Raw genomic sequence first — 72089 nt, 5'->3', positions numbered from 1 at the left:
CCCCCCGCCCCCCCTTTTAAGGAAACAGATATGAGTAACATTGTATAGGGCACCTCTGTGCATGGACAGAGTACCTACCCTTCACCCAAACGCCACTCCTCTTTGGGGGGAGGGGAGAATCGCTAGCACATGCAGACGCACCCAAACCACACACTGCTGCTGAAAATTAGGAGAAAGACTGTGGATGGATGGCAATGTCGGGGGGGGGGGATACACGATCCAAAAGACAAGCGTAACTTAACACCGTTTGAAGATTATCGCCTTTCCAGAGTCGTCGTGTATTTTGGGCTCTTCACACGGTAGTTGCAATCGATGCGCAAGGGACCAAAACCACGAGATGATGTTTTGCATCAGGTTTTTTTGGGGGGTGGGGGGAGGAAGAATGGTGTCCTGGAATCGGCTAAGCCTGTATTTCTATCAGGCTTCCACAAACAGACCCCGGTGCACAACGGCTTTGGAATCTCCAGCGCTGGCACGGCAGAGCGGTGGCGGCTCTCTTCCGCTCTGCACCAGTCAATATTTGGACTTGGCATAAAAGAGCTGTTTCCCCCACGCCACTCTCGCTGAGCTCGGCTCCACTTGAGAGCGCGCGAGAGAGAAAGCAAGCCTTTCTCCGTCTGCTGCCGCAGCTCCACTTATCAGATCTGCAGCCAGCAATGAAGGGCTAAATCTCAACAAACAGAGAAATTAACCGAGAACAAGGGGAGGGCAAAGTCCTTTGCAAACACAGCACTGAAATGAAAAATGCCAGTCTCTCCATAGGCTTGCTCAGAGCATTGAATTATTATCTGTCACGGGTGGCTCATGTATTTGTCCTGGTTTGTGTTATTTTTTCCCCCTGCTTCTCTATCTGATAAATACAGCTCTTGGTGAGTTCAGAAGCTGTTTCGGAAGTCAGTTAGCAGATAAAGTTAATAAATCTCTCTCCCTCTTGCCTGCCTTAGATAGCCTCAGTACCTTGGCATTCTAATAGTTCCTAGCTTGCATGGTTTTTAAAACCTTCACATTTGGTTCAGACATGCAAGGCAGCTCTCAAAGCACCATTCCATGCGTGCCACAATTAAGGCTGCATACACTCTGTACATTTAAAGCACATTTAGAGCATGTGACTTACCTGGTGCCCTGGGAGCTGTAGTTTACCCCTCACAGAACTACAGTTCCCAGGATGCTTTGGATCAAGCCATGTGCTTTATGTGTATATGGTGTGTACTCATCCTAAACCCCATGAAAGCAAGTGAAGCAGTTGCATCTAGAGATGGAGGAGTTCAGGTGCTTTTCAAAGTGGACTGACCCGATCCAACGCTTCTGGACTTGTTTGTGGTTTGGAGCACAACTCTCAGCCAGATCATGTACCTCTCCAGATTTTTCAGTGCAGCTTTAGTAAGCAAAAAATGTGCACAAAACATGTCTTTGACATATGTGTACAAAATGCATATTTTACAGATGAACGCATTGGAAAGCATGGTTGTTGCTTTACATTTGAAAGAGCACATTTTATGTAAAAAGTGTATAAAATGTGTACAATTTAAAGGAAAACTTTCTGTGCATCCAACATGGTCTCTCCAGATGTCATTGGACATGATGGCCAATGGTCAAGGTTGATGGGAATTGTATAGGGAAGGGCTATAGCTCAGTGGCAGAGCATCTGCTTTGCATGCAGAAGGTCCCAGGTTCAATCCCCGGCATCTCCAGGCAGGGCTGAGAGAGACTCCTGCTCAAAATCCTGGGGGGTGACTGCGAGTCAGCTGAGATGATGCTGAGCTAAATGGGCCCAGGGACCAGCTCAATAAAAGCCACTTCTGATGTTTGTTTGCTATGGGAACAAGCTTCTCAGCCATCTTTAGCTGATATGAGCAAGCATGGTCTCTCATTAATCAGTCTCCTGACGGGCCTGAGGCTTGTTCTAATTGATTTAGAGTGCAGCTTTAACTCCCAAGTTTTTGAAGGGGAAGGGAATTCAATTTACCTGCTTTAATGCCAACCCATCCATCTAATTTCAGATAGATTTTTTAAAAATAAAATCTGTGGGTGCTTTTCTGATCAAGCAAAGAAAGACTGGGCTTCTCACAAGATAAGAGGCTGAAACTGTTCGCCGGCAAGCTTTCAGAGCACAAAGAACTTAGTCAGTTTATGTAATGTTGCAAATATCTATATTGTATCATTTCTTGAGGCGGTAAAACCTCTCATACCGTAATTGGATGATTGGCAGCAATTTGCAGGCCAGCTTCTGTTAAGAAAGGGAAAGTTGGAGGGGAAGAAAACCTTGCACACAAATGTATAATCTGCCCTTTGACCTGATGATTCCCAGGGTGGTACACATTGATCCATTAAAATGCACTTCTCAGGGTAGGAAACCCATAACATCTATAATGCAGTGCCGGCTGGTGGCTCCATGCCAGTGAGGCAGTTGAATCCACTCCAGGTTTTAGTCCAAACTTTAAAGGAGCTGTCCAAGCACTTTAGAGAGCTCCTTGAAAGTTCAGACGAAAACCCAGAGTGGATTTCACTGCCCCACTGGCATTGAGCCACCAGCTGCCATGGCCATAAGGTGAATAAACAAATATAAGGACTGCACCAGGGGTGGGGAAGAAATTCAGTTCAGTTTGTAGTTCAAGCCGAATCGATCAAATCTGCACTTTCCGAAAAATATGAGAACTGAAACACAGCCCTCCTTTGAAATTTGCACTTATCCTGATGTTGTGGTGCAGTTCTCCAACCTATCAATCAGACTGGGGGGAAAGCATTGTCATTTTAATAATGATGATGATGATGATGATGGATTTATATCCTGCCCTTTCTCCCAATAGGAGCCCAGGGCGGCATTTTCTTAAGTTCCAATGCCTATCTGGTAAGAGATTAGCCTGGTGAATGTGCTAAAGGCGATCTTGCCATTTCCTTCAATGATCCTTCCCAGGCAAACTTGTGTTGTTTGGAACCCAGGCCTAAGGCTCCCATCCATAACATGTTGAACACCACCTCCCAATTTAGATGAACCACCGCCAGCACCATTTCCATCTGGCCAGGATCAAGCTTCCATGTATTGACCATCGCTTACCAATTTCAAAATTGTTGGACAAGAGCTGTTTGATGGCTTATTTAATTTCAAATTTGTATATTCTGTTTTTATACTGTGTTGTTAGTCACCTTGGGGAACTGTAGGTTGAAGAAGAAAAAATAAGCTGGATATAAACTGAAATCAATAATTAAAATACCTCATTCATTCCAGCTACATAGTTTGGCAAGAGGAGTTGTCAGTTCCCACAACAGAAACCTCAGCGCTCATGGTGTAAGTGGAAATCTGAGAGCTTTTGCCCCAAGCCTAGTTCTGATTTGCCTATCATATCTCTCTCTAATGCTGAGCAATAGGAGTGTGGAAGACAACCATTAGACACTATCAAAGAGGCTTAGGAGCACAGCTAATCCCTCATAATCCAAATTGGATTAATTATATTCTGGAGGAAGATTTATATTTGATGAAGGCTAAGTGGCTTGTAAGATTTCATGGTGTGTGTGCATGTGTAGGGGGGGAGAGAGGAAATGGCAATCATGAAAACAACTTCACTAAGCAGTGGTTAATTGGGAAACCTTTAAAAAAAACACAAAGTCTCCATCCGTAATTGAGGTGAGATTTTTGCACTGGCTTTCAGCTGTTTTATGCACATTGCTGATAGGACAGCCTCAAAGCATTTACCTCTGAATTCATCTCCAACATGAAAGTCAACGGAACGGCAAAGGCTCCAAAGATCCTTGGAATGGATACTGTTTCTGTACCCAAAGCCTGCTGGGCCCAGCAGATGGAGGGTGGACATTCATATGCCTTCTGCATTACAGAGATAAAAACTACAGCCGCACATTTAAAAGGGAATTTGCTCACTTCATGCTGTGACAACTCTAACCCTGTCAACAAACCGCCTCTGGGGATTTCCAGTTCTTGGTTGCAATTCAGGAACCTGAGTGAGACTGGTCTAATTAGAGAATATCCAATGCTTCCAGTTAAGAGGAAGGCGTCCTTTGAGCATAGGGACCATCGGCTTATCTAGCAAAGTGTTGCCTACAATGATTAGCAAGAGTTTCCAGGTTTGGGGGCGACGAGTCTTTTCTCCAGCCCCACCTGGAGATGTCTGAGGTTGAACCTGGGACCTTCTGCATCCAAAGCATATGCTCTGCCACTGAGCTATGACCTCTTCCCATAATAACAGCATGTCGATAAGGTGGAGCAAAGAACATCCAGAGACAACTGTTAAAGCAGCCTCTTCTGCAGTTTAGAACACATTTACGACAGGGGCAAGCGCCACCACATTCCCCAAGTGTTGTTAATGGTCTGTATCCTCCACAAAGAAGGAACAGATTGGGAAGAGGTGAGAAGAAGCATTTTTAGACCCAGCAGGCAGAAAAGCCATTCTCTGCTCTCCTCCCCTGACAAAGAGCCATGTGGCATCAGGCAACCGGTTATCTCCTCCAATTGGGTAGCATTTGAGTCTCATTATTCCTTATCACATAGCTAGAAACAGGCTGGAAACTGGTGCAATCCAAGCGTAAGAAAGCCCATCTATTTTTATAAGGTATCCTCTCTATAAATAATATCTGAGTATATGTTTAACGCTCACTCTCTTGTACTTTATATTCTTGCAAGAGAAGGAGCTCGATGCAGGGTGAAATCGGCTGCCTGGTGAATGACAGAGGGTTTTCTTCGTGGCTTCATCTGTCAGGAGCAGATTCCATCTTGAGGGGCACATCAGACTTGTGTCAGCATCAGGGGGAGGCCCGGGGCAGATTGTCAGAGCAGAAGGAATCCAGCAGCACAGGCAGATGTTTGCACTCATGCGCACAGAAACAAAAGTATATACTCCCCCTTTCAGGCAACTTAGACATGGGTTCAAGTCTCTTTGCAAACCCAGGGGAATGAATTTTCCTGGTGTTGATTTATTATTTACAGCATTTATAGCATGCTCTTCACTGAATAATTTCAGACCCAAAGCGGGGAACAAAATAATAAAGATAACCAGGAAAAACAATATTTATTTTTTTAAAAGCACCAAATCATGTGAACAGGTCCAGTATACAAACTAACAATTCTGTCATAAGGCAGGCAAGCAAGTAAAATGACAATGAGGACAACAAGTCACGTTTCCAATTTAACAAAACACACACGCACGCAGGATGTTCAAAAAGATTACATAACCAATGGTCTTAGCATGATGCTGCTGTACATATTTGAGCTTCATTGGGAATGTTTCATTTTAATATTGTGTGATGCTGTTTTTTGATGCTGTAATTTAGGCTGTAAAGTGCTCTGAGGTTATATATAAAGGATTTATATTTTTTAAACATTCAGTAGACAGAGCCAGGAAGGGACGTTGTTCTAACCAGGAAGCATTCAGTGTGTTGGGGAGAGGACACCCTAGGGCAAGTGGCCAAATGCGGCCCTCCAGAACTCTCTGTTTGGCCCTCAAAGCTCTCCTGAGGCCACACCCTTCTTCCATGGCCACACCCCTTACCTGTCCTGCTCTGAGTTTGCCTGCCCTTGAACTGTGATAATGCCTTTTTACGTGCCTGGATGGAGAGGCATATGGGGGGGCGGGGCGGGGGATTCCCAGAAACCTCCAACTGTCACATGGCTGGCATGTAGCCTATTACACAAGGAGCTGGAGCTGCATCTACTGCCCTGCCCACTTTTTCACCTCTGACCTTGCCCGCCATTGGGAGACAGCCCTCAGGAAGTTTATTTATCTTATTATTTATTTAAAATATTTCTATCCCACCTTTCTCCCCTATTATAGGGCGCTCAGTGGCTTACAAGAATTAAATCAAACACGTACATAATAACATTGTAAACAGTGAAATCACAAAAACATTCAAATAAATTAAAATACATAAAATACTATACACGCAGACGCGCGCACACATATATGCATATATATATATAGGGAGTGGTACTAAAGGGGACTACAAGGGTTGCCCTCACGGGAACCTGATCATCAGCCTGAAAAAGGCTTCCCCACTTCAGCAGCATCTATGGTATCGGGATGGACAAATCTCTCCATGTGGGCTTCTCTCCATTGCTCACTTTTCTAGTCCTTAGCAGTGGTGGGTCTGTATCAGTGGGGCAGAGGAATCCGCTCCAAGGACAGCTCCTTAAAACTTTGGACTAAAACCCAGAGTGGATTCTGCTGCCCCACTGACATGCAGCCATGAGCTGCCACTGGTCCTCAGTTTACCTGGGACTTTCTGCATGCATCGCAGACATTCTACCACTATGCTATGGCCTTTCCCCACAATGACTAATGGTCGGCTGATTGGCAGTGCCTCCTAACTCCACTTTTGGCAGGGACCCAACTCTTTACTTGCCCCCAAACTGACATAATCCATGACTTCAGGTGTCGTGCAGGTGGGCATGGCTTGTTTCACACTCCTGGGGGTGCCCTCAGGGGCTAGGGTCCCAATCCCAGGAGGCACAAGCCTCCGACAAGGGCAGGTCTGCAGGTGCCGTGCAGCCCTAAACCTAACCAAGGTCAACTTTTAACTTCATTTATACACATATTTGTGTACCGTGACTTCTTTTCAAAGAAACATCAAAGCGATTTACAACAAAGGCTCATCCTCCAAGGAGGACTCAGTGTCTGGCACCAGAGCAGCCCTAGGCACAACATCTGTGCAAAATGGCCTCATGGGCCATATTAGGACCCTTGCTGGACCTAATTAGGCACACAGGCTGGAGGCTCCCCATTGCACCTCTGTGGCTGCCTCGTCTGCCTTCTTCACTTTGCAACCCAACATCACTCTTCCTTTCAAAGCCTTACACTGGGAGAAGTTCGGAATGGCCACGATCCTTCCCTTATGTTCAGCAATCCACAGCCCACTGCCTTCCCACAAAGCAACAACTCAATTTTCCCCCGCCTAATTTGACTGAAATATAATGAGCCCAGCTCGCACGTCTGGAGACACCTGAATTATGCATTTAATAGGAAGTGCACAGTTCAGCGACAAAAGGAAAAAATAAAATTAAAATGAAGCAACAAATCATCAAATTAAGTTATTACATTAAAAAGGGGGGGAAGAGGAAGCATCTTCTGGTAGCAATAAGGGATTTTCCCCCATTGAATGAGTCTCACTGTGCATCTATTCACTTGCCAGGTTCTTCAAAGGCAAAGGCTCAGGATCTTTGAATTGTTGCTTTAATTCCTGCTTTGGCTCTTGTGGCTGTTCATTACTTTTTAAGCTGGGGGGAGGGGAACCCTCTCTAAAACAGATTTATGTTTCTTTGCTTTTACTAAATCACTAAAGAAGAAAAATCCGAACCACAGCAGGAACTAAATAATTTATTTTCGTAGCTAGAGGTGCAGGAAGACCAAAATAAAAACAAAATATGAATGTCGGGGAGCTCATTGGAGACAATCGTTTTTCTTTGACGGTGTGGAGTTGTCAGATGAAACGTGGCTATGCAGATTGGCATCCTGGAGAGATAACAGCCTCCACAGTTCTGGTTCAGGCATTCTCAGTGGCAGTCAAAGACTGGAAAGTTCCTTTTAAACAGGAACTAGTTCAAGTTTGGCATCTCCAAAAAGGAACTAGTCCCAGTTCACCAACAAATTAGTTTGGTTCCTGTACAGTGCACAGCTTGGTTCCGGCGCATCTAAACGATCCTCAGCCATTTTTTCCCCAGCATTCAGAACATTGCAAGCTGCTGTGATGACATATAAAATATACTTAAAAGGACAAAGAAAATACCCGCAGAGGGCAATGTGGATTGCTTGGTTTGTTTTCCCCAGCAATTGTGAACTTGAAGCCTAAAGGCTGAAAGAGACTAAAGAATAAAAGAAGACAGAAAAGTGTGTAAGAGAGTTAACTTGAACTAGAAATCATGCAAAGTTCTACTCCAAAATGAACTTAATTCATGCTCAGTTTGTCCAGCAATTATGTGAACTACTTTCCAATGTGGTTTATTTTATTTTTTTATTGCATTTACAGCCCACCTTTTCTCCAAGGAGCTCAAGGTGACATACGTGGCTCTTCTGCTCCCCATTAAATCCCCACAACAACCCTGTGAGGTCAGCTAGGCTGACAAGCAGCGCTGGCTCAAGGTCACCCGGTGAACTTCATGGCTGAGCGGGAACTTGAACCCTGGTCTCCCAGGTCCTCCTCCAACACTATAACCACTACACCACCACTGGTTCTAAAGCCTACAGCACCCAGCATTCCCAGAGGGTCTCTCATCCAAGTACTAACCAGCCTGATTCTGCTTAGCTTCCAAGATCAGATGAGACTCGGTGCGTTCAGGGTAGTAAGGCCATGAAAAAAATGGAAATGGACTGCCTTCAAGTCGATCCCAACTTATGGTAACCCCATGAATAGGGTTTTCATGGTAAGCCGTATTCAGAGGGGGTTTACCATTGGCTCCCTCTGAGGCTAGTCCTCCCCAGCTGGCTAAGGCCTGCTCAGCTTGCCACAGCTGCACAAGCCAGCCCCTTCCTTGTCCGCAACTGCCAGCTGGGGGGCAACTGGGCTCCTTGGGACTATGCAGCTTGCCCACGGCTGCACAGGTGGCAGGGCACGTAACCCCTGAGCCACTCCCTGTGGGGTGATCTTTAGCTGGCCCTTGACACCCAGGAGACATGAGTGGGGATTTGAACTCACAGACTCTGGACTCCCAGCCAGGCTCTCCTCCCCACGGTGCTATACCAGCTGTCTAGTAAAGCCATAGTTCAGACCAAACTATTTTATTCTATGTAGGGATGAATGAATCTGTCAATTTCAGTTTCTGGGCAACTTTCCAAGGGCCACATGCCAGTGGGGGCGGGGCCAGAGGCAAAAGTGGGCAAAGCAACAAAGGTAAGGGAACTCTTACCTTTGGGCAACAGGCCACATGCAAAAGCCCACGGTTTATACACCCCAGCGCAATAGGTCCATCCGGGCAAATAAGAAAGACAATCACATTCCATCCAGGGGAGTGCTGAGCAGAGCCAATGAGTGGCATGACCTGAGAAAGAACCCCAGAGGGCCAGAGAAAAGGCCCCCGAGGGCCGTATGCTGAGCCTGAGGTTCTCCACTTGTGCTCTAAAGTAGTTCTGGCAGGGGTGGGGAAGAGGAGGGTTTGCTCGTGGAAAAGACATTAAGGCAAGCAGAAGAGACTGACAGAGTGTGTGAGTGTGCATGTGGGGTGGGGAGGGTGTTGTAATTCAGCCCCTTGCCGAAGCAGTAATGAGAGTCAATGTTTAATAAATAGTGAACGCTGGGTGCCATCCATTATGCATGCCAAAATATTACTAAAATATTCAATATTGTGGGCTGGTGAATATTTCATGCAATTATTCATTAATAAACATTTGTCAGCACCGCATGTGTGATGGGGGAGCTGACGCAAAGCAGAATATGCCACAGTAGGACAAGGGGACCTGGGTGTGTGTGGATCCAGGCAATGGGGCATGGAAGCAACCAGGCAGCTGGCAGCTGTCAAAAGCAGGCACCCAGCCCAACCGTTGGGAGGATGAGGTCTTTGTCCTGTGGCAGTCCAGAAGCCAGTTCTGGACACGCAGTGACTGTGGCAGCAGTGCATGCTCTGTGACCTTGTTAGCAGTGGAGTGCAGAATTAGGTGACGCTGGCAGGTCGGTCACTCACTTGCACAGTGGCAGCCGGTGGCTCCATCTCAGTGGGGCAGTGGCATCTGCTCCGAGTTTTAGTCCAAACTTTCAAGGAGCTGCCCTAGGTACTGAAGCACCACTACTGCACTTACAGACAGCACAATGTTATGCCTGTTTGATGTCCTATTAAGGCGTAGGTGGGGAACCTTAGGCCCCGGGGGCAAATCTATCTGGCCCTCAGGACCTGTTCTAAGATAGGTGTGGGAAACTGGATCCAGCCATCAGGCCGGATCTCGAACTCTCCCACCACAACCCCACAGGCCGTTTTACAGATGGGTGGGGCTGCCCACCTATCAATCATGTGACATTGTGGCCTGTTTGTTTCCCACACTGGGGGCAGAAGCGCCACCTGCAAAAGTGCCAGCAACCAGGTGGCCATCAGCGCTTGCGCAGTGCTGTGCAAAGCATATTGCAGGAGATGTTTTGCCCTGCAGGAGTGTCCTTCTGAAAGCTAGCTTGGAAAGGCAGGAGGGGCAGGAGGAATACCTTGGCCTGGATCATGCAGAGGCAAGAAGGTTGAGCTCCTTCGGTGCACGTTATGCTCCATTTGAAACACAAATGTCAGTCGGTGCTGCAGGGAACAGCCTCTCCACCTGCCCTTTATTATGGCCATAAATCTCTCCCTCTTTCCCTCTCTCTTTCTCTCTCCATGTCCCTTCATCCAAACATGATGCTCCAGGCTTTAGCAATGTGTACAATCCCTCCTGTCATGCAAGCACGCACACACTTGCAAGGAGCAGGTGGTTGCTCTCGCTGAACCCGATAACCATCAGACTCCTGTACCTGTCGCAGGAGGATGAAAAGGGCACAGGGGACAATTGAAGGCTGAGCATCACCAGTCTGGTGCCCTCCAGGTGTTCTGGACTACCACCCCAGCATCCCAGGGCTGTGCTGATGGGAATTGTAGTTCAAACAATCCAGAGGGTAGCCGATCGGCTCATGGCTGGCTTGGCCTCAGCCTGACTTCACCAGACCTGACTTTCCATCTCAAGGTACAGCCGAGACATAGACCAAGAAGTTATATTCATTTACTTATTTTCTCTACATTTATATGCCACCTTTTCCTCCATCACTGAAGCCAAGGAATTGTGTGTGAGGTACATATGGTTGAAGGACATTATCCTCTATCTCTTTACATCTCATGGGAAATCGATTCAATCAATGCATTTTGGGCTCTGTGCCTATTTCCAGTGGCTGCAAAAAAGGTAAGTGCTATTTTAGGTTGCATTAACAGACGTATAGTTTCCAAATCATGTGACATATTGGTTCTCCTCTATTCAGTACTGGTTAGGCCTCATCTTGCATCCAGCGTCCAGTTCTGGACACTGCACTTTAAGAAGGATGCAGACAAACTAGAACGGGTTCAGAGGAGGGTAACAAGAATGACCAGGGGACAGGAAACAAAGGCCTATGAGGAGAGACTAAAAGAACTGGGCATGTTTAGCCTTGAGAAGAAAAGATGGAAGGGAGATATGATAGCACTCTTCAAGTACATGAAAGGTTGTCACACAGAGGAGGGCTGGGATCTCTTCTCGGTTGTCCCAGAGAACAGGACATGGAAGTTACAGGAAGCCAGATTTCGACTGAACATCAGGAAAAACTTCCTAACTGTTAGAGTGCTATGACCATAGAACCATTGACCTAGGGAGGTGGTGGGCTCTGCAACACTGGAAGCATTCAAGAGGTAGCTGGACAGCCATCTATTGGGGATGCTTTAAGTTGGATTCCTGCATTGAGCAGGGGGATGGACTGGATGGCCTTATAGGCTCCTTCCAACTCTATGATTCCATGATTCTATTATTCCTTTTGTCAACATTGGGCCAGTGTCAAGGGATTATGGGAGTTATAGTCCAGCAACATCTGGAGGGCACCACGTTGGCGGCCTCTGCTCTATACGCCGGAAGCACATCATGGTGAGGTCAGAGAAAACGGCTTCCATTGGATTGGCTTCAGAGCTAAAGCAGTAGCAGTGGTAGCGTTTAAAATTATCGAACACCTTTTACATACATTTCAAGGCTATTTACAAGGGTCCAATAAAAACAACTGAAAACAGGTTTAAAAAACAATAGTACCCCCCTACAGATTTTACAGGTTTTAAAACAACATAAACACCGAAGGCAAGACATTTTTTAGAAAAAGAAAAAATCTCAACCAGCTGGAAAAGCTTGCTGAATCCAAAACATCTATAACTGTGTTCAGAAACTACTGCAAAAAGTGGAGCGTGCCTGTTATATCTCAGCAGGAATGTTGTTCTACATAACTGGAGCAGCCACACCAAAAGCCCTGCTCTATACTGCTGTGGGAGTGTATTCTGATATGTTTGGGACTTCAAGGAAAGTCTTCCCTGCAGAACACATTGATCTTCTTGGTATATAAGGGGTAGGGTGGTTTCTCAAGTAGCCTGGTCCTGAGCTGTACAGGGCCTTATACTATATGTTCATTTCAGAACCTTGACCTCAGCCCAGTAACAGATGATGTTATGAAGCCTGGGGTGTGAGGAAGAGGTTTGGCCAGGATTTGTTCTGCAGCCTAGATTTAATATGGGCTAGAGAAGAATCCAGAGCTCTTAACACTCACCTCTTCTTTGAAGAATACATGATCCCAGAACTCATATCTAAGCCACAAAACATAAGAAATGTGAGTTTTATGGGCATCTCTGACTGAAAAACCCAATTCAACTTCAGTGAAAGGCAGACCGTGTCCACACATCTTTCAAGGAGGCTTCAGTGCATGATTGATCAATGCATTACTTTGAGAAGGTAGACCAGAGTTAACAGTTTTATAGAGCCAGGCTGAACCCTATTGGCCCCCTCGTTTCACCTGATCTCTGCTGGGTTGGCACCTGAACTATTCCTTCCCGGCCACCTGCATTATAGTACCCCACCTCCAGCCAGGTGCTACAGTGTGGCAGCAGGTAAGCACCTGGGTGCCACTGCTAGATCCCCCAGTTGAAGACCCCTGGCATCTTACAAAGGAACATCTAAGGGACTGGGGGGGAAGCAAAATGGTTTTCAATACTGCCAGTAATTTTTTTTCCAAAAAAGGCTACACCCATCTGTACTCCACATTTTGGATTTTTGCAAAAAGGAAAAGTCATGATGGATCCAGCTGTTCAAACCACTAATCACCATCATCACAGTGACTAGCCTGGACACCACTGCAATGCTTTTTGGAAGCCATTAGTTTCTGATGCTGATTTCCAAGGATCTGGATCTTCTGTTTGTTCAATACCAATAACCTTCCAAAGTTTTATAGGGTCATAAAAACACTATAAGTCCTTCCATTTATGGCCTGTGTGTAATTTACTTGGGAGGGTTTGCTCTCTAATGGTGCGGCGCAAGTGATTTGAGTTCTATTAGCTAGAAACATCATATCTACATTTTCAGAATTCTCATAAATAATTCTGTCGTGTGGGAGAAAAATACCCCAGTCTGAAATTGCTATGTAAGAAAAGAAACAGAACCAGGGATCCTCCGCTGCATAAACAGAAAAAGCAGCTTCCAGGAAGACGTCATTGAAAACAAAGCAACTGCTGTCTGGGCCCTTCCATTCATTTGTCTAAATTGATGGAGGCAGAAATATTAATAATGGATTGTGGGTGACAACTCAGAGGGTTAACTCTGCTCTTTGCCAATTCATTCATTCATTCATTCATTCTCTGCCACAGTTCCCCCCAATTGCACTGAGCTCCCAGGCACAGAGACCCACATCCTGCATTAAATATATCTATATATCCAATGACTGAGACATTATATACACAGCCAAGGGGCACAATTCTCCAGCAAGTTTGACTTGATGGCTAGTGGTACAGCGTATGAACCAAGTCCATTGGAAAGCTTTATTTTTCAGGTAATATTGGGTGCTATTATTGTAATACGGATTTATTGGTCAACTTTCTATAGCAAAAAAAAATCAATACTCAAAGCAACTCACATAAAAATATACAAGGGGAAGAGAAAAAAAGAAGATTAAAAACAGGACATAAAATGACTCAACAGTAGGGATGGAAAGATCTGTCCATTTCAATTTTTTTCTCATTTTCCCAATCTTAAATTCAGTTCTCAACATTTCTGCAGGAATTTGCAATGTTTTTTTTAAAAAAACTCATGAATATTCTCCAGCATTTTAGCGCAAATTTCTCCTAATACACACATTTTTACTGGCAATTTTAACTAATGTACACATTTTTGCAAGCAGTTTCTCACCATATTGTGCATTTCTGTGTGTTGTTTCACTCATACATTCATTTTTATGTACACTTTCCCCTAATATAAGCATTTTTGTTAACATTGTTTGGTAAACTGCATTGCAAAATTTAAATAAGTGTGAATTTTGAAGGTTGGCTGTGTTTTGATTCTCTTATTATTTCGGAAAGTGCAAATTGTGAACCAAATTGAATTTTTTGCCCATCCCTACTTACCGAAAGGCAGTAGTAGAAACTGAGGAGTTAAAGGAGAGAGAAAAGAACGTTTCTCCTCCATTGGAAGGAAGCAGAGTTGGGCTGTGTCAATACCAGTGGTGGCTGGTGGCACCATGTCAATGGAGGAAGAAAATCCACTCCGGGTTTTAGTCCAACCTTTCAAGGAACTTTCAAGGTGCAAGGTTCAGACTAAAACCCAGAGCAGATTCCACTGACCTATTGCCATGGAGCCACCCACCAACACTGATACACACTAACTTGTTCGTAGCACAATCCAGAATCATTCATGCTCATCCTCAACATGCTCCTTTCAATCTAGATTGATTCCAGATCCTGCCATCCAAAAGGGGTAGGTATGGTTACTTCATATGCATTTGAAAACCCTCCACTTGGTTAGCTTATCTGCACCTTTTCCTCCCTGCACATGTCCCAGGTAAAAGAAGAAGGGTGGCTGCAATCCTGATATATGCCGACCCACAACGTCAATGAGTAGGTATGGATACACACATAGACATGGCCAGGACCACCTAAATCTGATTACATCTGTTTTCAAATAAATACACTGCAGGGAAATGCAGATTCAATCTCCAATGAGCTTTTATTTTCAGAATGAAACCAGTTTCTCAAGAAGCATTTTTCGGGGTGGGGGGATATGAAATAGATCTGAATTGTGTATAGATTATGCAGAGAAAAAACCATTGTCTCCATTGGTTCAAGAATACAATGTCCAGTGTATGCAGCCTAAGGCTGCCATCTAAACCCCAGACCCACCAGGCTGGAAAGGTGTGGATGCAGGTTACGCTGAGCTCGCTTATCTCATGCTGGCTTAAGTTACTCCAGCTTTATATAGTTGGGATTGCCCTACCTGGTTGTCTCTTGTAGGGAGGGGGGAGGAATTTGATTGGCTTTGCATTTTAATGTGAAGCTACGACATTTGCACTTCCCAAACCAATATGCAAACTGATATACCCCAAATCCTTCACAATTTGCCCTTCACTGAAGTTTGAGATGCAGCTCTCCAGCCAAACAATTACAAACACACGTGTATGTTAGAGGAACATGCAGATAAAAATGAATATACAATAATATATAGTACCATAATGTACAAAAAAATTGCACTATGGAGAATTGCTTACAAAATGTGTATAATGGCCCAAATTATATGCAAATGCTGATTAATGTTTGTGAAGATTCCTTTTCTTAAAAAAATCACAACCTGGCGTGGCAACATGATCAACTTGAACTTGAGGCTGAGAAAAATGATAAACAGACAGAAACTAGAACTGGCAGATTCGCCCATCCCAAGTTTCTTGGTAGATCTCCCCTGGCAGGACACTCTAGAATGTGGAGCTCCCACAAGGAGCTCTCATCTCTGATGCCATTCGTGACTGTGATAGCTCATTCACACAATATTTCAATGTTTCAATCATTGACATCTCTGCTCATTGAATGAATTATCAGTGGGGGACTTGCATCAATGACTGAATGAGCCATCAGCGGGTAAATGATGAAGTATCAATGGGTAAATGAGCCATGAAAGGTCATACAACAGAGGATTCAGCAGTGGAGTCTGCTCCATTCATTTGGATAGGATATTGTCACACACACACACACCTTAGTCTGTCCTCAGCCAGTCCCCACTATCTGTGTTCCTAATTACATCCAGCGCTGCCCATGAGCTTCCTCCTTGGAATCAAAGTTGCCCTTGTAAAACCTGGGCCTGAAAAATCCCACTTATCTCAGATTGCTTGATCTTAAAGGATGCTATTATGCTTGCTGGTTTTAAAATTGTCTTCATTTTTTGTTTTGCTTTGTCTTGCTCATCTACAGTGGCTTGTTTCTGAGTTGCACATCATTTTAGATTTTAGACTCTTGCTATCCTGGGGGCACACGAGGCCACCATCTTGCTGAAGCTAAGCAGGTCTGGGTCTGGGTCTGGGTCTAGTCAGTGCCCTGATAGGCAACGCACTGAAAGAACCACATGTACTGTGCCATGGGTTCCAAGACAGAAGAAAGGCAGGATATAAACTGCAAGAAAATAAGTATATGATGGTCTTATTGTGACAAGTGTCATTTATGGCTGTTTGAAATGATGTTCAAATAAATACATAAATAAGTGTTTCTTATTTCTTAGTTTCTTAGATTTCCAAATGGCTCCTGAGCCTTAAGAGGCTGGGGAGCCCTGTTCTGCCTCTTTCCTGGATTATTTACATGGGCAATCCCAGCCCATTATGGTTCATGTAGTGAAGAGATGATGTCACAATGTGAATAGCCAATCAGATCACATTAGATGATAATGCCTCCATGGGCAAACACTAGATTAGTTGAATGACAATTCCCATCCAGTTAGAGATCAGCAGTGATGTCATCACTACAAGACAATACACCATGAATCAGATTTGGTTATGTGAACTTATTTGTTTTTATTTATTTATTAAATTTGTTAGTCACTTTTCTACACAAATATGTGCACTCAAAATGACTTACAGTTAATAAAAAATGAAAGTTAGAGAGAGAGAGAGAGAGAGAGAGAGAAATGCCTGGGAAAAGAGAAAAGTTTTTTCCTGGTGCCTAAAGATGGATAATGATGGTGCCAGGCATATCTCCCTGGGGGGAGTATTCCACAAACAGGGGGCCCCCACTAAGAAGGCCCTTCTCGTGTTGCTCTGCACCTCTATTGGAGGGGGCACACAAAGAAGGGCCTGCGATGCCAAGCGTGGGGTCCAAGTTGGCAAATATAGGGAGAAGCACTCCTTGAGGTATTGGAGTCCTGAGCCATAGAAGGCTTTGAATTGAACCCAGAAACTAATTGGTAGCCAGTGCAGTTGTGCCAGAATTGATGTTATGTGTTCAAACTCTCTTGTCATGGTGAGCAATCTGGCTGCTGTATTCTGCACCAGCTGAAGTTTCCAAACTGTCTTCAAAGGCAGCCCCACATGAAACACATCGCGGTAATTTAACGTAGAGGTTGCCAGAGCACAGACAACAGAAGTCAGGCTATCCCTGTCCAGATAGCCATTAGCCGAAGCTGATAGAAGGCACTCCTTGCCACTGAGGCCAATTGAGCCTCAAGCAACAGTAGTGGATCCAGCAGCACCCCGAAGTTACGTACCTGTTCTTTCAGGTGATCACATAAATGTGATCACATCAGTGAGGACAATAAAGTTGGGGGGCAGTGAAAATGCACATCAACCTTTTTGCAAGCAGTGCCACAAAACTGGCTTGAAGACTTTCTCCTTTCTGTTTTTCAGGAATGTTTTTGCAGCATCGAAAAACCGCAAGTCCTTTCAACTCACCCCTAATCAGAAGAGTTCTTTTTTTGGCCACAAAGAAAGAAATGCTGAGGATTTCTGGAAGAGGAGAAGGGAAGAAGAAGGTAGACTGGCAACAGAAACGTTCCCATCTAAGAGACAACCGCATTTCGAAGGCAATGATGAATCCTTCCAAGGTGTGAGGAGGGTGTATTGAGTCTGACAAAGCGAGAATACTTTATTCATGAGAGGCAGATCTGCAAGGCTTTCCAGGCAGAAGAAACCTCTCCATATTCATGGGGATAATTAAGTTAGTAGTGGGGAAGGTTTGTTTTTCACAAGGCTTTAGGAGGAAGAGGCCAAGTGTGGAGCAGACAGGAATCTCACTGGTATGCATTGTGAGTGTGTGGATGCATGGAGCTTGCTAGGGAGAGTGCTGACTGTTTCCCCCTGTGGCACATCGCTCCCCACTCTTCCAGCTTCTATATCAGGGCACGCCTGGACAGAGGCAGGAGCTTTTGGCAGGAGCCAAAGGGTAAGAGCACAAGGGCTGTTGCCCTTTGGCTCTCCATCAGTCCAAGACCACTTAGAATGGAAGGATTCATCTGCCAGTGAATGTTTGTCATTGCTACTCTGCTCCCTCTCACTTTGCAAGGGAACTCTGGCCTTGCAGAGGGCAGAGTTCAATGTTCTTGGATTTATCCTGGAGTGGTCTTAAGAGTGGTAGGTTTTTTTTGTAGTTGTTGGAAGTTGAAGGAATGGATGGAAGTTTGTTGTTAATATAGCACAGAGGTGGGGAACCTTTTCAGCTCAGGGGAGCACATTTTGAGATTTCCTCACTCCCAGTAGGCCACTATGACAGATGGGAGGAGAGAGGGGCTTTATATATCACCTTTGCAGCATAGCATGAACTCAAGCCATGATGCAAATTCCCACACACACACAGATGACCCAATCAGGGCTTGATCAGTTGATCGGCAGGGACTTCCAGATTTCAAAGATGCTGAATACAGCCCCTCCGTGCCAAGGAACATTTGAGAATGCACGTTAAGACCCCAGTTGTTCCTTTGCGGAAACCCCCATGCCTGATGCCATCATATATGCTGTCAAGCGTAGGGGACTGGGACTGCCTTGGGGAAAACAGCCTTGAAGGGCAAATAAAGATCCATGCTGGACCTAATCAGGCCTGTGGGCCAGAGGTTCTGCATCGCTGATATACCATACAGATATCTGGAAATCTGATGGGCCACACCTGACTCCTATGCTCTCAGGAGTCCTAAATCAAGGCCAAGCAACCATTCATAGAGCTTCTGCTAATTTACGGGAGATGGGCACAGCCCTGTGACTATTTTCTCACAACAGCATGATGCTACTGCCTCGCCCTCAAGCAGTGACTCATCTCATCCCCAGAAACCGCACAGAAGGGTTAACCTCCAGTTCGCAATAGATGCAACTGATTTTCTCTTCCTGTTTATAACATTTGATGCCTTTCTTCACTGACATTCATTCTGAATGTGGCTGCACTGCACAGACCACTTGCTTCTGTTTTGGCTCAACAGGGAGGACCAGTGACCCATCAGGAACCTTAGAACTATCTTGGGTCAGGTCAAGATCCATCTATTCTAGCTCTTGCAGCTGACAGCAGCTAGCCAATTGCCTCTGGAATCTCATGGCCCACCAAGTGACCAGTGGTGTCTGAAAGCACCTTGGACAGCTTCTTGAGAGTTCACACTATAACCCAGAGTGGATTCCACTGCCCCACTGACATGAAGCCACCAGCCACCACTGCAAGGGACCCACAGAGTGGCTTGAAGAAAGATGCAATCACTTCTCTTGACCTAGCCTTGACTATTGGCCCAGGCATTGGCTTGAAAGTTGTGGGGATGGAGAATTCACATTGGTACTTGAAGCTGAAGCCAGGGTGGGGATGAGCATTACCTGAACCTAGGAAGCTACCTTAGATTGAGTCAGACCACTGGTCCATCTAGCTGAGTATTGTCTATGCTGGCTGGCAGCAGCTCTCCAGCATTTTAGGCAGGAGTCTTTCCCAACCCAACCTGGAGATGCTATTGGGGACTGAATCTGGGACCTTCTGTACTCAAAGGAGATGCTCTGCCACTGAGCTCCAGCCCTTCCCTTTGAAGGCCCATTCGTCCTTCTAGATCAGTATTGTCTACAGCAGCTGTGGGAAACATTTAGACCTCCAGTTGTTGCTGAACTACAACTCCCAGCATTCCTGGACATTGGCCATGCTTGCTGGGGCTGATGGGAGTTGTAGTGTAGGGACCTTTGGAAGGCCAAAGGTTCCCCTCGCTTGGTCTACAGGATACACTGACTCTCCACTGACTGGCAGTGGCTCTCTGGCATTTCAGACAAGGGACATTCCCAGCCCTATCTGAAGATGCCTTTGGGGACCGAATTTAGGACCTTTTGCATGCAAAGCAGGTGCTCTGCTGAGGATGGCCCTTCCCCAGCTAGGTAAGCCAACCCCACTCTAAAAATTCCATGGGATCTGGATTGACCCTTCCACTCTCACAAGTGGGCAGTTTTCCAGGGACCACATACTAGTGGTGGGTAGGATCAGATGTTAAATTGGGCTTAGCAAAGAATGTGACTCTTTTTTTTTACCTTTGCACAGTAGGGTACACTCCAGCCAGGCAAATACACACACACACACACACACACACACATACTAATAACACAACCACATGTTTGCTGAGCCCCCATGTTTAAAATGTTCCTTGGGAAAACAGAGCTCCCTCTTAAGTAATTAGAGCACGTAGAGTGATTATTTGCCTGCACTTGGCTGGGGCTGTTCACTGGAAATGTATCGACATTACTGGAGCAAGGTTGCTCAGTGCAGGGAAAAAATGCTAGTCCCTGACTCTACGATGGTAGCTCAGAGAGACATCTTCCAAGATTCCAAAAAATAGCGAATCATCAGTGTGGGGGCTCGTCATAACACGGTCCGCAGCTGCTGGAGAGTTTATCCTGGGCACACACTGATAATGAACCGGATCCCATGAAGGACCCACAAGAGAGCTTTGCCAGTTCTTGAAGTCACCCCTTCACTCTCCTTGACTCAGAGGACACAGCCCCCACCTGCCCAAGATCTTCTCCTTGCAGATAAATGCCACCGACATCATCACCATCATGATCATCTGAGGGTAAGCTGTGATTTATGACCCTACTGAAGAAGGGTTCGCCTTTCTGGAGAAGATGGTGCCCTTTCACATTTGCTTCTTTAGGCAAATCAGGGTGGTGGTGGATTCTTCCACCTCCTCTCTTCCATCCTGCAATTCCCATGTCTTCTGTTTGCAGTAGCGCCTTCCTTTCCTGGCCAAACAGATGTTGCTGGTCTTCCAGGTGATTGGCAGAGCCAACTGCAAGAGCATGGCACCCATGGGCAACATCACTGGCAAGCCATTCTAAGCACATCAGCAGGGATGGCCATCAATTCGCCACCCTGAGGCCATTGCCTTGGACCGTGTACGAGGAGGCGTGGTGGATCTGAATGTCATGACCCTGGGGTTGGATCCCCCTTCCTCAGGGGATGTGGTTGAGAACTCTGCATCAGAAGGGGAACTGCACTTCCATAAGAGGAGACCAATGATGTTCCACTGGTGTTCTCCAAGTCAGAGGACTCTATTGCAGAAGCCCCAGAACAACCAGAAACTCCCCCGTTCTGTCATACTAAAAGACTGCTGGAGCAGGCTGTGTCGCTTTCACGGGAGAGGCTTCTTTCATCATGTCATGCCTTTTTGCATGTTATTTTCACGCATGTATTCATTTTGTGCAAACTTTCCCCTAATGTATGCATTTTTAAAAGCGTTGCTGAGTTGGCGAACTGCATTGCAGAATTCGGATAAGTACGAATTTCAAAGAATGGCTGTGTTTCCGTTCTCATACTGTTTTGGAAAGTGTGATAAGTTCAGCTTTGAATGCAAACTGGCTTGAATTTCTCCCCTCGCCCTAGGTGACAACCCTTGATTCTTGATGGGGTTGCTGCACATTGCAACACAGAACTGCACAATCTCCAGAAATGCACAGTGAAAAAAATTCCTTCTCTCCCTCCCTCTCCTGACATGACCACACTTGCAAAAAAAAAAAAGCTGATGGAAGAGGAAAGCCAGCCAGCATTCCGGAGAGAGCCCTTTGGCTGCTGCCCCCTTTCTTCCCAGTCACTTGAGCACTGGGGCTTGCAGTAAATAGCTGTTGCTCACAATCTGCCGAGCTCATTGCCAGCAGAAGCGGCAGGAGGACGAATCATTGCCTGGCAGTATCATTTCAATATAGACTCATAAGAGAGATTTGCCTTCCCCATCGCCTCGGTGGACTTTAAGCTCAAATAGCTTTTCTTCTATCAGCAGCTGAGGCGAGAGGGATGGTTTTAAGCAAGCAAGCAAACAGGGAACCAATCACCTCATTCGGGGAGAGTAGCCACCCCCTTGCACTCTGAGTAGCTAGTTGGCCCAGCCTATCGGAGTCAATTTTGGGGGAAAGTAGGGTGGAGTGGGGAATTTCAGGCCTGGGGCTAGAGATGGCCCTTCAGTTCTTTCTATCTGGCCCTTGATATTGTTGCCCAGATCTTGCCCCCTTCATAGGCCACACCACCATTTCTGACCCATTATCTCCACTGTTCCAGCCTGGCTGGAATGGTCACTTGACCTGGGCTAATGCTTCTTGCTTGACTGGAGGGAGGAGGGAGGTGTATGTGTATATGTGTAGAAACATCTGACTTCTGTGTGGCTGGAATGCAGCCTACTGTACAAAGGCAAGAGTCTCATCTGTCCACGTTTGCACGTGGCCCTGCTCGCTGATGATGATCTAAGACAGGTGTAGGGTTGGCCCTCCAGATGTTGCTGAATGACAACTCCTATGCTGTGACAACATCTTCCCAAGCTCAGCTAGCAGGGTCCATTGGGAGCTGTCCATGGTCCTGATTTTCCCCTGGCCTGGAATTCATTACCACTTCCCTGTGGGCCCCAAGCCACAGAAGAACAGGATAGGTGGCAGGAAAAGAATGGAGACCAACATCTGGGGCATGATGGGAGTAACCCATCACAACATTCTAGAATGAGTCAGGTAACCCCATTGGTTCTCTTACTGTTGGCTACTGTGGTTGGCTATGTTTTCCTACTGCTGCAGGTGAGGACAATCCATGGCCTGGGTGCTGGAGAGAGTAGGAATCAAACCCAGGATCTTGGTCTTCTGGTGCCTGTGTTGTACCACAGAGTTGTAGGTCTGGCTCATGGTACTGCTGGGAGCTAAACAATCAATGATTCATATATCTGGTATGGAACCTTGGACTGAAAATGCTCAAATCAAATATTTGGTAAATGCCTTTCTGGAGAATTTCTGGGGGATATCCTACATCACAATTCACAGAAGATAATTTCTGGGAAAAGCCAGTTCCCCACCAGCACCTCTTCTCAAGCTGTGCCTTCCACCTTTAAAAGATCTGGCTGCCATATTAATGTAATTATCCTCAGCAAGTCACCTGCATTGGCAGTGGAAGACTCAGTTGGGTCAGTTAGCAGCTAAAAGTGAGCGAACGGACAGAGCTCTTAAATCAATTAGCAGCTGGGAAGATCAAATTGGAAGGTAATATTATTTTCCTCTCCTGCCTGGGAGACAGGCTGGTGCAAGGAAGCTTGGGGATGAGCATCACACACAATTACTTCAAGTATGGGAGCAGGAATCCCCATCATTAATCTTCTCTTCTTTGCTGGCTATGCTGAATCAATGTTAACCTCTGAGAGAGTTGGGTCTGGATATGTGGATATTCTGAACAGGGACGTGGCTCTAAATACCTCCACCCCACCCCGCCCATGGACCATCCATCATTTCTTCTTCAGTTGCCTCACTGCGCCAGGGGTCAGGCTCTCAGAATTTCTTGGGTAGGGCGTCCCATTGCCAATCCAGCTAAGTGCCAATGGGTGTCCTTGCCCATGAGATGGTCAGGGATACCTGTCCCTACTTTGAGCATAGCATACTCGCCAGAAGCTGACCTGGGAAGTAAGGGAGGGTTGTCAATTCAAGCAGCTCCCCGGGATTTCAAACAGGGAAAATTCCCGGGATTGAACCTAGGAGCTTCTGCATGCGAGGTGGATGGTCTATCACTGAGCTAGGGCCCTTCCCTTAAAGGCACAGGGATATAGGAATGTCCTTTTTTAAGAGAAGGAGGTAAAAGAAGGGGTCACTCCTCACTTGGGATGTTGGAGAATTTTGATGGGACCAGAAATGGGAGCAGTTAATTGCCGATGTTCATTTATTCATTCAGTGTCTGGAATGGAAATAGACTGAGCGAATACGATCTGCATTCACCACTGTTGTCGCTTTCAGCCTGCAAAAGATACGCCATTGATTATGTCCCCCCCTCCTTGCATTGAAATGAATGGGGTAGAATGCCGTAACACAGCATTAAATTACATACTTCACCACCACAGATAGTGAGATGAATAAAGTAGTTGTCAGTGGATGAAGAACTGCAGCCAAATGGAAACAGTGCTGCATGCAATGAATCTGGGGCAGAACAGAAAATAATGTCAGCTTACTCCCCTATTCCTCACTTACAGTAAGGTCCCCCAGAACTTTTTGAGGTATTTTGCCCTTCCACAGGAAAACAGGTGAGCGACCCAGCGAGCCACCTTTCCCTTTCTCTCTGTGAGCAGCTATCCCACCCACCCGGGGCTCTAAGGGGTACAGCCAGGCAAGGTGCTTAACTTGGAGAAGCAGAAGGCAGTGAGGGACTGGGCAAGCCACCTTCACCTGTTGTATCATCGATTCATCTGTGAGCATTAACTATGTCCACCTTGAAAATCACTGAGATCCCCCCTCCTCCAGATTTGCCTCCTGTGAACGGTGTAGTAAATTTGGGGAGGCCCTTTGACCCAGGCTTTATTGGTGTGAACAGAGTCCAACACACACACACACACTGCAGAAGGTCTGCGGCCGTCGGATGTCACAAACTGCCAGGATTATGTGCGGCATATATTTATTTAAAATATTTCTATCCCGCCCTTCTACCCTATAATAGGGGACTCAGGGCGGCTTACAATAAAATCGAGCATGTACATAATAAAAATTGTACACAATAAAGATTGCACACTGGCATGGATAAAGGCAGCATATTGGCCTCCTCTTCCATCCCAGCTTTGCGGAGCTTAATTGGATCATCCATTTTTGCTATATTAACATATTGGGACTGCGGCTCATTCCCCCCACCACCACCTGGGAGGCCCTGTATGCTGCAGATTAAAGTACTTTTCATGATCTGGCTGACATGGCTGGCTAAACAAAAGAAAGCAACCCAGTCCCTCAGTGTGTCACCACTTCTTCAGTTCAGTGGCGCAACATTTTAACTTTGCACCCTTCCCATCCTTCTCAGTGGGTGCTGTTTAAATGCACGGCCAACCCCCTGCCACTTGTCACTGCAATCTCTCCCAAAGAATAGGGCTGTCTCCATAGAACATCTGCTTGGGATTGATGTGTGCTTCCTGACGAAGATTTAAAGGCCAGATTTCTTCCAAAAGAAGAACCAGGGAGAAACAAATCACGGCTAGATTCAAGCCACCTACCTGGCTCCCAGGTGGAAAAACTCTCCCCCTTCCCTAAAGTGCCATCTGCTGGAATGTATGCGGGGGGGTGGTTTAAGATCCAGGCAATTTTCAGGGGCAGGTTGAGGCGCCTGTATCCAAATCTAGACCCGGAGTGTGCTTTTGCTCCTTCCTGAGTTTCCCGAAACGGTAACCTGAAATGCAGCAGGCCTGCGAAGACCCTGTGCTGTTGGTTGAGGAAAGGCAAAAGGGTGCCGTCTTTAATTGCAAGGTGAAAGTTTAATATGGAATGAAAGTGGTGATATCATGCATCTTTTGGGGCCTGCCTGTCTGAAGAGGCTCTGAGGCAGCCACAGTCTGATATATGACTGCTCCATTAGGGCACAGGGGGGAACAGCCCCACCAACCTCAGTCTGTCCTCAGCCAGCCCCCACCCGCCTGCCTTCCTACGTACAACCAGCCCAGGGGGTGGCGGCACTGCTTCTCGCCTTCCTCCTCCTCCATCTCATTGCTGCACTTGCAGGACTTAGCAAGGAGGAGGAGGGAGACACAAATGGAATGAGTTCGTCCTGCTTATCATTGGCTGCGCTTGTGCCTGTCATTGGTTCCGGTGCCGCCTGCCCTTGAGCCCTCCTGCTCCCAGTGGGTGCTGGCTGCTACTGCCCAAGCAGGTCATGTGGCTCCTGCTTCAAATCCTAAAATCCTTGACAGTTGGCACGTTTTTTTTAAAAAAAATCAGGATTAAAAACAAAACAGAAAACAAGCACTTTGAATTAACTGATGGTCAAAGCAGACAAGATGTGAAATGCATCATTAGAAACTGTTGGGTGATCACCATCATAACCATGGGGGTGATTTTCACATGGACCATCGCAGCATATAGAGAGGCTTCAGCCTTCCCTCCCAGCCACAGTGCTGATGAAGGCTCCTCCTGTGCTGGTATTAACCTTAGAGAAAAGCTTCCATTGACACCAATGGGAGCTTTAACTACTCCAAGTATGGATAATGGCAGTGGGGGGGGTAATGTTTGTCGGGATTGTGGCTGGGGAGGGAGGGGCTAAAGGTCCTCTCCCCACACACTGAAAATTGACCCCAACACCTCCTATTACATTATATATTATTAAATATACATCCCACCCTTTTTATTTATTATTTATTTATTTAATTTGTATCCCACCCTTCCTCCCAGCAGGAGCCCAGGGCAGCAAACAAGGCCCTAAAAACACTTTAAAACATCATAAAAACAAATCTTAAAATACATTAAGACAAAACAGCATTAAAAACATTTTTAAAACTTTAACTTCCTTTCTCAAAGGAATGTGACCTATAACACAATTAACATCTTAAGAAGCAATTCCAGCCCAGATGCAGACTGGGACAAGGTCTCTACTTAAAAGGCTTGTTGAAAGAGGAAGGTCTTCAGCAGGTGCCAGAAAGATAACAGAGATGGAGCCCATCTAATATTTAAGGGGAGGGAATTCCAAAGTGTTGGTGCCACAACAGTAAAGGTCCACTTCCTATGTTGTGTGGAGCGGACCTCCTGATGAGATGGTATCTGCAGGAGGCCGTCACCTGCAGAGCGCAGTGATCGACTGGATCCGTAAGGGGGGAGATGATCTTTCAGGCCCAGCTGTAGTTTGTAACGATGCATGATCTCAGTGCTGCTGCTGCGTGCCAGGTAATCTCGCAGGAGATGCAGTTCCTGGCCATTCACATGTGCAATATTAAAGACAAACATTTACATTTAAGTACAATTAAATTAAGTGCTGACATACAGATTCTGAGATGATTTTTTAAAAATGTGAAAACAACCCCAAGTGGAAATAGATCTGTCCAATCATAGCTGCACTGTGACTTTTGGATTTTTTCTTAAAGGACCAGCACAGCTACATATGACTGTATGACTCTCTCTCTCTCTCTCACACACACACACACACACCATAATTGCCCTCCTGCAAGAAGAGTTACTTGTCCAGTGCATGCTGATGAATCAGGCTCAGGGCGGGTGCAGCAGCGTCTCCAGGAGAGTTTCCATTTGTCAGAAGTATTGATTCCTGCCTGCACCTTTTGATTTACGTCTTTAATCAAATCGACCAAAGTGAAGCGAGGGGGCTGCAAGGAGGCCCCCGCCCATCCACTCAGCCTCCTCTTGCTGCAACATGGTTTGCTAGCACCTGCCAAACGGCAGACTGCTGAAGCCGCAGGACCCTTCACTGCCATTAAAAAGTCATGAGAGGCACCATTCAGGAGGCCCAGCAGTGTGGCAGTCAACAGATTATTCAGAGCTAGAGATGAGGGCTGTTTGGATGCAAGCCATGATTTCTTAAGTGTGTGCTTAAGTTGGCTTCATACCAATGGCCTGACTCAGTACAAGGCACCTTCCTAGGAAATGAGCCCTCAGTTTGGAATCCTGAGGACTGGAATCTTGTATTTCTACGGGAAAAGCTGAAGCTCAGTTGTGAAGCGCCTGCTTTGCATGCAGAAGGCCCCAGTTCCAATCCCTGATGGCACCTCCAGGATGGGCTGCTGGGGAGCCAGGGCCAGGCAGGAGACACCCCAGCCTTACCTGGAGATGCCCTTTGGGGACTGAACCAAGGAGCTTTTGCGTGCCGCGCTGAGGCTCAGCCACTGAATTGTAGCCCCTCTAGTATGATTTCTGATGGGAGATTCTTCTCCTTCTAATCCCCCTTTGGAAGCTACCTTATGCCAGGTGTCAGACTATCACTCCATCCAACGCAGTATTGTCTACACTGACTGGCAGCTGCTCCTCGGGGTTTCAGGCAGGAGGGGTCTCTCTTACTTCTACCTGAAGTTGCCGGGGATTGGACAAGTGACCTTCCGCATGCAAAGCAGATGCCACAGAACTAAGGCACCAGCTGCAAGAAGCTTACCCACAATGCCTGGTGTTGCAATTGGAGGCCATTTTGGCCACATCTGCACTATCCATTTGAAGCATTATGATACCAGCTTAACCATCATGGCTTCCCCCAAAGAATCCTGGGAACTGTCGAGAATGCTGAGAGCTGTTAGGAGACCCCTCCTGCCCGTACAGAGTACAGTTCCCAGAGTTCTTTAACAATCCGTCCTTCTTCCCAGGGAACTCTGGGAATTGTAGTTCTGTGAGGGGAAGCAGGAGTCTCCTAAAAACTCTCAACAACCCTGACACGCTAGAGCTCCCAGGATTCTTGTGGGGGAAGCCATGACTGACTAAAGTGGCTTTGAATGTGTGGTGAGGACATGGCCTCTGTGCTACAAGCCAGCATTTGCTATAAGGACGTGAGAAAAGCCCTGAAGGTGGATCACGCCAATGGCCCATCTAGTCCACCATCTTGTTCTCAAAGTGGCCAACTGGATCCCTTGGGAAGCCCACAAGCAGGGCATGAATGCAAGAGTCCTCCTCTCGCTTGTGATTCCCTGCAACTGGTACACAGAGGGATACTCTTCTCGTGCAGATGACACCCTAAGTCTCAAAGCAGCCTCCCCCCCCCGGAGGGTCAATATGACCACGTCTGTAGGCAGCAGCTAAACTTTTTTTTCCTTGCCAGGATGGAACCAAGCTTCTCAGGGAAACCAGGTTGTTCTGAGTATTTATGAAGTTATTCCTGGGCTACTTAAAAGAGCAGAAAGGTTGGATCAACTGGAAAATGCTACATTAGGAGCCTCCTTCCCGCCCCCCATGCCGCCCACTTACTCCCACCTGGGATTGTGACTGTCAAACTGCATGCCCAGATTCCCCAGGCAAAGACGATTAGGCCAAAGTGGGCTTTTGCAGTAAGTTAATGTGAAAAATTGCTCTGTAAATGAGAGCAGATCCTCCTCAGCCCTGCTGGGAGTGATTAGAGGAGCCTTTAATTCAGAAAGGTCTGGATTGGCTCTTTATTTATGGGGATAACGTTAGCCCTCTCTTCACCCTAAATGCAGAGTTGTAAATTAACCCTGCCAGGAGCAAGCCAAAGTCCTCTGTAATACTGTGAAGGTTCCTTGACCCAGGGAGGAGCATTTTCCACCTGGGATGTTACAGCGATTAACACCTCGTGGAGAGAGAGGGATCAAGAGAAGCTAAAAATTGCAGGAGGCCAATGGCAGCTAAATGGAAGTGTGGTAGAGTTCCAGAAAGTAATAAGAGACAGTGTTTCTGCATGCAGTGGCCGCTGGAGGCTTCATGTCTATGGGGCAATGGAATCCACTCCAGGTTTTAGTCCAAACTTCCAAACAGCTGCCCAAGGTGCCAAACCTATTTTGGGGCTAGGTTTCAGCACCTTGGAGAGCTCCTTGAATCTTCAGACTAAAGCCCAAAGCAGATTCCACTGCCCCACTGATACAGAGCCACCAGGTGCTGCGGCCTCCGTGTAATCCACGGTAGCTCTAGGGACGGAAGGATTTGTCAGTTTGGGTTCCCTTCAATTCTCATTTTTCCAGGCTTAAATTCAGTTCTGCAGCAATTTCTGGTTTTCTTTTTTTAAAAAAAATAAAAATAAAAGTCCTCATGAAAATACTTGAGTTTAGTGCAAATTTCTAATTTTGCAAATTTCTAAACACATTTTTTGCTTGCAGCTTTCAAGTTCCTCTTAAGGATAGGTGCTGTCTGTGCAATCAGCTGGAACTTGAAACAGTTTCTCATTTATGGGTTTTTTTACTGTAGATTTTATCAAGGGGTCAGAGAATGTATAATCTACCCTCTTATGAGGCAGTTTCCTGATTGATCCTTAAAGACTCTTCTGCGCATTTTCCTTAAAGGATCCGATAAATTCATTACTGAACAGATAGCAGTATTTCTGAACGTAGTAATATCTCTTAGACATACAATGACTGTTAGCTCTTAAATCTTCACCTTTGTTCTTCTGCTTTTATTATTATGTATTTAGTGTACATTTTAATGGTTGGCTTAACTGCAATAAAATGTTGCTATGTACAGTTTTGACTAATAAGCTCATTTTTGCAAGCAATTTCTCCCAATATAATGCAAAATACAGTTTTTGAGGTTTAGCTTATGTTTTAGATTCTGGACATTGCATGGTTTTGTATTGCTGTAAGCTGCTTTGAGACCTAGATGGTGAAAAATGGGGTATAAATAAACATCTGGAGGGACCCTTGTCCCCTACCCCTCTTTTCAATCTTGCCTCTTCCTCCAAGTGTTCGCCTACCCACTGGATCATAACTTTGCTCTCACGGTAAGCCCGGAGGCATAATGGCAACCATGCTTGTCACTTCTGTTTCTTCCCACGGATCTCGTTCGCCAGAAATGGACACTTTCCCACACAGCCAGAGTCTCTTTCCCCCACCCTCACCCTGAACCAACCCCCGTGACTCTTTTCATTACACCAAAGCAGCAATTGTCTTGGAAAGAATAACTGCTTATCTTGTAATTCTGCCTGCTACAGAAATGGTTTGCGACTCCAGACAATGGTCTGCTGAAGGTCTCATTCATCCCGGGTTCCCAGTCCCCCCCCCTTCTCCACCCCATCATTTTATTCTATCAGGTTGCCAGATCATCTGCTTAATGCTTTAAGAAATCAGTTGGATTCTGGAAGCTGATTGGTCTGGACGACGTGGTATTTGCAGCTCACAGAGCAAAACTGTATGATTTTGCCATTTGCAAGCATAACATAAATCCCTCGACGCATTTCTTCTGAAAGGCCTGTGAAATCTGCTTGCAGTGTTTCTCTTTTTTATATATCTTGGCGGATTACCACCTTATCGGCTGGCGTTGCTATCATGTGAACGGAGATAAGGTACGGATAATCCTTCCCTTCTGCTCCCTGACACACAATATTGGCACCGAATAGAAAGCCGAGAAGCAGAGATAAATCATCAGCCCTCGGGAGGGGAGGGGGAAGGGCACCCCAAATGAAATAGGAATATATTAAAAAGAGTCATTCGGCTCCCTGCTCAAAGGGAGAACTGTTGCTCCTCTGGCACTTTCTAAGGCAGGCGTTGTGTGCCAGGTATTAAGCTATTAGTTGCCAGAAAGGTGCTTGTTTAAGGCAAACATATCAGTTCAATACAGAAGCTGCTCTCAGAGAAGGCGGGAGTCGACACAACTCTCACCGGGGACTCCGATGCTACTTGCATCCCTCGCATCAGATAATATCAGCACTTGTGGGGGGAAGGAGGAGAGGGGAAACTGGATGACAAATGCAGCTCGCGTGTGGGGGCGGATGGTGGCTCCATGTCAGTGGGGAATGGAATCTGCTCCAGGTTTCAGTCTGAACTTTCAAGGAGCTGTCCAAGGTGAAGCTCAACGGCCATGCTGGTCCTCAGGGGATAAGCACATTTATTCAAAGCCCTGCTGGATCAGGACAGTGGCCCTTCATAATCCAGCACCCTCAGTGGCCAATCAGATGCCCACGGGAAACCCCGCAAGCAGGACCTGAGTGCAGCTGCAATCTCCGCACTTGTGATTCCCAGCAACTGAGATAACTTGATACACCTCAACAGTGCCTCCCCCGCCCATTGTAGCATTTTGTCTACAATTAAAAATGTCCCAAGTGTTGTAATGTTTCCTCACATGGGAGTTGCTCCGACCCCTTGGTCATTTTGGTGGCCCTCTTCCTGGCTGGGAGTCCAGAGTCTGTGAGTTCCAGTCCTCGCTCATGTCTCCTGGGTGTCGAGGGCCAGCTAAAGATCATCCCCACAGGGAGTGGCTCAGGGGTGACGTGCCCTGCCACCTGTGCAGCCGTGGGCAAGCTGCAAAGTCCCAAGGAGCCCAGTTGCCCCCCAGCTGGCAGTTGCAGACAAGGAAGGGGCCGGCTTGTGCAGCTGTGGCAAGCTGAGCAGGCCCTCGCCAGCTGGGGAGGACTAGCCTCAGAGGGAGGCAATGGGAAACCCCCTCTGAAGACCGCTTACCATGAACACCCTATTCATAGGGTCACCATAAGTCGGGATCGACTTGAAGGCAGTCCATTATTATTATTTCTTCTACCACAGCATCTCAGATATGTGGCCTTCCAGCATCTGCTTCAAAGCAGATTATGAAAGAGACTCCACTACCTTCTGAGGAGCTGTAGTCCAACAACATCTAGAGGGCTACAGAAATAAGAAGGGTCCTCGCTGGATCAGGCCAAAGGCTCATCTAGTCTAGCACCCTGTCCTCACAGTGTCCAGCCAGATGTCTCTGGGAAGCCCAAAAGCAGAACGTGAGTGTGGTAGATCCCTCCCCACTTGCAGTTCCCAGCAACAGTATTCAGAAGCATACAGGCTCCAACAGTGAAGGCAGAACAGAGCCATCATGGCTGGCAGAAGAAATTGGTGGCTCTGATGTCAGTGCAGCAGTGAATCTGCTCCGAGTTTCAGTTAAATGTTCAAGGAGTTGTCCAATGTGATCAACCTATTTTGGAAATAGGTTTCAGGACCTTGGATAACTCCCTGAAAGTTCAGCCTAAAACCTGGAGCGGATTCACTACCCTGCTGACATCAGAGCCCCCAGTCTCCACTGATAACTTTATCCTCCATGTGAACATATTGCACCCCTGATATTGGCCATACTGGGTGAGGCTATTGGGGAGCTGGGAGTCCCACAATATCTGGGAGGGCCCCAGACACTACCATTAAGCCAGGGCTCTCCCGCACAGGAGGATGAGTTGCCTTTCACTGACTATTCTCCCCGTGATTGATTTGGTGCACTCACATCATTAGTGATATTGATGATGCTACAGTGCAAATGGTGAGATAAAAAATAATAATTTCAAGCCCTGTTAACAGTGGGGGGGGTAGGGAAGATCAATGTTCACAACAGGGAAAATAACAAAATGGACAGGAGCAGAGAATGCTTTTGCCAGAAGGGGAAGGATGTGGAATGCCTTCCCTCTCAGTTGCTGGAGACACCTTTGGTATCTAGAGCCCTAACCGGCTTGAAACCAGGCTATCTAAAGGACCATCACCACCCCATATAATCCTGCCCATCACTAAGGTTGATAGGAGGATGTTCAGCATGCCTCACCATGCCCCTTAAGAGGACCTTTTCTGTAGCAGGGCCCAGGATGTGGAATCTCCATGCCTTGGAAGATCCGCCTTGCTCCATTTTTATTTGCCTGCCACCAGCTGGAGACCTTCCCATTTCCAGAGCTCTTTGCCCTGATCTCTGGATAATTCTGATGGACTGCAACTCCCATCATCCCTGACCATTGGCCATAACATTTTGGGGGTGTATTTTCCAGCCCAATGGGATTTCCAATGTATGGCAGGCTGATATCTTGACTGCAGATAACATTTGTGGCTGGGGTGTCTGATGAAGTGTGCTTGACAATATCCAAACACCCTGAGCCAGAAAGGCTTATTCAGAGGAAAAAGAAATATTTCTGTGCATTTGACTCCAGAGCTCTTTGTTGACCTCTCCCCGACCATTTTTCTATGAAAAACTATGGGGTGTTTTTACTACCCCAATTTGCTAACATTGGCTGGGGTAGTAGATACACCCCCAAATGCATTCCTGGGACATTTTATGCCCCAAGTTTTGTGTGTGTGTTTCCAGAAGGAAACCAGTAAGTGGTAACTGGTTGGAATTTGGGGAAGTTGTACAGATGACACTTTGTAGAAAGACTACCCTGTAGGTCTACTTATGTAAGTATATTTATGGGTGAATTGCACAATGAAAACTGCACCGGGGAGAAGAGTTTTGCCCCACAAAACTTTAATGTAGTCACTTTTATTTTGGAGGAAATGTAGCACCGTCACCCTGCCTCCCAGTCACCCCAAAGGTCCCGCTTGTACGAATGGGTTTCTGTCTTGCGTATTTTGCGGTATTGTACATTACTGTGACAGCTTTTAGCTATGAAGCGGTTTACAAATCTTCAAAATTGCCATGCTGAACTCCTACAGGGAGGAACGAAGGAAGGAATACTAAAGAGCACCTTTGGGGACAAATAGCAGAGGGGGGAGAGAGAGATTTTGCAGTTGGGGAAGATTTTTGGCAGGAAAGTGGAGCAGAGCCCTTATCTGGATCAGGCGCGCACCCCTGGATTGGGGACCTATGGCAGTTTTGTCTTCAAAGCGAAAGTGGACGGATTAAGCATATGAAAAAAGACAAGCATGATTATTGGCAGGACAGAGGTGTATAAGATTATGCATGGCAGGGAGAAAGTGGACAGAGAAAAGCCTCTTTCCCTCTCTCGTAACACCAGAACTTGGGGACATCCAGTGAAGCTGAATGTTGGAAGATTCAGGGCGGACAAAAGGAACAACTCCTTCACGCAGCACAGAGTTAAACTCTGGAATTTGCTCCCACAGGAGGCAGGGATGGCCACCAACTTGGATGGCTTTAAAAGAGGATTAGACAAATTCATGGAGGAAAAGGCTATCAGTGGCTACTAGGCACAATGGCCATGCTCTGCCTTCAGGGTCAGAGGCAGCATGCTTGTGAATGCCAGTTGCTGGGAGCCACAAGTGGGGAAAGCACTGCTGCACTCAGGTCCTGCTTGTGGGCTTCCCAGAAGATGCATCTGGCTGGCCACTGGGAGAACAGGAGGCAGGATGGGCCCCCTTTGGCCGGATCCAGCAGCCAGGCTCTTCTTACGTTCTTAGTGCAATCTGCAGTTTGCTCCTACTTCCTTGAACTGCTGCTGTCATTTGCTGCACTATTGTGTTTTAAATTGTCACATTGTTTGAACTGCTAAAACTCTGGAACACCCTTGTTGTTAGCCACTGGGAGTGCATGGTTTGCAACCAGAAAGGTGGGCTCAGAAACCTGGGATAGATGGGCTGATGATAGCTTGCACGCTGCTGGCGGAGACTGTATTTAGAGTTTGCTTCTGCTTTTAGTTAAGCTGCGGTTTTAGGCAGTGAGAATATTGCCATTTTAAGCTGTGTTTTATGAGTTCTTTCATTGGATAGTCGCACAGAGCTCTTATTCTGTTGTGTTGCTTAAATTTTATTAGTTGGGCTTTAAATAGAAAGAAAATAAAACAGCGAGCTGATGATAAATGCTCTCCACTGTTCTGAAATGTATGTCAGGGAGCACAGAAGAGAACTGTGGCTAAATTGCTGAAGGGTAGCCGTGTTACTCTCCTGCAGCACAAAAGTAAAAAAAAAAAGGGGGGGAAATAATCCTGTGGTACCTTGAAGACAAAATTACATGAGTAGAGCCTTCTTTCCTTGTGTAGGATCTCCCCCAATTTAGAACCCTAAGAGATCACAGAGTCCTAAATTGATCAGGGACCCCAAATGAATAAATCATGCAGAAATTCACTTCCCAACATTGGACTTTTGCAGTAGTGGCAACAGGAATGTGTAGCTCACTGCTCAGGAATCTGCTTTGCATGCAGAAGGTCCCAGGTGCAGTCCAAGGCATCTTCAGGCTGGTGCTGGGAATGCCCCAGGTGAGCCACTGCCTGTCAGAGACTACACTGAGCTAAATAGACCAATGGGCTGAGTCAGTGGAAGGCATCTGTTCCTAGGAGCAGTCTATGAAAACTTTGAAATGAAGTCATGTGTGGAGGAAAGGCCCTAGGTCAGTGGCAGAACACCTGCTTTGAATGCAGAAGGCCCTGGTTCGGCTCCTGACATCTCAAGGTAGGGCTGGGAAAGGCCCCTGCCTGAGACCCAGGATAGCTGCTGCCTGTCAGGGGACCCCTCGCTGGATCGTCACCTTGCAGCGGTGAGTGGGCTTGCATGTTCCAATGAGCCCTGTGAGCAATACCGTCAGGTCACCCATGGCGGTAAGGTCAAGGGAGAGGAACCAGACAAAGAACGATCCAAGAATGTCCTCAATGGCAGGACAGGTGGAGGATAACAATGCGTATGTCACAATTGCTGTGAAGGTGGGTGAAGGCTGCAGCAGATAAAAGACTCCCAATCATCGTGATATCCATGCCATTGGATCAAAGCCTTTTTCTATCAAGATTGTGTGTTGATCATCGTGCGTCTCACATAAAACAAATTCATGCACAGGAGTCTTCCAACCAAATTATCTTGGAAGACAATCTTACTCGGCCACGAGTGATCGCCAAGCATACTGAGCTAGATGGACCAATGGTTTGATGCGGTATAAGGCAGCTTCCTATGCCCATATTTGGGAAGAGCTGCAGCTCATCTCCTTTGCATGCCTAAAAGTCCTAGATTCATTCCCTGGAATCTCTGGGTATAGCTGGGAATGTTCCCTGTCTGAAACTCTGGCGAGCTGCTGTCAGTCAGTGCAGACAACACTGAAAGAAGGCTTCTTTTGCCAGCCAGGAGTACCTGGGTCTTCTGTGGAGTGAACATTGATTTGCCACCTCTCATCCATCCCTATTGATTTCAATGGGACTATAGACAGCACAGCCTAAGAACCTGCTTTTATGTTTTCTGTGGGCCTGTGTGGGAACAGCTGGTTCCTTCCAGAGAACTTCCACAAGGCTCATCCCAACTCCTTTGTTTCACTGGGAACTCATTAAATGTTTCACTCAAAGAGGAAGGTTGAAATTCAACTCCAAATTTTGCTTTAGGTAACATTCCGGGGTGACTGATTTTGTAGCTTTTTTGAGGGGGGCAGAATTACTAAACTCTTCATCTGTTTTCAAAGACAGTGGGATGAATATTTGTACCACAGGAAACGGTGCCTCTGTCGCTGTTTCTGAATCTTTGAAAAGCCCAGCCGCCTCCAGCCTTTGTTGAATTACACATTGTCGAGTCCCCATTTTCAAACCTCAAATGGGCATTAAAAAAAAAATACCAGCAGAGAATTGGAAGGGGACGAGAAAGACTTTCCAGAGTGGTAATATTATCTACTGAATATGAAAAAGTGGGTAGGGGTTGAGGAAATAACTAAGTCTAGATAATTGATGGCTTTGCTGAGCACGCAAAATGAAATTCAAATAGATGAAAAGAAAATGATGCCATTATGTATTGCTGGATACTATTTCACAGATGGTAACTTTTTTGTAATTAAATGTTATGATGAAGTATCGAACAGCTGAGATAGCATGTTTAATTTATACAAACATGTGTTTGCTGAAATTTGGAGGAAAATGCACCCTACCATCAAATTCTCATAGCTCCCCTCTAAATTCCTTGGGGATACCATATTTTGCCCAGATACAAACAAGGAAGTTATACCACCTCAGAGTGAGAGCTCTACCACAGGTGTGGGGAACCTTTGGCCTTCCAGATATTGCTGAACTGCAACTCCCATAATCCCTTGCCAATGGCCATGGCTTGCATGGGAGTTGTAGCTCAGTAACATCTGGAGGGCCAAAAGTTCCCTTCACCTATCCTAGGTTAAAAAGATCTTAAGAAACAGAGCTAAAAAAAAAACTCTGCCTGAAACCTTGGAGAACTTCTACTGATCAGAGGAGACAATACTAGAACAGAAGGACCAATGGTCTGACTCTGTACAAAGCAACTTCAAACGTTCATAAAGTCTTGTCCAGACAACGGGTTCCTATGCACCAGGATCAGCTCTATAACTCACAACCACAGAGCATAAAAACTACCCAGGGAAAGATATGTCCTGAACACCTCCAGCGAACAATGGGAGCCCTCCTCCCCCCTCCATTACTGCAGGTTGAAGACCACTCCCCTGCTCCAAGACATGCTGATTGACCTGCTAGCCTTTCAAGAATGGGAGATGCTATTCAGTGCCTTCTGGGATGGTGGACATGAGAAATCTTCCCATGCAGAAATGAAGGTGGATGTAATGAAAATTCTTTGGAAAACTGGTTTCTTCTCAGCTTAGATGTCTCCAACACTTTGGACACATCTGCACGATACATTTAAAGCACTATCATACCACTTTAGCAGTCCTGGCTTCCCCCCTGAAAAAAATCCTGGGAACTGTTGTTTGTGAAGGGTGCTGAGAGTTTTTAGGAGACCCCTATTCCTCTCACAGGGCTACAATTCCCAGATTTCCCTGGGAAGAAGGATTGATGGTTAAACCACTCTGTGAATTTTGTCCGTCCTGAATCTTCCAACGTTCAGTTGCATTGGATGGCCCCAAGATCTAGAATTACGAGAGACGGAGAATCCACGTTCTACATACCATGCATACCTTTATGCACTCCTATAATTCCTTCTCCCTTTTATTCACCTTTTTTTCTAAGGTAAGATGCCCCAAATCTCTGATGTCACCCTCAGCCAAATTTGGTGTCTTTGCTGAATTTGGTCAGGGCTATTACACTGAAACCAAATCATGGTATTTTTGGGTTTTTTACTCTGTTCTGCTGGATCCTCAGGGCCTGCTTTCTGTTTTATTACCAGTCACTGAGCCATTTCCCTCTGGTTTCTTTCCAACAAACGGCCAATGCTGAAAACTGACACAAGAGAGAATGCCTCCGTGAGCACCGGAGAGATCATTTTGCAACAGCGAGAGGAGTGACTATCTCTGTATGATTTTTTTCTTCTGACTAGAGCCAATTCTTCTAGGTACACAGAACAGAGGGACAATGCTTTGGAGCAACAATATGTCATTGCACTGTCCAAACACCTTGAAATTACCTCACATTCCCAGAGTCTATCATGTGCAAACCTGGGATGGTATTATAAATTATGAAGTGTTTGCTGTTTCCTCTTTTGTTTGACTGGAGACTGATTTCCTTCCAAAACATACAGAAGGTTAACAACCCCTGAAGAGTGTTAGTTTTATCTGATAGGGTTTTTCCCCTCCTCCATGACTAAATGCCAGCAAGTGTAGCTATAGGTCGCATAGGGAATTAAGTCAAACACATTAACTAGATAAACAAATGCCATTCTCCTTCCTTGAGGGGTACAGTGAGAGATTTGGTCAGATACACTTTATTAAAGTTTCCAGTCAAGCAGGCCCTCTCATATCTACACCTGAAGGATTATATCAGCCAGTTGTAGAGCTGAAATAAGACCAGCCCTGCTCAATCAAACCAAGGATGCGTCATCACCAACATTTTCCAAACAGTGTCAGACCAGACCCTTCCAGGTAGCCCACAAGCAGAAGGCAATATTCCCTATTCTGTTATAAAATTTACCCCAGACATGCATGCAATTTGCCCCAATGATGCATGGTGTGGAGAAAGCAGAGAGAGAGAAGGGTTTCCCCCATCTCATAAATATTAGAATCCAGTGGGGTTATCTGATGAAATCGAATCATTGGAGATTCAGGGCAGACGTATAACCCCTGTTTTAAAAAAATTGCATTGGTTGCCAATTGGTTGCCAGATGCAACTCAAGGAACTCATGGAAGGATGGGGTAGAAACTTGATTGGTTCACATTTAAAGCAGAATTTATCATATTTGTACTTTCTGAAATAGCATAAAAACCGAAACACAACCATCCTTTGAAATTCACGCGTATCCAAACTTTGCAATGCAGATCCCCAACCAAGCATTTTTTTCCAAAATGCATATTTTATGGAAAAGTGTGCACAACAATGAACATATTTATGAAAATAACATGTGATAATGCATAATATTAGGAGCTTGCAAAAAATGTGTGCATTAGTTAAAACAGTATCCAAAAATGTGCTTGTTAGGGGAAATTTGCACTAAAATGCTGAAGAATTTTCATAAGGCTTTTTAAAAACACACACACACAAATTGCCACAGATATGTGGAGAACTGATTTTAAGACTGGAAAAATGAGAAACTGAGACTCCAAAATGGACAGTTAATTTTATTCCTATGCTCACATGAGTGTTTAAAGCCCTAAATGACTTTGGGCCCAAACATCTGAGAGACCACCTCCTTCCCTACAGACCCATTCATCTGTTAAGATCAGCAGGAGGTGTCCTCTTAGTAGTTCCACCATCCTCAGAGGTTTGTGGGATGCCCAGAAGAGGGCCTTCTCTGCAGCAGCCCCTAAGCTGTGGAATTCCCTCCCCAGAGAGGTGCATCTGACACCTTCATTACAGTTTCCATTGTATGCTGAAGATGCACCTCTTTACCTGGCCTTTAACACCTGAGATAAGAGACTGTCATTTGTTCTGAAGCATTATTACTACTGAATTTTAAATTGTTGTAACCTGCCCTAGGATCTGCTGGAGAAGGGTAGGTGAGAAATTGAAATTATCATAATCATCATCTTGCTTCCACTTTGTGGAAGCCCCAAATCACCCCTCCGAGATATCCTGCCTCACCTTCTTATTCAAGCAGGGTTCTCTTGCATACCTCTAATTGCAATTGTTTTAAAATTATTAGCTGCTTTGGGTACACCCCCCCGAAGTTGGGAAGAAGAAGCCGTCATTGACACATGCAGATAAACAGAGACGTGTGTGGTCCAGGCTTAATGGTGGGGGACTTCAAGGTCACTGTGTGGGGGCTCTGGGAAGCAGCAACGGCTCCATGTCAGTGGGGCATTGGAATCCATTACAGGTTTTAGTCTTTGAAAGTTTGGATTAAAACCCAGAGCTGATTCTACTGCCCCACTGAGATGGAGCCTCCAGCAGCCACTGCTAGGAAGAAGAAATCATTTCCCTGTATCTGCAAAGCTGCCCAAATCAGTGTTCTGTGTATACATCCATATTTACAAACCCATGGGAGGAATAGAGAGCAATTCCATTTCATTCAAAGCCTCGGGGAGTGGAGGTGGGTTTTTTGCCTCCTGCCTGCTGGCCAATACAATGCTAGTTTAAAAACAAATTTACCTTTCCGCTTACCTGGATACAGAAACATTTCCATTTGCAAGCAAAAATGAAGAATAACCACTTTGTGAATAATTTTGTAAAGATGTAGAACCAATAGAAAGGGGAAATATCCTGCCAACGGGCTCCCAGCAATGACAGAGGGAAGACGGCGTGCGGGATTTGTCCAGCTTACAGCCTGAAATTAAGCGGGTTTGCTCTCAGCCACGGAGCAAAGCTTCCTAGCACTACACTTGCAGCTTCATCCTTGGAAACGCCAGCCTGTGACTATTCCAAAGAATGGATGCAACAGCATTTCTTAATATAAAGCATGCACAGCATTACTCTCGTCTCTGCTGAAACGCCAGCTCCATCAGAATCCTCCTGCCCTTGAACTGTTTCCACCTGACCATCATAAGAACTACTGTTTAACTTTTAAGAACTGGCCCCAGAGTTTGCTTTCCTCCTTTCCCCTCCCTTGTCTTTCAGATTCGTTTGTTCATTTTATTGACTGATTGATTAAATTTCTGTCTCACCCTTCCTCCCCACGGAAGCCCAGATTGCAAGTCTGCCAGCAGCAGACTGTCTTGCATTCACCGATTGCATTGTAAGCCACTCCAGGAGCCTTTTTGGCTGAAGGGCAGGGTACATCTGCTTTAAATAATGCTGAAGCACCTTGGACAGCTCCTTGAAAGTTTGGACTAAAACCTGGAGCAGATTCCACTGCCCCACTGACACGAAGGAACTGACGAAGAAGGAACTCAAGAATAATCCCTATATAACGGAGATGGGGAACTTCAGAGCCTGGGGCTGAATATGGCCCTGCAGGCCTCTCTGTCTGGCCCTCAGAACTGTCCCCAAGCCACACCCCCTCACTAGCCCTCTTTCACACCCCAAGGGTTTTACCTGTCTGGAATATGCCTTTGAACTGTGATCATGTCTTGCTTGCCGGGATGGAGGATGGAGACGGGTTGTGTGTGAAAACAAGCCTACTGTACAAGGGTAATATTTATATTTATTGTTCTGCCCACTTTTGACTCTGGCGCCTCGCACCAGCGGCATGCGGCCCTCAGAAGAAGGGAAAGCGGCCCTCGGGTTGAAAAATCTCCCCTCCGGAATTGCAGATTTGGAATCAGGCCACCCAGACTGGCTGAGCTCAAGGGCAAAGCCACTTACAAGCAAAGTTGGAAATCTAGCCATGTTTTAAGAGGCAGGGACAGTGTTTTTCTTTTAAACACTTTGGACCCTGGGAGCGGTGGAGAAAACACCTATGTCCCTCTTTGGAACAATCCCAGCTTGTTCGATTCCCATGTTTTGATTGCAAGCCTGAATCCATCTGCTAAGACAATCTAAAGCTCCCCTTCCCCTCGCCTGAGTGGCTGCATTGTTAAGGAGAAGGCTCATGCTTGCCTCATTATCAGCATTTATTTGTGTCAGCTCTTTGGATAGCTTCCCCCCCCCGCCCCATATCAGTGTAATTTTGGGTGGTGTAAGTAGAAGTCAGCAGAAGTGTGGAAGAGATCCTGCGAGGGATGCTGGAAATTTGTGGACAAGCAATGCTGTGTGTGAGAGAGAAAATTGTCTGTGTGCTGAAATGAAATGCCAGGATCCCTCCTGAGAACTCTGTCTGGTTCAAATGAGTCCTTTTCTGCTTGGCAATCACACCTGCCAGGGGGCTTCCTGCGGATCCAGAAAGGGCTAACAACAGAAAGCTGGCCAACTTTGCATGAACTATGTCCAGTATCTTGCTCTTCATGAGCACAGAATTCCTCCTGCCTGTGGCTCTTGTTGCTCAGCTGAGCCCTTGCTTTTGATTGAATTGGTCCATAAGATACCTGCCAATGTTGCCCTTGTGGGATTGGGACATCCCTGAGGAGGGATGAGGGAGGAATTTAATTCACTTCACATTTAAAGCCGTATGTATCAATTGCACACTTTCCAAAACAACAGGCATCCTTCAAAATTTGCACAGATTTTGTGATGCAGTTCTGGCATACTGGCCCACCTATTCTTGAGCAGTGATGTTAGTGACCTTCCGCATTACCTAGATCAGAATGTGGAAGGATCTGTCCATTTTCTCTGTTTCACATTTTTCCAACCTTACATTCAGTTGTCCACATTTCTGCAACGATTTGTGGGTTGTTTTGCTTTTTTAAAAAAATCCTCATGAAAATTCTTGTGTTTTAGTGCAAAGTTCTCCTTTTTGTATGCAGTCTTAAGTACACATTTTTAAATCAATTTATCCTAATAGATTGCATTATTGTATGTTATTTTCACTAATATATTCACTTTAATGCACACCCTCCCCCCAATATATGCATTTTGGGAAACATTGCAAAATTTGGCTAAGTGCACATTTCAATGGATGCCTCCGTTAGGGCTCTCATATTGTTTTGGAAAGTGCAAATTTGATGGATTCAGTTTTCAACGCAAACTACATCAAATTCCTCACCTATCCCTATGCACCATGGAAGGCAACATTTCCAGAAAGGTCCCAAAAGTGCAGGTGGGAGTAAAGAGCAGGGAAATGTATTCATCCATTTACCATATTTATAACCTGTGCTTCACCGAACAGTACCAAGGCAGGAATACATGTAACATTAACACAATATTTAACAATATCACTAGAGGCAGAAATATGTAAAACATTAAACCTTGCACAAAATGTTGATAGCAAGCGGCAAGGCTCTGAGCGAAGAAATGAAATAAGCCATACCATTTCCAGCATTACACCTGCCCCTCTCAAAAAAGCCTGGCCAAAGAGGTGCCTCTTCACCTGTCAATGGTATGCCAGTAATGTTGGTGCATGATGCACCTCAGAGGAGTCATTCCACTGGCATGGGGCCACCACAGAGAAGGCCCTCTCGTGCCCTTCCCATCTCAAACAGCTGCAGAGACAATGAATGTTTGAAACAACAGCTTTAAAAGATGCTGGGAAGGAATGGAAGCATAGAGTTGACAGCTGAACTTACCCTGAAGACGTCACAGCTCCAGCAAGCAATGTACTTAAAAGATGTCTACAGACCAGGGGAGAAATCAGATGCTACAATTCAAAGGGTATTTTTTATTTATTTATTTATTATTATTATTATTTATTTAATTTATTAGTCACCCATCTGGCTGGTTGTCCAGCCACTCTGGGCGATGTACAAGATAAAAAAAAATACATTAAAACGTTAAAATTTAAAACCATAACAGTAAAAACCTAACCCACCCCAAAAGCCTGCCTGAAGAGCCAGGTCTTCAAGGCCCGGCGGAAGCTCATCATAGAAGGGGCATGGCGGAGATCATTTGGGAGAGAGTTCCACAGGGTGGGGGCCACTATTGAAAAAGCCCTCTCTCTAGTCCTCACCAGTCTCGCTGTTTTAACCGGTGGGATCGAGAGAAGGTCTTCTGAGGCTGATCTTGTTGAGCGGCATCCCTGACGATGCTGGAGGCGCTCCTTCAGATAGACTGGGCTAAAACCGTATAGGGTTTTAAAGGTCAAAACCAACACCTTGAATTGGGCCTGGTAAACAACCGGTAGCCAGTGCAACTCCTTCAGCACTGGAGTGATGTGATCTTGCCAGCGGCTGCCTTTAATCAGACGAGCCGCCGCATTCTGTACCAGTTGCAGCTTCCGGACCGTTTTCAAGGGTAACCCCACGTAGAGCGCATTACAGTAGTCTAGGCGAGAGGTGACCAGGGCATGTACTACCGGTGGGAGCAGATGGTTGGGAAGGTAGGGGCGCAGCCTCCGTATTAGATGGAGTTGATACAGCGCCGCCCGGCTCACAGCCGAGACTTGAGCCTCCATGGTCAGCTGGGAGTCAAGAATGACCCCCAGGCTGCGGACCTGGTCTTTCAGGGGCAAACGTACCCCATTGAGCATCAGGTCCACATCCCCCAGCCTTCCCTTGTCTCCCACAAACAGTACCTCGGTTTTGTCAGGGTTCAGCTTCAGCTTATTCCTTCCCATCCAGCCACTCACCGACTCCAGGCACTTGGACAGGGTTTCTACAGCCAACCTCGGTGAAGATTTAAATGAGAGATAGAGCTGCGTGTCATCTGCATACTGATGACATTGCAGCCCAGATCTCCTGATGATTGCCCCCAGCGGCTTTATATAGATGTTGAACAGCATCGGGGAGAGGATGGAACCCTGTGGCACCCCACAAGTGAGAGGCCAAGGATCCGAAACCTCATCCTTCAATGCCACTCTTTGGTACCTACCAGAGAGGAAGGAATGGAACCACTGCAATACAGTGCCCCCCGATGCCTAACCTCTTCAGGCGGTCCAGGAGGATAACGTGGTCAACGTTAAAGCATTGAGCAGGGGGTTGGACTCGATGGCCTTATAGGCCCCTTCCAACTCTACTATTCTATGATTCTAAGCAGGGATGGGGCCCTGCAGTTGCTGCTGAACTCCAGCTCCCATCAGCTGCTGCCAGGATGGTCAATTGCCAGAGGCAATCGGAGCTATAGTCCGGGAGTGAGGAAACTTTTTTTTTTAGGCCAAGGCCCATATTCCCTTTTGGGCAACCTTCTAGGTGTAAGGGTTAATGGATGCCATTAGCAAAGAAGGATTCAGCAAGTAGACCAGAAGGAGGCGCAAGCGCAGAGGATTGTTCTAGGAATGGAAAATTACCAGCTATACAGTTATGTTTTGTGCAACACACTCACCAATGTATCTTTTCTGTTGTCTGTAACCCAATAAAAGAGCTGTGCCTCAACTGTCAGGAGACACAGTTTGGAGGACAAATTCCCCTGTATCTCTGCTAGCAATAAAAGTCATCTGATGAACCGAACTTGGGCCTGAGACTCAAATTCTTACCTTAACATAGGGGCCACATGACAGTGGTGGGTGAAGCCAGGAGCAAAAGTGGGAGGAGCAAGGAATTCAAATTGTACCTTTTTACAGCAAGGTAACTTTAGACATACTTACACCTACCCCTCTATCTTCCATCCATCCACACAAGAATCATGATCAGAGTTCAAGGACACAGTCCAACCAGGCAAAAGTGCACCAGGAGGGCACCAAGAAGGTGAAAGTTGTAGACTGATAAGAGGGGGGTCTGGTTCATAGAATTGTAGAGTTGGAAGGGTCCTATAAGGCCATCTAGTCCACCCCCTGCTCAAAGCAGGAATCCAAATTAAAGCATCCCTGACAGGTGGCTGTCCAGCTGCCTCTGGCTGAGATAGTGTCGCTTGGGGAGAGGCCCAAGGGGCAGACAGAGAGCCATATTTGGCCCCTGGGCCAGAGGTTCACCACCCTTGCTGTAGCCCAATGACATTGGGACCGCCACAGACTCCCCACCCCCATTTTCAAAGAAAGCCTCACCGATCTGCAGAAGCCGCTGGACAAGAACCTTCCTCATTCACAGGAAGAAAACAAGACAGTCCCAGGTCAGACAGAAAGAGCTGCAGAAGGGAATGGCATCTGCACAAGCTATACTGGGATAAGGTACAAGACAAAGGCTAGCTTGCAACAAAGCTGGAGTAGCCAGAAGTACATCTGAGAAAAAAGACAGGTTGAAATGTAGAGTTTGGCAGCAGCTAGAGAATGACATCTCAGAGCTTGAAGACATTTGGTGCCTTCAACGTTTCAGACACATAAAGGGGAGTGTGTCCAGGAGCCTCTTGCCACAGACATTAATTACAAAAGGATCGCACCAGAACATTCAAGAGCTCTTGAGCGGAAGAGAAGAGCTTGGGGGGGGGGATATCTCTGGGATGACAAAGACATTGCGAATGAAAGAGAATGCAAAGGACAGCAGCGGGGAGAGCTCTGAGAGGCAGGCAAGGCTTCTTGATGGGGCTGAAAAGGAACTTGAAGATTCTGATGGAAAAGCCAGAGATGCTATTAAGAAACATGACAATGGCAAGCAATATTTCTCTCAGACTGAGAAAGAAGTGGAGGAGCCACTGTCTAGACGTTCAAATTCACTAACGTAAAAGGAAAATGACATAGAATTTTTATGTCCCTTCCTAAGAAACTCCCCTTGGAGAAATCACCCATCACAAATTCCCTTGTTATGAGCTGACCCCACATTTAATTTATTTGAAGTTCCCCTCTAAGAGTCCTTAGAATGTATGTATTAATCTAATGTATAGAATATTATACATGAGGGTATGCAGACCTCCTCATAGTATCCAGTCAAGCCTTATCAAGTTCAAAATGGAAAAATGTTTTCTCTCCCCCCCCGCTCCTTTTTCTAGTTCTGGGCAGTCAGCCAATGTACTCTTGCTTGTATGAACAAAGATGATAACAACTAGGAGCTGCGCCACAGGAGGAATCTCCTTATATGGTGTGGACAACATCTGCCTGTAACCATTTCGCCAACTAGTTGGGATGTGACTAGGTTAGGAGCATCTTCCATCAGTGATGCAGCTTAAATGATGTCGCTCAGGACATACAGCTGTTCAGCAAAGTCACAGCCTGGAGACACTCCTATAAAAGGAGGAAAGTCTAGACAGTAAGCTACCAGTCTCTCTGGAGACGTGGTCGAAAACACGTTGCTGCTATGCTTGCTGCTGCTGATAGCCGGAGGGTGAGATGGTTCCATTTCATTATGGGTAAGAAACAGAAATATACTAACAGGGGGATGAAACTTGTTTGATGTTGATTCCTTGCAATGTAACTTGACAAATATTACAATGTAACATGCATAATGTATAAGCTAAGATATGTTAACTGTGAACTGCAATGTATACCGATGTGTCAGCCTGATATGTAACTCTGAGCTGTGATAAATTAGAGGCATGCTGTCTCAGGCCACTATGAGCATTATGTATGCCATTATGTGCTGGTAACCAGTCAGGACTTTGATCCTGACTTACATGATTCTGATCTACTGGCTGATGCAGGACATATGTATAATTTGCATAAATAAGGAATAAATGTTTAAAGAATAAATATTTTAAGAAATATTATAAAGACAATCCACTATTGAACTCTCAGTTATTTTCCTGATATCTCCCAAGCCCCAAGAAGTCTTGGGTGGGAGCTCTAACCTTAGCCTGCCTGTTCAGACGACTACTGTTGGAGACTGTGTAAAATCAGGTGAACGCAACTTCTGACATATAAGGACTCTGAATAGCCAATGGGCAATGGGGAGAATGTAAGAACCCTCAATCCTATGCATTCATAGGAAAGAGACCATCTTGCCAGTTTCACTCTGTCCACAAATAGGGTGGAAGGTCATAGAATAGTAGAGTTGGAAGGGACCTATAAGGCCATTGAGTCCAACCCCCTGCTCAATGCAGGAATCCAAATTAAAGCATCCCCAACAGGTGGCTCTCCAGCTGCCTCTTGAAGGCCTCCCGTGTTTGAGAGCCCACCACCTCCCTAGGCCATTGGTTCCATTGTTGCACTGCTCTAACAGTTAGGAAAATTTTCCTGATGTTCAGTTGAAATCTGGCTTCCTGCAACTTACTCTGAAGATCTGAAGAGACCACTTGTATAAAGCTTGAGCGTGGGCATACAACCCTGAAGGAGACCAGCAAAGGCTAGCTGGAAGGTAAGGAAGGGGGACCTGTGGCTCACCAGGTGTTGCTGCACTCTGGAGAGCCAGTGTGGTGTGAGAGCCAATGTGGCGTAGTGGTGAGAATGTGGGACTAAGACCTAGAAAGCCAGGGTTCGCATCCCCTAGTCAGCCATGAAGCTCATTGGATGACCCTTGGGACAATCACTGCCTCTCAGGCTAACCTACCTTACAGGGTTGTTGGGTGGATAAACTGAGAAAGGGAGAACCAAGCATGCCCCCTGTGGCTCCTAGCCATGATGGCTATGTTCTAACTTCAGTGAGAAGCACAACCAGGAGAGTGCTGTGGTGTCCAGGTCCTGCTTTTGAGCTTCCTGAAGGCATCTGGTTGGCCACTGGGCAAAGGGGATGCTGGACTAGATGGGCCCCCTTTGGCCTGATCCAGCTTCAGGGCTCTTCTTATGCTGAAGGATATAAAAGGTGAGATATAAATGTTATAATAAAATTAATAACTCTTATGATCCCGACCGCTGATCATGTTGGCTGGAGCCGACGGAGGCCTGCAGGTTCCCAGCCCTTGCTGAAGGAGAACAATCTGTCTTGCAAAGTAGGGTTTATTTTGAATTAGGTATTTTTTAAAAAAACACCACTTGCATTCACTAGTAGAAATGTGCTTCCTTTGCACAGGGGTAGGACAAAAATATCCAGTGAAGTGAATTTACTGAGAAGGACATTTCATCGTGCTCTGAGTAATTGGTACCATAGCGTGTTGAAAGCAGCCCTGCAAAACAATTGACGTAGTTGCTTTGCATTTATGGCACCAGGATGATTTAAAGTGCTAGTGGGGGGGGGACCCTGCATCTTTGAAGAATGTTATGGGGGTATGTTAAAAGTTCTGTAATATCCAGGGGTTTTATAGAAATATATATGTTGATTCAGCTCTTGGGGGGGGGATAAGGAATATGATTGTCCAGCTTCATCTGAGTGATGGAAGCCTAGGAGACTTAAAATATGGCCCCAAGGTTCAGGCAGACAGTTCCTGCTATATAAGTTAGAAGGCTTCCATAGAAACTGCCCTGCACATACACATTTAAATGTGGCCAAAATACTCTGTGTTACAGCTCAAAAGTGTTTCAAAACTTTGCAGGACCCAAAACTTTAGAATGTGATGGGTTTACTTCTGTGGTGACAGTCTCAATCCCCCACCCCTCAGGCGCAGTTCAGAACAGGTGGGAAAAAAACTCACGTAGTGCGCTGCCTTACACCGAGTGAGACCATTGGTCAATCTAGCTCAGGGTGTGTCCACACTGACGGGCAGCAGCTCTCCAGGGCTTCAGGCAGGGACTCTCTCCCAGCCCTACCTGGACATGCCAGAGACAGCACCTGAACGCTATTCAGCACCTTGGACAGCTCCTTGGAAAACCTGGAGTGGATTCCGCTCCCATCGGAGCCACCACCAGAATGGAGGGGACCGGTAAGGGCCAGCCCAAGACATTTTAGAGTCTGAGGCGAAGAGGCAAGGTGGCACTCCTCCCATTGAATGTCCAGAACTGGACTGGTGGTTGAATCTTTCTTCAATGCCGGTGACAGGACAGCATCCTCCACTGTGCCTGAGGGTAGCAGGCTGGGGTAAGGCGTGCAGGGCACACATAGCCCTGTTCTGTAACAGAGGAAACATCCAGGAAAGCTGCCCCCCCTCCACATACCAGCAAGTCCTGCAAGGGGCCTTTCCCTGCTTGCTGGCCTCTTTCCACCTGGCTGGGAGGGCGGGGCCCTGACTGGCTGCAGCTACAAAAGCTGCTTCTACCTGAAGTTGCCAGAGACTGTGGGGTGTTGTTTAGGGCCTTCTGTTTGGCCCAAAATTTAAATCTGCTGGCCAGTTATTTTTGCCGTTATTGGGATTATGCTTTTGTATTTTATTGTTGGGCCTAATTAGGAATTATAATGGTGTTTCAATTTACGGTATGTTTCTTTTAACTTATTCTTTGACCATTTGAATTTTGTTTTGCAACAGCAAATTATGTAACCTTCTTCATGCTGTGAGCCGCCTTGAGCATAGCTTACTATGGAAAGGGGGCATACAAATAAACCACAATGGTGCCGATGATGCCAGCATCTGTCACCTGTTGCTGCCTCATTCTGCCTAATGGTAGAGCTGGCCCAGAGGCCCGCTCATGGAACTGGAGTGCTGCATATGTCAGGCGGCAGATGTTGTGCCTGATTACATTTCTTCATCAACCATGTAAACGCTCCCAGGGATGTATAATAAGAGGAGCCATAACTCTAGCAGACGGGCAGCAGCTAGAATTATTTTCATTGATACCCACTGGTGACAATTACGGCCATTTCTTTTGGACTTGCTCATTGAGAGGAATGAATTGATTGCACGCACCACCGTCTAACAACATAGGAAGAGCCCTGCTGAATCAAATCAAAGGTCTATCTCGTTCAGTATTCAGTTCCCACAGTAGCCCACCAGATGACCTTGGGAAACCTACAAGCAGGACATGTGCCCAATAGCACTCCCCCCCCACTCATGCTTCCCAGCAGCTCATATTCATCTAACAATGAAATGGGGGGAAAGCAGAGATTATTCGTACATGAGAACAAAGACTGATGAGGCTAAAAGATTGTGCTTCATTTTGCCTTGCAAGTATCAAAGTGCAAAACTGTAGCGGCCATGACAACATGACAAAAGGGACCCACCAACCAAGTGTTGGAATAGGCGAATGTTGCATGTTCCCTTTAAGGGATATTTGGGGAAATATCCCATGTACCTGTTTTACCATGATATAACTTCCTAATGGGTAGGGTTACTTACCTGACTTCCTCCTCCTTTGTCCTGGGGGATTTTTGAATATTCTCCATTGCTGATCTTCCTATCTTTGAGAGAGGCCACATGGCATGATGCTCTCTGCTAAGAGCATCAATACAAACACCAAGATGAACTGAGACTTCTATATTTTCTTTCATCTAAGCTAGAGCCTATGTTTCTAACACGTGAAGAGGTCGTGAGTAAATGTTTTATCTTTTACCTAAGAAGATTGTGTCTGTTGTTATTTATATAGAGAAAAGTGGGCCTGGTTTACATTCTCATTCTGCTGCTTGTATTTTTATATCTCTGTTAAGAAATAGGACCAACGAAATTATAATACCAAACACCAAGATGTCTTTTGAAGTGCCAAATTGTCACTGGACATCTGAACTGAACAAAATGCCCATCCTTCTGACCCCACTGTTTACAAAGCACATTATGTTCTCAAGCATTTTGTCTCTTGACACTGGAGTTCCAACATTCCTTGATAATTTTTTCTTTAATGAAAATTCCAATGCTCTGATCACAGCCATTGACTTTAATCAAGCAACCAGACACTTCACAAAAGAAAGCCTCCCCCATCTGAAAGAAGATGGGATTGCCTTTGGGATCCATTGTGGCGTTAGGAAAATGCCTGGCTCAGCTACACTGCAGAGGCATCAAACAAGAGCGAAATTTGCAAACCGAATCAATAGATTTCCTCTGTGGGCTCGTTCGTTAATGCTACAAAGACTTGCCAATTGGTAATGTGCACAGATCAATTGGGGTCCTTGATAACTGAACAGGAGTAGAAAAGGTCGCTAAAGGGCAGGCAGAGATTGCTGGATACAAGAGAAGAAACTCGTTCTGCGCTCTAATCCATGTGAGAAGGTTCTAGCTCTGAAAAGCAGTCTTTATATATTTAATTTTTTTTAAAAGGGCGATGGGCCACTGTTCTCTCTCTTGTCCCACCTGGGGACTGGGAAGAAATGCAACACAGTTCACTTTTAAAGGTGAATCTACTTAATTTGCTCTTTCCACAACACTAAGCATGCCAAAACATAGCCATCCTTGAAAATTTGCACTTTGCTGAATTTTGCAATGCAATTCGCCAACCAAGTGATATGAACAAAAATGAGCATAGTAAGAGAAAGTGCATGTCAAAATTCATGAAAAATAACATACAACAATGCATTCTGTTGGGGAGAATATACTGTAAATAGCAGGCAAAATAAACTCTGCAAAAAACACGGCAACACGGCCATGTGTCTGGATAGGCTTGCCTGAACAGAAAAGTTTGAAGCAGGCACCGGAAGGAATACAGCGCAGGTGCCTGCCTGATCTCAATAGGCAGGGAGTTCCAAAGTGCAGGTGTTGCCACCCTAAAAGAATGATTCTGTACAAGTGTGGAACGGGTATTGTGTTGCATCTGTCACAGTGCCAGCTCCACAGATCAAAGCGATCAAATAAATATGAACAGCCACATATCACATGTAGACGCCAATCTGATCAATGGGTATCTCTCCAGTGCTGTTCTTATGTTTAGCTTCCTTTCTGAGTGTCCAAGAACTGCAGCCTGCAGTTAGACTTACAAAAATATGTCTCTTCCCACCCCTGGGGGTGGGACTCGATCTGGAACACTGTGGCTCCCATTACACACACACACTTTACTGCTTCCTTAAGTGCTCTCTGCCAGTCCGTGCCTGGGCTTTTGTCTCTCTGTGAATCTCAGAACGATGACAGGAGTTTGCTTTTAATTCCCTGCTGCTGCATGAGAGCTGTTGGCCTCATCTCTCATGGGGCAAAAAGGCTGCAGTTTCCAGACAGTATACCAGACCTGCAGACCAAAATGCAGGTGAATTCTGCGGCTCCGAGCACTTTGCTCAACACAGTGAAAGAATTTCTAGTCTCTCCTGGAAGTTTGGTGTGATGCAGGTAAAGAGCTCTTTGTCTGTCTGTCTGTCTCTCTCACTCACCCACACACATAAACACACACCCAGCCCACATACACCACTACCACGACAAGGCCTCCCTTGCCTCATGCCATTGGATCCCCCATATCCTCCCTTAAGAGGAGGAAATCAACGCAACAACATGTCCTGGTGGCGTCTTTTTTAAAGAGGGAAGGGCCACAGCTCAGAGGCAGAGCATCTGTTTTGCACACGGAAGGTCCCAGGGTAAATCCCCCCCTGCCTCTAGGTAGGGCTGGGACAGATCCCCTGCCTGAAGCCCTCGATAGCCACTGCCAGTCAGTGTAGGCAATACTGAGCTAGGTGAACCAAGAGTCTGGCTCAGTATAAGCTAGCTTCCTCTGCTCCTAAGTTTGCAAGTTCTTATAACGACCAGCTGGAAGGGATAGATTTCAAGGAGAGGAGGAGCCAAGAGGAGCTGAGCCAACAGGGAGGCCCTCCAGTCACATCTCTCAACCTAACAGCCAATGGAAGGTCTGCTGGTAAGTGATAGCTGAGGGAAGAGCTTTCTACAGCTGGTGCTTCAGCAGAGCCAATGGCGAGTCTCTGCAGTCCTGCCGCTTCCCCTCCCTTCCAGTTGACGGAACGGCTGCTTACACCAGACTAGAGGAGCCCACCTGGCCCTGTGTGCTTGACAAGGTGGGGGCTAGCCTTTGGAATCCCCGTAGCCTGGCTCTGAATGTGGTACAGCGTTTCTCCTCGTTCAACACTTCCTCTATGCGCCAGAGCCCCGAGCATAGCCCATTATCTGCCATTGCTATGGAGACGAATGGGATACCACTAAAAGGGTTACTGTTATGATCCAGGCAAGAGACAACAAGGACAGATGGACTCTTAATAGCCATGCAAATGTTCTTTGTAAAACAAAAAAATATGTGCTGGATGTAGGTAGAGTGGGAAAGGTCCAAAATATATGGCCAGGAAGCAAGCCATCATTTCCAAAGTAGTTGCAGCATCAATTAGCTCGGTGCGCTGGAGTTATCATTATAATCACCTGACATGGGGCCTGGCACTAGTGCATAAATAGTACACACACACAGACACATGCGAATTAAGTGGTACTTAGGTTTTTAACTGGTTCCCTGCACAGGAATTAAATTCCACCGCAGTCATTTTCCTTTATTTGATCCATATGCTCAAATAGTATCCCTGTGCTTTCTCAGGATGAAACAGTGAGAGTGGGAAAAGGCAATACATGGATGCAGGCACAGTCACTGAGGGGGGTACCCTCAGAGGGAAGAACAGGAGCCCTGGGACCTTCCTATTGGGAAGAAGGGTGGGAGATTAGACATTAGACAGACAGAAACATGCAAAAAGCATGGAGCACCACTGGGAAGTTCTCCTGCACTAACTCTGGAGTACTGCTGCCAGCCAGTGTAGACAATACTAAGCTAGATAGAAGGATGGTCTCACTTAGTAGAGAAAAACAGAAAAAGAAAAACAGCTGCTGGCCTTTTCTAAAGAGGACAGCCATGACGTCCAAGCTACAGACAGCAAGATCTTTCTATACATATCTCAAGACGGGGCGCTTCTGTACTAACAGGCCTGGGCTTGGCCGGCGGCACCTGGAGCCTTCTGCCCGAGGAGTCCTCCGCGAGGAGCGGTGGCGGAGACCAAGACCATCCACCATCTGGACAACCAGGAGACGCCGTACCTGGGGAAGCTGCTCATCCCGACTGAGCGGGTGACACTGGGCGACTTCAAGGCACTCCTCAACCGGCCCAACTACAAGTTCTACTTCAGGTCTATAGACGATTATTTCGGGCAAGAATCCGATGGTGTTGGTGAGCAAATCCTTTGCAACAGCTGCTCAATGTTTGAGGACTAAAATGCTTGGAGTGGCAGTGCTCCATTTTAAGGACAGATTATCTCCAGGCCCGTAAAGAACCTTGTTTTTTAAACCATGTTAATATTTTGTTGTTTGAATTTCTGTGCTCGGTATTCTTTTCTGATGCGTATCTTGTATTCGTGTTTATTTTATTTTTTTCTGAGCCGCCTTGAGGGCCTTTGGCCAAAAGGAGGCATATAGAATAAATAAATAAATAAATTAGTATAAGGCAGCTTCCTATGTTTCCTGTCTTTATATAGGGAAGGGCCACAGCTCAGTGGCAGATCACCTGCTATGCATGCAGAAGGCCCCAGGTTCAATCCTCAGCAGCTCCAGGTAGGGCTGTCAGAGGACTTAATCTGAAACCCTGAAGAGACGCTGCCAGTCAGTGTAGACTATACTGAGCTAGATAGACCAATGGTCTCACTTAGTATAAGGCAGCTTGCTACATTCCTCTGGAGTCTACTGTATCTGCAAGGGCACTGCATGCATTTGCGTGCATGCGCATGAGCGAGCCTCTCCTCTATTGCCTGTTTTTCCTCCTGCACCCCTTCGCCAGTGCAATCAGTTCACACCTCCATCATACCTGCCACTCTGTGCTCCTCGGGAGAAAGCAGGGATGCATAAATGGTATGCAATGCCATTCCCATCCACGTTTCATGTATCATTGCATCCATGTTGCAGGAGTCACGGACCTTGTGCAGCCTGGCCACCCAGCCCCTTCTTGGGAGCCACATGCCAAGTGGTGGGCGGGGCCAGAGGCAGGAGGCAGGGAGGCGAGGCTTGGGGAATGTCTTGAGGGCCAGATGGAGAGGCTGGGAGGGCCACATTCCACCTCCAGGCCTGAGGTTCCCCATCCCTGTTGCAGGGTTTGAATTAGTGACTTGATGCACATACTCCAGAATTATCCTGCAAAATGATGGGTCACTGTTACAAGACCTTGCATTGCTCCCTACAGGCTCTGGCATCAATCCATGCTGTGATTCAAGCTGCAATCCTCAACACACTTTCCTCTGAGGGACTTAGCTGGACTGAAGACAGCCGGACTTGCTTCCAAATAGGCACAGGATTGCACCATATCTCAGCGTTCTCCTCTTCCTTTTCTCTTCTTCTGCCCCCGCAACCCCCAAAAAGAGAGAGAGAGTCACAGCCAACATTTACAGAGTCACTGAAATCTTTCCTAGCTTAACAAGGTTCTGCAAAGTTCAATCCTTGGAAGCTATTTGGATACGAATCAATAAAAAGATTTTTTTTTTTTAAAGATTGGACAGGATAGAATTAGGAACTTTTGTTTTAATGAAATAGATTGGCAGGCAGGCTTCCGGGGAAAGGTGGCCACTTTTTGCAGAGATGGCTTTGAGGGGGAGAGGAAACTGCCACCAGGTACAGTAAAAATGTGTGTTAAAGAGTTGAACACAAGGGCGGATTATGAGACATTGTTAAACTTAATAACGCTTAAGAAAAGAGCTACAAACTTTTATGGAGAGCAAGGCTATGAATTCTGGATGATTTTTGTAAGGGGGGGATCCTCAGACCCATGGCTTTGTCCTCAATGGCAGGGTGGAGGAGGACCTGCTGGGATTTTGAGCCACAAAACCGAAAAATGTACCAAACATGTCCATGCTTGTGACTGTAAAGAGAGATAAACAGCCACATTTGTAGTCTGGTAATTCTAGACGACTGCCTAGAAAGTCCTTCACACAGCACATAGTTAAACAATGGAACTCCCTCCCACAGCAGGCAGCAATGGCCACCAACTTGGGTGGCTTTACAAGAGGGTTAAACAAATCAATGGACAATAAGGCTATCAGTGGCTTCTAGACACGATGGCTCCGCTCTGCCTCCATTGTCGAAGGCAGTCTGACTCTGAATTCCAGAGCTACTGTGAGTTGCAGGTGGGGAGAATGATGTTGCATTCGGGACCTGCTTGAGGGCTTCCCCTCGGCATCTGGTTGGTGGCTGTGTGAGAACAGGAAGCTGGACTAGATGGCTACTGGCCTGATTCAGTAGGCCTCTACTTATTGCCACTCTGGGCTCCTTTGCAGAGGGAGGGAGGATATCAATCAATCAATCAATCAGTTTTGTTTTCTTTCATGTATGATATAATAATTTGATTCAATAGTCTGTTGACTGTAATAAAATTTGATTTGATATAATTGGCTTTTAGTTATGTTGTAAGTCACTTGGAGACCTTCAGGTAGGAAACAACTAATTTTGTAGTTGTTGTTGTTGTTGTTGTTGAGTAGTAGACCCATTTGCATTAATGAACTTAGGTTAATCATGTCCATTTCCTTCAGTGAATCTACTCCAAGCAGGGCTAGCATTGGATAGAACCCACAGCCTGGAAAACCTATGAGGTTAGATAGGATCAAAGAGAACAGCTTTTGCCTGAGCACTGTGAAACAAATCAGTCACTTCCCAACACATCTTGGAGGGAGAAAGAGAGAGAGAGAGAGATGTACCTGTATCTCATTTGCTAACTTATAATTCATTTTTATGTGCAATTTGGAAGTTCACACCACTTGGCTGCTTTCATAACCTGAGGGGGGGATTTTTTTAAAAAAAAACTTGGTCCCAGAGGTCTTTGAATGTCAACTTTGATCAGGACTGACAATAAGTCACTTCATAAAGTGATGTTCATGTTCCCAATGGAACATTCCCATTCGGCTCTTAAATCTCCCCTTCATCTTTTCATTTGGCCTCATTTAAATATTTCTTCTTGATTATAAAAGTTAACGGCTAAGAGATGAGGAACAGATGGAGAAATATGAGCAATGAAGATGCAAAGATATGGTGCACTGAGGACCAGATTCCAGCAAGGGAGGGACCTGGAATTAATGCCCACATGTTCCTCTTTGAGGAACCAGGGTAGCCAATGTGGTACCCTCTAGAAGTTGCGAGAGAATCCAGATCCCATCCACCCCAGCCAGCATGCCTAAAAGGAGTTGAGTTGACAAGTACTGCCATGACTAGCTGAGGCTCACTCAGTGGACTTTGTAGAGGAGGGATCAGAAAGCTAACACTCTTCAAGACAAGAAAGGACCTTAGGGCATCTTGAAGAACAGATGGGGAACTTGGGCCCCTCCCATTGAGAGACTCCAGCTGCCATCAACCCCAGCCAGCATGCCAAGTGGGCAAGGAGGATTAGAGCTAAAGGCCAGCAGCATCTGGAGGGCACCACATTGACTGCTACGGCAGGAGTGGAGGATCCTTTTGAGCCTTGGGGCCACCTTCCCTGGTGGACAACCTTCTGGGGTCCACATGACAGTGGCAGGTAGGGCAATGGATTATTTATTTTATTTTTATTTTCTTACATACATACCCTGCCTTTCTTTCATCACAGAAACCCAAGGCAGCACACAGAAGGTTCCCAGGCAATGGTGGCCTCATGTGCCTTCAGACCATACCCTGAGCATGGATGTGACTCTCACCTTTGTCCAGAAGGCTACAGTCTGGCTACACAAAAGTCAGAGGGCTCGTCATGAGCATGTCTCCATCCAGGCAGACAAGAGACCTTATTACTGTTGGATGTGTTGGGGATGGAAGCCGAACTGCTGGTTGGGTCTGCATGGGATTAAAAGAAATAGAGATGGAACCTCAGATTCCTAGGCTTGTCTCACAGTCCTTGGACCTCTGTGCTGGCCCTGTGTAAACTGATGTTCTTAGTGCTGGTTTAGACTTCCTGTTTCTTCCTGAGAAAGTGGATAGGGAGTTTTTCTCCCTTTTTCAAAATACTAGAACTCAGGGGCCATCCCACAATGTGGAACGATGGACCACAGCAAGGACTTCTTCATTCAGCAACTAGCAAAACTGTGGAATTTGCTCCCACAAGAGGTAATTATGGACACTAACTTGGATGGCTTTCAAAGAGGATTAGTCAAATCCATGGAAGATGAAGCTATCAATGTTTTCAAAAGATGTTTTTTAAAAAGATGCTTTGTTTGAATATGTTTTAATGTCTTCTTTTTTATTTATTTACATTTATATCCTACCCTTCCTCCCAGAAGGAGCCCAGGGCAGCGAACAAAAACACTAAAAGCACTTTAAAAGATCTTTGTTTTAAAACAAAAGACTTTGAAACATATTAAAACTGTTGAGGGAGAACACAGCCACTGTGGCTAGTAATTATTCGTGGTCTTTATAATAGTGTTTGTAGTGTTTTTGTTTGCTGCCCTGGGCTCCTGGTGGGAGGAAGGGTGGGATATAAATTAAATAATAATTAAATAAAATATAACAACAACAACAACAACAATATTGTGAGAACAGGATGCTGGACTAGATGTGCATTCAGATGTCCCAAATGGCCATGCTGGCTGGGGCTGATGGCAGTCGCAGTCCGAAACATCTGGATGGCATCAGGTTGGGGGAGGCTGATGGAGAGCACTCCCTTACCCCACGCCCATCCTCTTGATGTCGCCATCAGAGTGCTGAAGGCTCTGTGCAGATGGCTGTATAAATGAGCGCAGCAGAGGAGAGGGACCTCTCTCCCAGGAGACTCACATTTTAATTATAAAAGCTAATCCCGCTCATGCAACTTTTCATCTAGTTGGCTGGTTAAATGATACTGTTGATTCTGGGCCCGCAAGCAAAAAAAAGGACAAGGGAAGGGAAGCGAGTGTTACAACTGAAATTCAATTATAACAAAAGCAATCTGCAATTCTTGCTGAGGAACAGCACCCCAGTTTGCCGCTGCTTCTGCCTCTTGCCCCAGGGAATACATAGGGCAGGCTAATCATCATTGCATTAGTGAGAAGATAGCAGGGCCTGACAAGCCCCATATTAACTCTTCCACCACTGCTCGGTTTCCCCCCTGAAGGAAGCACTAAGGCTCAGGAGTGTCTGACTTACATCAGCTGCTGACCAAAGAGTGCTGGAAGCCACACGCTTAAGGGGATTCCAGGGGCTGGTCTTGCAGTGTGGCTTGTGAGGAGTGACAAAGAAGAATTCTTTGAAGGCAACTAGGGTGGGGGAGCAGCTGGTATAGCGCAGTGAGGAGGAGAGCCTGGCTGGGAGTCCAGAGTCTGTGAGTTCAAATCCCCGCTCGTGTCTCCTGGGCGTCAAGGGCCAGCTAAAGATCAACCCCACAAGGAGTGGCTCAGGGGTCACGTGCCCTGCCACTTGTGCAGCCATGGGCAAGCTGCAGAGTCCCAAGGAGCCCAGTTGCCCCCCAGCTGGCAGTTGCGGACAAGGAAGGGGCTGGTTTGTGCAGCTGTAGCAAGCTGAGCAGGCCCTAGACAGCTGGGGAGGACTAGCCTCAGAGGGAGGCAATGGTAAACCCCTTCTGAATACCGCTTACCATGAAAACCCTATTCATAGGGTCGCCGTAAGTTGGGATCGACTTGAAGGCAGCCCATTTCCATTTTTCAGGGTGGGGGAGGAAAGCGTTTGGTCTGCTTATCGCGTGCACTGATCTGATGCACCTGCAGGTTGCTTGTGAATTGGAACCCAACACCCTGGGGGTAGATAGTGCACTTCCCCAGATTTTGCAAGGCATCTTTGGTGCACAAAACATACACACAAAAATAAGTTCTTACATGAAAGACACATACAAAATTATCAGTGCTGGAGATGTAACCCTAACCCTTCCAATGCAAACTGAACTGAATTTCTCTCCCATTCCTTATAGAGAGGGGGGCATTTAGAGTCTGATCTCACACTCTGCTGTGAAGCTGCAAAGAGTATTGTTTCAACTTTTGGGCTCTCCATAACCTTTGCAAGAAGAGGGTATATCCAGCTTCTTGCCCGTGTCTTAATTCCGTTCCCTGTCTCTCCACTAACCCCATGCCATGCCAGAGTGCAGAAACACAGAGCTGGACTGAAAGTTTAATCACCTTGGTCTTTTTATGCACCCTCTACCTTGGTAAAAGCATTTACGTAGATATTACTTGGCTGGAGAACTGCATTGTAAAATTTGGAGAAGTGTGCATTTCAAAGGACAGCTGTGCCTCAGCTTGTGGAAAGCTTGCCTTTAATTGGACACCAAATCAAATTCCTTCCCCATCTTGGACGGGGTTACACTCCCCCTGAAATCACAGGTCCGCAGCTTGGGAGTACTCCTGGACTCGGCTTTGAGCCTGGAGGCACAGGCCTCTGCTGTGGCAGGGAGTGCTTTTACTCAATTAAGACTGATACGCCAGCTGCGCCCATTCCTTGATTTGTCAGACTTGACTATGGTGACACATGCACTAGTTACATCCCGATTAGACTACTGTAACGCGCTGTACGTGGGGCTGCCCTTGAAGACTGCTCGGAAACTTAAATTGGTACAAAGAGCTGCAGCCAGAATGTTAACTGGTGCTGGACTTAGAGAACATACAACCCCTCTGTTGTACCAGCTCCACTGGCTGCCAATTTGCTTCCGGGCACAATTCAAAGTGCTGGTTTTGACCTATAAAGCCCTATACGGCCTAGGTCCAGGCTATCTGTTAGATCGTATCTCCCCTTATGAACCTGCTCGACCTTTGAGATCATCTGGTGAGACTCTTCTCACTATTCCACCTTCTTCGCAAGTTTTTCTTGCACAGACACAGCATAGGGCCTTCTCAGTGGCTGCCCCTAGACTATGGAACTCCCTCCCCAATGAGGTTCGTATCGCTCCCTCTTTATCGTCTTTTCGTGCCCAGTTGAAGACTGTTTTATTTAGACAGGCTTTTAATTAATAATGGTTATTCCTTTTTAATCTATTTTGGATTTAATGTATTTTTAATTGTTTAATTGTATTCTTGTTTGATTCTAATTGTTCTGGTTTTTAATCTAATTATTGTTTTAATTGTAAGCCGCCCTGAGTCTTTGGAGAAAGGGCGGAGTATAAATATTTTAAATAAATAAATAAATAAATCTTTATGGAGGAGTGACCAGGTCAGCAGAACTGTCACCTGTCACTCGGGATGGAAAAATCTGTCGATTCCAGTTCTCACCATCTCTCATCTTTCCAATCTTGGATTTAGTTCTCCACATTTCCGCAGCAATTTGCAGATCTTTTAAAATAAATAAAAAAATCCTCGTGAAGATTCTCTAGCATTTTAGTGCCAAATTTGTTTTTGTAGGCGGTTTTGACTAATGTACACATTTTGGCCAGCCATTTCTCATCAGATAATGCATTTTCGTATCTTAGGTTTACACATATATTCATTTTTATGCGCACCCCCTAATATATGCATTTTTAAGGAAAGCACTGCTTTGATAGATTCGGCATGAAATGAGAACTGAATTGAAATTCTCACCCATAGCCACCTGTCACCCAACTCCTCCACCTACACACCTCACCACTCAGAGCAGGGTTCCTGTTATTAGTAGTAGTAGTCATAGTCGTCGTCGTAGTAGCAGCAGCAGTAGTAGTAGATCCTGCCCTTCCTCCTGGTAGGAGCCCAGGGCGGCAAACAAAAGCACTAAAAGCACTCTTCAAAAGCACTAAAACATTTTAAAACATCATAAAAACAGGCTTTAAAATACATTAAAATAAAACATATTTAAAAACTTTAAAAAAACACACAGCAGGGGCAGGAAGTGCCACATGATCTTGAGGGGGAGTGGAGTGCAGCCCCTTTCACCATTCCCCCCCCCCTCCTGAAGAGGACTATTGGTACGGACCACAAATGAACAACTTTACAATTAGATCTGCATGTGGTGCTGACCAGTAGAACTAGCATGAGCAGAAGGGCGGACAATGGATTTTAAATCGTGCTGTTGACAGTGGAGGCTGGACCGTTAGGGCACAGGGGGGCACTGCCCCACTGACCTCAGTCTACCCTCAGCCGCCTCCACCTGCCTGCCTTCCTACTCACAATCTGTCCAGGGGGTGGCCCCAGCTGCCAGCTTCCTCCTCAGTCTCAGTTTTGCCCTTGAAGAACTCAGCAAGGACGAGGATGGGGTCAAAACCAGAATGAGCTGGTTCTGCCTGCCATTGCTGTTGAAGATGTGGGGAAAGCAACTCCAATTTGGGTGATGTGTGCATGCCAGAGGGGAGAGAGAGCGCTGGTTCTCCAGGGTGGCTAGGCTGTCCATCTAGCCTGTGCTCATCCATCTACCTATCTTCCTTCCATTGTAAACTGATACCCTTAGGGAAGCTGACCACTCCTTCCAAACTCTCCTTCCTGCTTTCTCTCCAACCACGGAAGGGGGAGGAGACATCTTGCCTTTGCCTCACTCTCCTGTACCATGAGGGCAATGACCAAGCCCTTCCAACAGGACGAGATTGCCTTTACTATAGTGATGTATTTCTATAAATAAAGTGTCTTTTCTTATTTTCTACCAAGTCTGAAGTCTCTGTGTTTTAAAGCAGGAAGCCAGCCTGATCCTTTTAGGAAAATCACACACCCACAGGCTGCTATAATTCCGCCGCACAGGCCGCTGTATCACCTCTGATCTCTGCTAGTGAATGTTCAGCAATCGGCTCTGGCACCACCTACTGCGGGCCTCCAAGCTTTCTGCCCCACCAATCCCAATGGCCAGCAGCTGCCAATGTTTGTGGCTGGTTCTGCCAAGGGGCAAGGCGAGGTTTATTATTTTTCCCTTTCATTTTTTGGTGGAAATGCTTGAAGCCCAAGATGTACTGGCCAATGGCTCTAACAACCATTAAGGAGAAAAGCACCAAAGCAGGGCTACAGCTGAACATCAAGAAGACTAAAGTAATGACAACAGAAGATTTATGTCACTTTAACATTGACAATGAGGACATTGAACTTATCAAGGATTATTAATAGCTTGGCGCAGACATTAACCAAAAGGGAGACAATAGTCAAGAAATCAGAAGAAGGCTAGGACTGGGGAGGGTAGCTATGAGAGAACTAGACAAGGTCCTCAAATGCAAAGAAGTAGGGAGCAGGAAAAGAGGAAGGCCAACCAAGAGATGGATTGATTCCATAAAGGAAGCCACACACCTGAACTTACAAGATCTGAACAGGGCAGTTTATAACAGATGCTCTTGGAGGTCACTGATTCATAGGGTCGCCAAAAGTCAAAATTGACTTGAAGGCACATAACAACAACAACAAATAGCTGAGTCATTATTATGCCTTCTAAATCATGTGCCGGATGCCGTAGTTGTCAAAACCACCTCTGGGCTATGATCTGCTAAGCCCTGGAAGCGACGCCGTGCACCAGGCAAGCAAGAACTAACATGGAGATGCTGGGAGCAGTGATAGGAGTGACAAAGTTAACAACAACATCATGAGCCTTTAAAACATCTAATGAAGCATTAAACAAATGGAATCCAATTGTGCTATTTATCAAGAAAGAGTTGGGAATAATGGACCCTGGAATGGATTATATGCTGTTCTGAGGAGCAGCTCTTAGGAAATAAGGATCTTTCTTTTCTCTGTTTCCCCTATTATGAAGTATACTTTAACTAAATATTTAAGGATTTGTAATGTTTTATAAAATATTTGGAAATGATACATGTATACTTGTTTATATAGTGATTTAACATATATATTGAGTCGTATCTAACTAAGTCTCAGTCAGCGCTCGTCAGTGTCCATGTTTTGTGTTCTGTGACATATAAAATGAAAGGGTCCCTATTTGCTTGTGTGGGGAGCACTGCCGGATTTAGACGTGGTGAGGCCCTAAGCTACATAAAGCTTGGAGGCCCTTTGTTAAAAAATTACACCATATATATATATATATTCAGTACACATAAAATTTTAAAAGCCCCCCAAAAAAATTCTGAAATTTTTTGAGGCCCCTGCGGATTGTGAGGCCCTAAGATGTAGCTTGTTTAGCTTATGCCTAAATCCAGCACTGGTGGGGAGGATCCCATTCATCCCAAAATAATACACATTCTTAGCAGTCGCTGCTCGGTTGACCATCAGCACCTTAGAATTCCTCGCTGGCCTAACCTGTCGAGAATCCTCATATTGATTGCCAATCACACCCCTATTTGATGAGTGAGGCTCCTGGGGTGCCCTCCAGGTGTTGCCCGACTACAACTCCCATCCTCCCTGATCTTTGGCTGTGCTGGCTGCTGGGAGCTGGAGTCCAGCGTCATCAGGAGGACACCACCGCTTGCCTATCCTGGCGCTATTCTCTTCTGGGAACTTGGGCACCCAGAATCCCCAGGCTTCCCCCGGGCTAAACCCCAGCCTCAGTCCATGTGATTGTTTCTTCAAGGCACAGCTTGAGTGGGGAAAGCCGGTCAGTTCACAGGGGCAATCACTGGCTAACGACAGCATCCAGCTCCCCTAGCCGTGTGCCACTCCCAGCGACAGGCAAGCCTTTCAGCTTGCTGTCATGTCATCAGGGACTCCCGATGTTGCTTTGAGAAATGCTTTGAGAAATGCAGAGCTGACAGGAGCAGCAGCAGAGAATCCTCAACATCTGGCATAGATTATCCAATTTCTATCCATCTTTCCATTTAGCCACCGAGGCCCAGACCTTCTGGATTAGCTTCTAACCCTTTTTAATACAACTATTTGCCATGTAATCTCCATGTGCTTGGCGCCATCCTTCCGCGCACAGCAAAAGCTGTTTTGTTTTTTCACTTAGGCAACTGCAAAAGGACCGCCTGCCACAATTGGCGAGTTCTAGATCAGAATGACTGTTTGCAAAAATCACACACCGGTGGCATCTAACCCTGATTAAATTTAGCTACTTGGATCCCTCTTTTTCTCCCAATTGTTGGAGGGGATCTTGCTCTTTTGTTTCTGAGTTTGGGGATCTTGTGTTTACCCACATTTCTACAATTATTGTTCCTAAATTATTGGTCCCAGTCTATGGTCTGAAGGCACATAAGGCCAGCACCCTGCTGAAGCGAAGGAGGGCCAGGTCTGGTCAGTGCCTGGATGGGAGACCGCCTGGGAACCTTTTGTAAGCCGCCTTGGGTTTCTATGATGAAAGGAAAGGTGGGCTATAAATGTAATAAATAATAAATAATAAATCCCCCGCCATAGCCCTTCTCTCAATTTTCACTGGCCCTAGTTTGCTGTGTGTGTGTGTTATGTGCCCTTAAGTCAATTACAACTTATGGCGACCCTATGAATCAGCAACCTCAGGTTTGGCCCGACATTTTGCCAGATGCGCAGAATAAGCCAACTTTTCCTTCAGCTCAGAACACCAAATATGGAGTACCCATTTCCAAGAAGGAAAAGCAGTGGAGGACTTCCACTCTGCAGCTGTTGTGAGACGTGCTGCCACCAATAGGTAAATAATAAGCTGGAACTGCTTTTTAAGCTGTTTTTAAAGTTGTTTATTAAAGATATTTTAAGATGTCTTGTCTTCATATGTTTTTAAAGATGTTTTAGTATATTTTAATGTCTGTTTTTATGATGTTTTATCATGTGTTTAAAATTTGATAGACAGATAGATAGATAGACAGACAGAAAATGGAGTGTTGCCTCTGCATGGGAGACGCAGCAGGACACAAGAGGGAACTGTTTCTGGGCTAAAACCCAGAAGCAAGTAGAGATGGGTGAGAAATTTGATTCCATTCACATTGAAAGGCGAATCTATCCAATTTGGACTTTCCAAAACAATATGGGAACTGAAACATAGCCACCATTCAAAAGTCGCCCTTATCCAAATTTTGTGATGAAGTTCTCCAACCAAACAATGTTTACCAACACGCATATATTAGGGGAATGTATGCATAAAAATAAATATATTCCTGAAAATGACATACAGAATGCATTATATTAGGAGAAATTGCTTGCAAAACTGTGTCCATTAGTCAAAATGGCCTACAAAAATGTGTTTGTTAGGTGAAATTCACACTAAAATGCTGAAGGATTTTTTTTAAAAAACACCTGCAAATCGCTGAAGAAATGTGCGGAACCGAATTTCAGATTGGAAAAAATGAGGCATTGGGTGAACCAAAACTGGCAAGATCCTTCCACCCCCAGTGGCAAGCCAGGAAAGTACATTCCTTCCACGACCAGATATTGAGGGAAGGGGGAAGGGAGAAGGAACCTTACGCAGCAATCCCAGGGATCTAGCATCCTTAAGCATGATCATGCCAGGAAGGAAAAGTGTGGACAGTTCTCTCGCACTCAGGTCCTGCTTTCAGGCTTCCCAGAGGCCTATGGATGGCCACCATGAGAGCTGGGTGCTGGCCCGATCCAGCCAGAAGGCCCTTCTGATATTCTATGGTGGCATCATATTCTGTTCAGGCAGTCCTTCTCTTGCCACCATAGCTGCCCAGGCCACACTAATAAAGCCAGAAGGCCCTATGGAACAACAAAAAAAGAGTCATTATTACTTCTGTGTTTCCAGACCTGGAAGGGGATAATTTAGGAGCCATTAGAAACTAATTCTCTATAATACGACATTGAAGCACGGTGATGAAATGGAGTTTAAGCAGTCCCCACTGAAGGAGTCAGGGTGATTAAGCTTTCAATCCATCTCAGTGCGTCTGCACTCTGGCAGGGCACGTGAGTCAGGTCAGTGGGCAAACACACACACACACAGAGAGAGAGAGAGAGAGAGAGAGAGAGAGAGCAGGATGGAGAAGTGAAGTAAGACACAGGCAAGAAGCTGGATATCCACTCTGCTCTCTTCTTGGTAAGGTGTGGGAAGGCCCCAAATTCAAAGCAATACTCTTCGCAGTGTGCACGACAGAGTGTAGGATCAGACTCCGAATGCCCCCCTCTCTATTAGGGATGGGGAAGAAATTCTGTTCAGGTCACATTTAAAGCGGAGTTTATCAAGCTTGCACTTTCCAAAATTTTGCAATGCAATTCTCCAACCAAACAATGCTGACAAAAAATGCTTATATTTGTGTCCATAAAAACGAATGTTGTGAAAATAACAGACTAAAATGCATTCTATTAGGGGAAATTGCTTGCTTAGGCAAAACCGCATACAAAAATACTAATTGTGTTCATGTAGTACCGTTTTGTAAATGCCCCTCCCCCCCCCAAAATGAAGTGGAGTATCATGTGGGGTAATGGTTAGCTGAAGACTAAGACTGAATCAATGAAGGTTCAAATCTCAGATGTTCTAATACCAGCTGCTAGAGCATACAGCCATTCCAGACCGATGGTGACTTTGCTCAGAACTGCAAGTGGGGAATGTTGCTGTTGCACTCAGGTCCTGCTTTCAGGCTTCCCATAGGGACATCTGGTTGGCCACTATGAGAAGTGGAAGCTGGATTACATGGGCCTTTGGCCTGATGAGGCAGGGCTCTTTGTAGGTTCTGTAAGGGCCAACTGAGGGGTGACGAACTGCTACAGTTGGAGGCAGTATGCCTCTGGATGCCAGTGAGGAGAGCGCTCTTGCACTCAGGTTCTGCCTGTGGGCTTCCCATAGGGGCATCTGATTGGCTACCGTGAGGACAGGATGCTGGACTAGATGGGCCTTTGGACTGATCTAGGAGGTATCTTTGGATGTTCTTATGTATTCTTAGAGCTCCCTCTATAGAGTATTATAATTTCAGAATGTTTATAGCACAGTGGGGAATAGAGCCTGGCTGGGAGTCCAGAGTCTGTGAGTTCAAATCCCCGCTCATGTCATGGCCAGCTAAAGATCACCCCCACAGGGAGTGGCTCAGGGGTTACATGCCCTGCCACCTGTACAGCCATGGGCAAGTTGCATAGTCCCAAGGAGCCCAGTTGCCCCCCAGCTGGCAGCTGCGGACAAGGAAGGGGCAGGCTTGTGCAGCTGCGGCAAGCTGAGCAGGCCCTAGCCAGCTGAGGAGGACTAGCCTCAGAGGGAGGCAATGGTAAATCTCTGAACACCGCTTACCATGAAAACCCTATTCGTAGGGTCACCATAAGTCAGGATCGACTTGAAGGCAGTCCATTTCCATTTTTTTACTTGGAAGTGTTTTCCATGAAATTCAGTGGGTCGTACTCTGATGTATGGATGGGTGAGAAATTTGATTCAGTTCACCCTTTAAGCCGAATTTATCAAATCTGCACTTTCTGAAACAATACAAGAACCAAAACATGCCCATCCTTCGAAATTCTCACTTATTCGAATTTTGCAATGCAATTTGCCAAACAATGTTTATAAAAATGCATATGTCAGAGGTAAGTGTTCATAAAAATGAATATATGATTGAAAATAAAATACCAAAAATGTCTTTATTGGGAGAAATTTGCACTAAAATACTGGAGAATTCCCATGAAGATTAAAAAAAAAAAATCCAGAAATTGCTGCAGAAATGTGGAGAACTAAACTTAAAGTTGGAAAAATGAGAAACTGGGAGAATCAAAATTGACAGAACTTTCTATCTCTGCTCTTATGCAAGGACGAGGAAGAAACTTCGTTATGTTTATATTTCTACTTCATTTGCATTCCCGGAAGCGAAATGCAGCTACCCTTTTGAAATGTCTGCATCTTTGAAATTTGCAACGCAGATCTCCAACAACAGCAACAACAAAACCTATAGAAAAGTACGTGTATATTAGGGTTTCTAGGCATCATATCAGGGAAAATTGCCTGCAAATATTAGGCAGAATTGCTTTGAAATATATACATATTTGGAGAAATCTGCACTAAAATGCTGGTGAATTTTTGTGAGGATTTTTTTAATATTAAAAATTTCAAACAGATGTGGAAAAGCGGTCAGTTGAACTTAAGACTGGAAAAATGAGAGTGGCAGTCAATGCTTGTCCTACTCAGTGTAGACCCTTAACAGTTAGTAGATGTGAGTAACTTAGATTTGCTCATTTCAGTGTGTCTACTCTGAGTAGGACTTGGTTGAATACAACCCAATGATGGAGGTTTGGATCTAATGCTAGTCCTACTGGCTAGAGTAATCTATGTCCTGGTAACCTCAAGGCTGGATTATTGCCATGAGCTTTATGTGGGGCTGCCTTTGAAAACAGTTCAGAAGCTTTAAGTTAGTGCAGAATGCAGTTGCCTGATTGTTGATGGGTTCAAGGTGAACAGAGCATATAATACCTATCCTGTTCCAATTGCATTGGCTGCCTGTACACTTCTGAGCCCAATTCAAAGTGCTGGTTTTGACCTACAAAGCTCTTTACGGCTCAGGACCTCAAGATCTTCTGGAATGCCTCCCCCAATACCCAGACCCTGAGATCTTCCTCTGAGGCCCTCCTCCAGACCCCTTCCTCTGAGGGAGGCTCGGAGGGTGGTGGCAAGGGAGAGGGCTTTTTCAGTGGTGGCTCCCCATCTGTGGAATATGCTCCCCAGTGAGGTCCACCTGGCGCCGTCACTGACATCTTTTCGGCGCCAAATAAAGACATACCTTTTCTCCCAGGCATGTGCTAGATTGAGATGATGTTTTGTTTTAATATGCTGCCAGACCTTCCTGTGGCTGAGTGAGGGTGGTATTGCTATTGTTTTGTTGTTGCTTACTGTTATGTTTTTGTTTTTGCATTAACATTGCATAAGTCATTTGGGGACCTTTGGGTTTCGAGCGACTAATAATAATAATAATAATAATAATAATAATAATAATAATAATAATAATAATAATAATAATCAGAGTAGACCCATTGAAATTAATGAGTCCAAATTAGCCAAGTCCATTAATTTCAATGGGTCTACTTGGAATAGGACTAGCTTGGGATACAACTCCATATTTCCAGATCTCTCCATCCCTACTCTGAAGTAAGTAAACACAGGCTCATAGCTTTACTGTGCACCCCCCTTTAAAAACAGGGTGCTGACATTTCTTCCCCATGTCTCTTTCCAGCCCTTTTTGCAAGGCGTGGAGCTTCTTGAGAAGAGGCTTATTAAAAAGCAGCCTGCTAATGAAGTAAGGAATGCCAGGCAAAGTTCTACAAGCACCTTGCAATGCCCTTTTGCATGAATAAATGTGCTCTGTTCATCTCTCTGCTTTAATGGAGGTGAAAGGCACCTGTGATAAATACCCAGGAACAGAAGAAATTCATGGTGGAGGGAACCAAGGTTATGTTTATCATAAATTCCTCCACACTCCTCTTGAAGGAAGGAGGTTCAAGTGACAGGAAGATGGGAGGGAGGGAGAAGAGACAATCCACCTTTTTCATGGCTTCAGGCGTGATTTACAGGCCACAGCGCCAGAGAGACTTTGTGTATTGTCTACAGTTTAATCCAAGCAGGCATTGGAGGTGCTACAACGGCCTCAGGCTTCATCCATGCAGGGCTGACAACCAACCAGGGGGAGAAAGAAATAATAAAGCAAAGACCAGTTGACCTCTGAGCCAGCAGCCGGAAAGTACGTGAGTAAAGCTGGATATATATATTGAGTAGAAGTCAGCAATCAGCTGAGTCTTCACTTTGCACACCTTCCTGCTTAGTGCGGTGCTCCCCCATGCATGTGTTTTTCACTTTGTGTGGCTGCCTGCGTGCTTTCTGATGCGCATCCCCTGCACAATTATTTTTCCCTTTGCATACCTGCCTGCTGGTGCTGTGCGCCCCTGTGCATGAATGTTTTTCATTTTTAGTATTATTATGTAAGATTAATTAATTCATTAATCTCCTTTTACATTTTGCACACCAGCTTGCTTGTACTGTTGACCCCTGTGCATGAATGGTTTTCATTTTGCACACCTGCCTGCTTGTGCCATCCATCCCCATGCACAAACGTTTTTCAGATGTGAAGTGTACACTGTGCACCCCACACACAACAATTTTTCACGTTGTGCACCTGCCTGCTTGTGCAGTGCAGTGCATCCCAGCGTACCACTGGTGCTTTCCCCCCCCCTTCTGTGCTTGCTTGCTTGTTCTGTGCACCCACATGCATGAGTCCTGTGGTATCATGCCTGCTGTTTCACATGACTACAGTTCACATCTGCATGGTTCCTCCTCTGAGGCTGCTCCACACAGACTCTGTGGAGTGACCACTAGGAGAAAAAGGGAGAAGATGGCAGAGCGGCATGGCTGCATGGCAGCAGTAGACACATTGCCATTGCTCCCACTCTTCATTCCCTTTGCAGATCCTCCTCAAGCATGCACTCAGCCCATCATGCTTGCAAGCAGTAGAGGTTGTTCCATTGGGGCAAGTGGGGTGCTGCCCCACCAGTCTGCCCCCTGGTCAGTCCCCCACCTGCCAACCTTCTTCCTTACAACCAGTCCAGAGGGTGACCTTGGCTGCCAGCTTCCTCCTTCTGCTCACTCTCAGTAGACCTTGCAGGACTCAACTAGGAGGAGAAGGATGGGGACAAAACTAGAATTAGTTGGCTTTGCCAGTTATTGCCTCTGGCTCCCCCTACTGTTGGGCCTCCCTGCATTCTGCCCTGCCAGTTCCAAAGGGTACCAGCCCCCATTGCTTTCAAGCATGCACTGCGGCAAGGGTGGGGAACCTCCAGCTCACGAACCTAATTAGGCCCTCAGGCCACATCAGCCAAGCCACACCTATGTGCTCCTCACCTGACATCATACTGTATATGACATCAGGTGTGAGGCAGGCAAAGCTACAGCTGAGTCAAAAAGGAGTCTGCACCACAAGAACCATGAACCAACGACGACAGGGATGAACACAGAGCAGGGCACCATTGCCGCTCCCTGGCCCCATCACCTCTTGCTTTAGTCCTGGAACTTTTGAAAGCAGGGCCACTTAGCTAGTAGCCACCAGCCATCAAAGGACATACAACAAGCACCCCAGTTAGCAAAGAATACAAAAGCCTCAGGAAAAGGTTGCATTTTGCCTTCCAAACAGATACTTATCTCTCCGTCATATGAATTACTTGATCATTTTGAATAGAAGTCGTGATAAGTAAGTCAGATTAAATGTCAGCGAGGGAAATGAACACACTCACTTGCAACAATACAAGATCCATAAACC

Source organism: Rhineura floridana, chromosome 19, assembly GCF_030035675.1.
Source record: "Rhineura floridana isolate rRhiFlo1 chromosome 19, rRhiFlo1.hap2, whole genome shotgun sequence".
Classification (NCBI taxonomy): domain Eukaryota; kingdom Metazoa; phylum Chordata; class Lepidosauria; order Squamata; family Rhineuridae; genus Rhineura; species Rhineura floridana.
The sequence above is the reverse complement of the archived record's forward strand: the minus strand, read 5'-3'. Positions refer to the sequence as shown.